Source organism: Rhinatrema bivittatum, chromosome 4 (assembly GCF_901001135.1).
Source record: "Rhinatrema bivittatum chromosome 4, aRhiBiv1.1, whole genome shotgun sequence".
NCBI classification, from domain to species: domain Eukaryota; kingdom Metazoa; phylum Chordata; class Amphibia; order Gymnophiona; family Rhinatrematidae; genus Rhinatrema; species Rhinatrema bivittatum.
In genome coordinates this window covers 477,328,619-477,400,707 of record NC_042618.1, presented here as the reverse complement: position 1 = coordinate 477,400,707, position 72,089 = coordinate 477,328,619, and the positions used below count along the sequence as shown (strand labels likewise).

Sequence of the window (72,089 nt, the reverse complement as noted above, 5' to 3'; positions counted from 1 at the left end):
GCATCAAGAGTTTCAGATTGATTAAAGGTAGTAATAGCCACATCAGCAAGTTACCCCCCTATGCTTGTTTTCCCAGACCATAAAATTCACTGTCCTTGTTAGTTCCTGTCTGATTTTATTATGTTATTTCACCTTTAACATAAAACAAAATATACATTCCGATAGTTATACAGGTAATTAATACCAATAAACATAGGAAAAGGAGAAGATTTATAACATTTAGCAAATAATCTTTATTATGAAACTATGTTACCGGACTTTAATGGCATTTCCTATAGATAGTATTAACATATACAATTACCAAATTTCTATATGTGCCTTTCTGTAAACCATTGATGGTATATAACTTAATGACAGTATAGAAAAGATTTTAAATAAATAAATAAATCTAATTCCACTTTTCATCTTTTCCCCTGCCATTGAAGCAGAGAGCAATGATAGAGTTGCATCAACAGTATGAAGGCTTATTGGTTAAGGGTAGTGACTGCCGCTCCGTGCAGGTCACCCCCATGCACTCTTTTCTTCATTTCCATCCTCCAGCCTTTAGGGATCCAGAGTGCTTATCCCATGCCCATTTGAATTCCTTCACTGTTTTTGTCTTCACCACCTCCTCCGGAAGGGCATCTCAGGCATCCACCACCCTCTCCATGAAGAAATATTTCCTGATGTTGGTTCTGAGTCGTCCTCCCTGGAGTTTCATTTTGTACCCCCTAGTTCTACTGATTTCTTTCAAACGGAGATTTTGTTGATTGCGCATCATTAAAATCTTTCAGGTACCTGAAGGTCTGTATCCTATCTCCCCTGCACCTCCTTCTCCTCCAGGGTGTACATATTCAGGTCCTTCAGCCTCTCCTCATAAGTCATTTGACGGAGACCTCCTACCATTTGTTTTCCTTCTGTCCCTTTTGAGATGCAATCTCCAGAACAGAACGTAGGCCTCACCAAGGACCCGTACAAGGGGATCATCACCTCCTTTTTCTTACTGGTTATTCCTCTCTCTATGCAGCCCAGCATTCTTCTGGCTTTAGCTATCGCCTTCTCACATTGCATTGCTATCTTCAGATCACCAGACACTATCACCCCAAGATCCCACAACAGCCCTTCACCCCCCTTCTCATACCACTCTTTTGGATTGCCGCACCCCAGATGTATGACTCTGCACTTCTTGGCATTGAATCCCAGCTGCCATATCTTCAACTACCATTCAATCTTTTGGGCTTGTGCTTCTGGGGAAGCGTCGATGGAGGTCTCTCATCAACGGCGAGGCCTGAAGCTAGGAAGTTGCTCACAAGAATTCTGTTCTCGTTCACAATTCTTCCAGGATAGGAGGGATTCTATAGGGTTCTAGTATCTCCTGGAGCTCATGAGCCGGAGCCAGGATGCTGGGCTTGATGGACCTTTGCACAGACCAGCATGGCTGGGGCTGGATGACAGCACATAAGAGGGGCTTCTGCTTGGTGGCATTTGCAATCTGGTCAAGAAAACCCGTAGTGTTTAGAGCAGGGGTCCTCAACACAGACTTGGGGACACACCTAGGCAGTCAGGTTTTCAGAATATCCACAATGAATATGCATGAGATTGATTTGCATGTAGATCTGTCTTCTTGAAAACCAGACCGCTAGGTATGTCCTGAGGAATGGGTTGAGAACCAGGATTTACAATTGGATACCTGTTTCTAAATCTGTCGATCTTTACCTTCCTAGTCACTCTCATTTGAACGTGGCATTGCCAGGATATTTTGCTTTCTCTGTTTCTGCTCAGTACACCTGCACTATTGAACCTGCTGTCCTAGTCCTCACTGTCAGGCCGAGACAGCCTGCTCTTGGACACGCGTTTTCCCTTACCCCTTATTCAGTAAGGGGAGGAAAACGCGCGTCCAACCCGCAGCACCTAATAGCGCCCTCAACATGCAAATGCTTGTTGATGGCCCTGTTAGGTATGCGCGCGGGATACAGAAAGTAAAATGTGCAGCCAAGCCGCACATTTTACTTTCAGAAATTAGCGCCTACCCAAAGGTAGGCGCTAATTTCTTCCGGTACCGGGAAAGTGCACAGAAAAGCAGTAAAAACTGCTTTTCTGTGCACCCTCTGACTTAATATCAGGGCGATATTAAGTCGGCGGTCCCGAAGAGTAAAAAGTTAAAAAAAAAATTTTTTTTTTGAATTTGGCCGGCAGCTGTCGGGCCAAAAACCGGACGCTCAATTTTGCCGGCGTCCGGTTTCTGAGTCCGTGGTTGTCAGCGGGCTCGAGAACCAACGCTGGCAAAATTGAGCATTGGCTGTCAAACCTGCTGACAGCCGCCGCTCCTGTCAAAAAGGAGGCGCTAGGGACTCGCTAGTGTCCCTAGCACCTCCTTTTCCCCGTTTTTACCGCCGGGCCTAATTTAAATACCGAATCGCACACACCGGCCACTCTCCCGCTCTTACTGTATTGGCCTGTGTGTATGCAATGGAAATCTTCATTTCAAGGTTGCCAACTTCTGCAGGGCCAGCTCTCAGCTAATCTGTGCCTTCGGCAAAAGCTGAAATTAGGACTCTGTTCCTCTTAATGTCCATCCCCACCCGCACACCTTCCCTTCCCTGCAACCTCACTTTTACCGTCCATCCTCTACGCCTCACTCCTAACATCCCTTTTGCTGAGTAAAATGCTGAAAGCAATTGTTTAAAGACTAATTACTAGGGCTATGGATAAACATGGCTTAATGGGGAAGAGCTGGTGGACTTCTTTGAAGTGTGCGGATAAGGGTGAAGCAGGGTGCGTCGGGGTTTTCAGAAAGCATTTGACAAAGTCCTTCTTGAGAGACTCCCGAGGAAGTTAAAAAGTCAGGGGATCGGCGGTGATGTCCGATGTGGACAGGAAGCAGAAGAGAACTAAAGGCTTGTGGATGATGGGAGCGCAGCAGGACATGAGAGAACTGTGTACGGTTTTTTTTTTTTTTTTTTACTGCTCTATCAGTGACCCAGATCCTCCCCTAACTCTGCACCACACGGGTAGTGGAAATAGGAACAGGTGACGACAGCTGCTGTTTGCTGCTTACTGGACCCTGCATTTTTAGATGGGTCACTTCTAAAAACAAACCTCTCTCTCTCTCTCTCTCTCTTTATCCTGGTGATATTACCATCAATGCCTTTCCTCAACCTCTCCTATTCTTGCCTCTTCAACCTTTTGATTCCAGCAGCAAGATGTGGTCTTACACAGATCACGAGTGCCACTGGCTGTGGCCAGCGGGCTTTTACTGTTACAATATAAAACTTTAGCAATAAAAACCACACAGTGCTGTGCGTTTCTTGACTAAGTGACACACAGTGCACAAAAGCTGACACAGCTCCTGTTACATTACAGTTAATCACCAAGTAATGTGATCACAGCACACAAAGGCTGACAGAGAAAAGTCTGCTGAACTCTACTTTCCCATCACAGACTAAGTCACAATGAAACAGGATCTTACCTACTGTGCTGCAGGGCAGACAGAAACATTGTATCTTATCTGTTTGCAGCATGGTGACAGCAAGAGGCAACAGACTACCTTTTTCCTATGATCTTCTATCTAAATATTCCTGCAAACATGTTCTATATTCTCTCAGTAAGAGAGTTTAAGAATGTCTTGCCTTTCCTCTCTCTCTCTCTGAAACCCATGAGAGAAGTGACTCAAAAAAACCAAGGACGTCACACAGATAGGCTGAATCAAACAGTGCTTCACCTTGCTTGGTTGTCCTTTCTCCACTCCCTCTTGCTCTAAGAAAAAAAGTCTGCATTTTTGATTGCTCCAAGAACTTTCATGTATCAGAAAACAAATATTTCTATTTTATGAGGACCCCCATCATTCATTTTGTTTGAAACTAAAACAGAAAATGGACTCAATCTTTGCATTTTACCCGTTTGTTTCATTTTGCTGCAGTTTTGGTCGCTCATCTAAAAAAAAAAAAAGACAGTGGAACTAGAAAAGATCCAGAAGAAGGTAACAATAAGAACCTAAGATTTGCCATACTGGGTCAGATGAAAGGTCCATCAAGCGAAAGGTCAATAGATTCCATACTGCTTATTCTAGGGATTTCCCTGTCCACCTTAGTTACAGAATCCAGGAATCCCACATGGGGAGCAGTATGGGACTGCAAGGTAGGATTCAGGACAAAGCAAGGGCCGACCTTCTGCCTGGTCAGCCCCCTCCCCTGCAGGTTGAGCCCTTGGGTTGTGGGGGCCAGTAGGTCTCTGCAGTGGAGATACATCATAGTGGTGAGTCTACACAGGAAAGGCATCTACAAGGCAGGCTTGGACGAAAGCAAGCAGGACAAGGCAAGGCTTGGTACTGGACAAGACAAGGCAAGGGCAGGACTCTGATATGGGCAAGACTGGACAGGATTCTGGAACAGACAGGACAAGACTAACAAGGCAGACTAGGGCAGGAGTTAGAGAAGGGAAGCAAGCCCAAAGGTAACAAGGCCTGAGACAGAGGAAGCTCGAAGACATCAAGGCAAGATACAAGGTAGATTAGGCCAGAAGCCCTCAAGGCAGGAAACAGGGCAGAAGTTTATAGGCCACAAGACAAGGCAAGAACAAGACAGAAGGCCCATAGTTCACAAGAAAAGAACGAGTATCAGACCATGGAGCCAAACAAGACACCATGAGAAGACTAGGAGCTTTTGGAAAGATACATTTGCATAGGGCTGGGGTCTGAGTGTGGCAAAGGCAGAGAGGAGGAACTTGACATGGCTAGAGGTGAGACTTACTGAGGGCCTCTGATGGTGGGGAGGCATCGGGAAGGCAGGATAAGGCTGTATTATCAGGCAAAATCCTAACAGTACCCTCTTTTAAGACCCTCTCCTCCTGGGTCCCAATTTTTCTGAGGGTTATGGACAATTAAAAAGGAAAGGCTCGGCTGGAGTGGCAAGGAAAAGCATGGCTAGAAGGCTGGATAGCCAAACTGGCATCAGGAGGGTCATCCTTTCCTGGGCACATGTGACTGGGATATCACCCCCTACTGGGCATACAGGCTGTGAAAGAGCACCCCCTTCTGGGCAGTCAGGATGCAGAACAGCACGAGCACTGCTGACATGGGGGTGGCCAAAAAGCAGAACCATTGGCTCAGAGTGCCAGAGTATAGAGCCACGGAAAACTGGACCACTGGCCCAGGGTTTGTGGCGAGTGGAACCGTTAGCATGGGATTTGTGGAACATAAGACCGCTGGGTCAGGATCCATTGACTGGACCACCGGCATAGGGGGCGTGGAGAATGAAACCACCGCCAGGGTAGACTGGGACGGCTCCTGGAGTGGCACAGCTGGATTGGGGCGAGACGAGGCAGGTTTCCACTGGGACAAGGGCTTGGCTGCAGGCTCATCCTGGACAGGTTCATCTGGAAGAGAATATACTTGTTGGAACTGGCCCATTACACTGAACCGTTCCTCCTGGAGCAGATCATCTGGACTGGAGTCCTCCAGCTGCTGAGATAGAACTATGGCTGCAGGATCAAACTTCTCTTACAGCAGACATTTTAACAGGATTTTCACTTTACTTACTGGCTGACAAGAAGTTCTGAAGACAGAACAACAGGCTGGCATAGACTGTGGAACAGGAAGAGAATTGATCTTTGAGCTGAAGTCTGAAACAGCAGGCAGAAAAGTTTTGCAAGTTTCTTTCTTAGCTGTCAGTGTTAAGATCGTTATCAGGTTGCTGCACCTGTAGGTAGTTTTCTGCGTGCTAGAGGTAGGATTAATTAGCTGTGCTGGCCTCATGGCTTCTATGGATGGGATCAAAACTGGATTAAGCAGAGCTTTCACTTGCTTCAGAGGTTTTATGCTGGAATTGCAAGAAGATTTTACTTTTCCAGGTAGATTTTAATATAACTGTAAATGCTGTGGTGGAATTAACTGTGCAATTTAAATGACCGCGGCCAATAGGAACAGAACCCAAAATTAGTCAGGCACACTAGCTTCTATTGCCTCTGGTTCTTTGTACTTAATTCAACAGAATTTCTGCTTTTTTCAGGTAAGAATTAAGTCCCTGGAACAGGCTATGGCTGCATGATCTGTGCCATTTAAAATTAGCTTGGTAACCAGGAGCAGGAAAACTGGTCAGACAGGCTGCGGTTACCAGTGCCTTAACCCAGCAAGTTAGTGCTTTCAGGGATTCTGTGAATTTCAAAGGTGAGGCGAAGATCAGGGTCCAGTGTTGGTGGCATAGGAATGCCACGCTATGCCCACATGCATGGCAGCTCTTTCACGTCTTAGAACCACACCTCCAGCTTTTAGCATTACAAGCAGGACACTCGAAGGGCTGAAAGATCGCGAAAGCACCATGAACAGACAAGACAAAACATTTCTTTCCAAGGGATCCAGGAGACAGAAATCAGGAACATGACCACACTCATTGGGGCCGATGCAATTAAAGTGTGTTGAGTGCTCGCTTTTCTAACACGCACCCGGGCAGCTCTCCTGGGTGTGCGATGCATGCTCCTAGCACCTTCGTGGCAGCGGGTGCCCAGGAGAGGACGGCTGTCCGCAGGTTAGGAAAGCAGGCGCTCAATTTTACTAGCATCCATTTCCTTAACTTGACCACTGGCACATTTAAAAAAAAAATAATTTTTTTTTTACCATTTGGTTCCTCTGACTTAATATCGCCAACAATATTAAGTCGGAGGCTGTACAGAAGAGCAGTATTTCCGGGCAGGCATTAACTTCTCAGTGTAAAAATGTGCGGGTCTGCTGCATTTTTTTTTTTTTTTGGATGTGGGGGTGAATAACTAATAGCCTCATCAACATGCATTTGCATATGATCAGCGCTATTAGTTTCGCAGCGTGTTGGACGTGTGCTAAACCTCCACCAGTGTGGTAAGCCACAGGGAGGGGCTAAAGTTACAACTCACACTTCAGGGAGCAGGCGGCCTCACTCGCCTTGGTGAGTGTGGGGATTGTTGCACAGCTCAGTGGTGGCAGATGGAAAGGGGCCTGGCTGAGGATGGCAGGGCCTGAGGTGCTTAGGATGCACGTTGAGACTGGTAGTAGTGAGGGGGGAGAGTTGAGTAATCAAGTGAAAGGGAGGGGGAAGGCTAGGTTGGGGTGTAGATGGGAATTTTGGCAAACTGGATGAACCATTTTAGTTTAAAGTTGCCATCATGTACTTCAGCGGTTCCCAACCCTGCCCTGGAGGACTCCCAGCCAGTCGGGTTTTCAGGAGTCTGCAATGGCTATCAGGGCGTTAAATCTGCATGCAATGAGGTAATGTATTCAAATCTCTCAGATGCATATTCATAGGATAAGTTTGGGAACTACTGATTTACTAGGAGCAAATACATTTTAATAGACTTTGTGTACTTCAAATAAGCACAGAACTGGCTTTCAATAATCCTCGAGCACAGCTTGCTCTCTGGCCAACCACCATCAGTGTAGGACTGACAGCGAGAGCTGTAATAGTATTTTAAGTCTGCGCGGCAGCTGTGCAGGCAGGCAGGCCTCATGTGCCCAGCCCGAGTGACCTGTACAAGCCCAGCAGTGCAAGTGGCCTGGGGCTACGTAAAGGGCCACAGTGCCGAGTGTGCAAACTGGACACTGGCAGAGAGGAAAAGGAGGAACAGTCAAACTGCTGAAGGTTGGTGGAAGACCGGCACTTAGTCTGTGTCACAGCACCCACCCCATCTGCAGGTGCTCACAGAGAAAATGCAGAAAGGAAAATTGGTTCTTACCTGCTAATTTTCATTCCTGTAGTACCACAGATCAGTCCAGACAGTGGGTTGAGCCTCCTGGCCAGCAAGTAAACAACTTTAACTATCAAAATGGAACAGGAAAATCAAACATGTATGAAAAATGCTCTTATACAGATTATCTCTCTCTCTATATTTATATCAGAAACTTCCGGTGCCATACAATTCGGATGAACTTCCAGTGCCTTATAGCTCAAATAGGAAGAGTGGACATAGCAAAGCACAAGCAGTCAGGGCAGGAGTCTGGACTGATCTGTGGTACTACAGGAACGAAAATTAGCAGGTAAGAACCAATTATCCTTTCCCTGTACGTACCCGGATCAGCCCAGACTCCGGGGATGTACCCAAGCTTCCCTAAACAGGATGGGACCGAGACAGTCCCACTCAAAGCACCTGCTGTCCAAAGAAGCCAAAAACTGGCACCTGCACATACCTGCGAAGGTTTGTAGGGGTTTCCAAGTAGCTGCTCTGCAGATTTCTTGCGGTGAAACTGACCGACTCTCCGCCCAAGAGGTAGCCTGAGAACGTAAATCGTGAGCTTTTAAGCCCTCTGGAACCGACCGGCCGGCCCTGACAAAGATACGCCGACGCAATCGCCTCTTTTAGCCAGCGAGCGATAGTAGCTTTAGAGGCCTTATTCCCCTTACTTGGCCCACTCCATAAGACAAAGATGATCAGAGACTCGAAAATCATTCGTCACCCACAAATATTGCAGTAGGTCCCTCTTCACATCAAGGCGCCGAAGATCTGCACTAGGCGGGTTCGCAATGTCCTCTGGAGAAAAAGCAGGGAGCTCCACTGTCTGATTTACATGAAAAAAAAAGAGGACACAACTTTAGGCAGGAAGGATGGAACTGTTTTGAGGAAACACCTGAATCAGAAAAGCGAAGGAAAGGCTCCCTACAAGACAAGGCTTGGAGCTCGGAGACTCTCCGGGCTGAGCAAATAGAGACCAGAAAGACAGTCTTAAGGGGCAGATCCTTAAGTGTGGCTCACCGAAGGGGTCGAAGGGCGCCTCGCAAAGGATGCGTAGAACCAAGTTAAGGCTCCATGACAGACAAGTAGCACAGATGGGCAGCTTCAAGTGCTTAGCCCCTCTGAGGAACTGAATGACATCCGGATGGATCGCCAACGTGTAACCATCGACCCGACCGAGGAGGGAACTGAGCGCAGAGACCTGTACCTGCAAGGAATTGAAAGAAACCTTTGGAGAGACCATTCTGCAGGAAAGAGAACCTGGGACACTGGAGCCTTACGTGCTGTAACTCCGGATTCAACGCACAGTCTCAAACACTCTCCATACCCGAATATAAGCCAGAGAGGTAGAAGTCTTACAGGCCCGCAACAGAGTGGAGATAACCTCCTCCTTATAACCTTTCTTCCTTAGACGCCGCAGCTCAAAAGCCAGGCCGCTAGACAAAAGCAATCTGCCTGACTGAAAGATACTGGACCCTGTCAGAGCAGGTTTGGCACCAGATCTGCGAACCACGGCCTTCGAGGCCACTCTGGCGCCACGAGGACGACTGGCCCCCTATGGAGTTCTATTCATCTGAGTACCTTTTCCACCAGGGGCCAAGGTGGAACACGTAAAGGAGGATGTCGTGAGGCTAGGGTAGGGCCAGGGCATCCACCCCTTCCGAGCAGTGCTCCCTTCTGCGGCTGAAGAATCTGGGGGCCTTTACATTGCTCAAAGTAGCCATCAGGTCTAAGTAAGGGAACCCCACTTGTGCACGATCAAATCCATCGCCTCTCCAGACAACTCCCACTCTCCGGGGTCTAGATGCTGGTGACTCAGTAAGTCAGCTTGAGTGTTCTCCTTCCCTGCAGTATTGGAGGTTGCTAGCCGTTCCAGATGGTGCTCTGCCTAGGTTAGCAGCTTGCTGGCTTCCAGGGCCACCGGACGACTCCTGGTGCCCCCTGGTGATTGATGTAAGCTACCATGGTGGAATTGATGGAGAGGACTCACATAGCTCAGCAATGAAGCAAGGGCAGAAAGGTCTTGAGAGCCAGACGGACTACTCGGGTCTCCAGACAATTGATGTGCCACTAAGAGTGGATTGGGGTCCATCGTCCTTGGGTAGACTGATTCTGACACACCGCTCCCCAGCCGGAGAGACTGGCATCCGTTGTCACAACAATCCACTGAGGCGCCTGTAAGGGTATCCCCTTCAACAGGTATGCGAGAGAGAGCCACCACTGCATGCTGTCGATGGTATCTGCGGAAAGTGGTAAGGGTGCCTGAAACTCCTCCGAGACCGGCTTCCAGCGGGACAGCAAAGCTTTCTGCAAAGGACGCATATGCACAAAAGCCCAGGGAACCAAATCTATAGTTGAAGCCATAGAGCCCAGAACCTGGAGATAATCTCAGGCCATGGGGACCATGAGAGATGGATGTTGGACCTGACCCATGAGCTTGGGAGCACGGGCCTCGGGTAACAGAACTTTGCCCGCATGAGTGTCGAAGCGTGCTCCTAAGAATTCAAGGACCCTAGAGGGCTTGAGGGTACTCTTCGATAAATTGACTATGCAACCAAGAGAGGAGAGGACAGACAAGACCCGGTTGACCGCTATACCACACACACAGGTCCTCTGACTTTGCCCGAATGAGCCAGCTATCCAGGTACAGGTGGACTAGGACTCCCTCCCGCCGGAGGAAGGCCGCCACTACCAACATGATCTTGGTAAAAGTGAGTGGTGCGGTGGCAAGACCAAATGGGAGTGCTCAAAACTGAAAATGTCGTCCCTGGATGTTGAACCGAAGAAATCTCTGGTGTTCCTGGCGGATTAGGATGTGAAGGTAGGCCTCAGTCAGGTCGAGAAAGTCAAGGAACTCCCCTGTACAAACCACCGCTATGACCGCCCTCAGGGTCTCCATCCAAAAATGGGGAACCTTGAGGGCCTTGTTAACTCTGAGGTCCAGGATCGGTCAGAAGGAGCCGCCTTTTTTGGGAACCTCGAAGTAGATGGAATACTGGCCAGATCCCTGTTCTTGGAGGGGAACTGGGACTAAGGCACCAAGCGCTTGAAGCCTGTCGAGAGTCTGGCACACTGCTGGGCGCTTCCGAATTCTGCAGGGTTTGATTAAGTAGAGGTCTGGGAGATCCTGAGCAAACTAACGCGTAGCCTCTTTCAATTACTTCAAGGACCTACTGATCTGAAGTCATTTTGGCCCATTCCTTGAGAAACAAGGACAGTTGGCCACCTAAGTCTGGAAGGGAGGAATGGGCCGGCCGCATCTCATTGTGAGAACTTTGCGGCGGTGCCTTGACGGGCACCGTTGCGGAAGGGCCATCTGCCCCGAAAGGAATGAGACCATGCTGGCAACCTAGTGGAGGTGTTCGGCTGAAAGGCTCCACGCGGCTGCTTGTACCTGTACTGCCCCCGGAAACAAGAGCATGACAGAAAAAAGGATCTGGACTGCTTGGGGCGGACCTCCGGTAGCTTATGGACCTTGTTGTCACACAAGGATTTGATAAGCTGGTCCAGGTCCTTGCCAAAAAGCAACTTGCCCTTGAAATCACTGTGAACCTGGAAGATGGCGTAGGCCAGATTGACAAACTAAAGAGTAGCAAATCACCTGGACCGGATGGTATGCATCCTAGAGTACTGAAGGAACTAAAAAATGAAATTTATGATCCATTAGTTAAAATTTGTTACCTATCATTAAAATCATCCATTGTACCTGAAGATTGGAGGGTGGCCAATGTAACCCCAATATTTAAAAAAAAAGGCTCCAGGGATGATCCGGGTAACTATAGACCAGTGAGCCTGACTTCAGTGCCGGGAAAAATAGTGGAAACTATTCTCAAGATCAAAATCGTAGAGCTTATAGAAAGACATGATTTAATGGGACACAGTCAACATGGCTTTACCCAGGGCAAGTCTTGCCTCACAAATCTGCTTCATTTTTTTTTGAAGGTGTTAATAAATATGTGGATAAAGGTGAACCGGTAGATGTAGTGTATTTGGATTTTCAGAAGGCGTTTGACAAAGTCCCTCATGAGAGGCTTCTACGAAAACTAAAAAGTCATGGGATAGGAGGCGATGTCCTTTTGTGGATTACAAACTGGTTAAAAGGCAGGAAACAGAGAGTAGGATTAAATGGGCAATTTTCTCAGTGGAAAAGAGTAAACAGTGGAGTGCCTCAGGGATCTGTACTTGGACAGGTGCTTTTCTATATATATATATAAATGATCTGGAAAGGAATATGACCAGTGAAGTCATCAAATTTGCGGATGATACAAAATTATTCAGAGTAGTTAAATCACAAGCAGATTGTGATACATTACAGGAGGACCTTGCAAGACTGGAAGATTGGGCATCCAAATGGCAGATGAAATTTAATGTGGATAAGTGCAAGGTGTTGCATATAAGGAAAAATAACCCTTGCTGTAGTTACACGATGTTAGGTTCCATGTTAGGAGCTACCACCCAGGATCCGCAGCCATACCAGAGGACAAGATGGCTGCCATTCCCGCAGTTTTTTGCGAGGGAGACTGCTTTGCCATTCGCTTCGCAGCCCGACCTCGGATCATCAATCTCGCCACTGCCACAGAGGGTCCCTCCCTTCCAGGCAGACAGACAGCGCACAGCCCGCGAAGCCGGATCCTCGCAGGCCAAGCAAGCCACTGACCGCGGCATCAGCAGAAGGGGGGAGAGAAACCACGCTGTCTGCCAGAAAATGGAGCCGAATCAGCTGTGCCTGGCTAAAAACGAGTAGCAGAGAGGGGAAACCCTGCTGCTCTCCTTCCCCCTGCGAGTGCGGCTGCAATGAAACGCGCGAGTAGACTGTGATTCCCATGGTCTCTCTATTTTTTTTTAAAGAAATGAGCAGAGGAATGGAAGCCTCTGCAAAACGACCTGAGGCAGGCGCGAAAAGGGGGAGCGACTGGACCACCAGTATCAGCCCTTTCAGCCAGGCAAGTGGTCACCGGGGTCCCAGGCTGAGTACTCAAGGGGAAAATCCCCCCTGGGACCCTGTAAGAGCTGTGAGACAGAGCTGTCTCACATAGACAAGAAGTTTGATTTCTTTCAAATTCTTTTTTACATAGAAATCAATCAATACTTGCTTGATCCTGGAAACAATCAGGAGAAAGGAAGAAATCACCACAATGTGGAAAAAACAGAGAAAGCTAGGGAACGCAGGTTCAGCTGCCTGCCTCTGCTGGGAGACAGAGAAATACTGAAGGGACGCAGGGTGAGCACTGTTCTGATATAGGATACCTCTTCAGTTTCTCTGTCTCCCTCTGCTGGACAGGAGGCTCAAGCCACTGTCTGGACTGATCCGGGTAGGTACAGGGAAGCAGCACTTTCATACTCTTAATTACTGGAATGGCCAAGTTTTCTGATTCCTGCACAGCACTGGCCTCCTCTGCTCCAGAAATAAATGAAATCATTAGAAGACAAAAAGAGTTTTATTTTCCTACCTACTACAAACCAGTAACGTCAAAAAGTTACACAGTGCTAGAAGAGCGGGTGAGACTGAGTAGAACCAGAAACACAGGAGCAGCAGCAGCTCAGGTGTAGGAGTCCTGGGCGGACAGCAAGGTCCATAGGTAGGACATGGGGGGGGGGGGGGGGGGGGGTGTCCTTCTGCAGCCTTCCATGCAAACGGGAAACGTCGCCTGCATCAACTGCAGCAGGGCTGAGCTGTCGGACTGGGGCAGGCTCTCAGCACTGCTGCATGCGTTGTTTGCCCCCGCCTCCTCAGTAACATGCAAGAGAGGAGGATGAGAAGGGGCAGGGGTGATACTTTTCCAAATTAAGGGAAAAGAATGGCTCCCCATCGCCTTTGAGAATAAAGGTTATCGCCAGAAAGGAAGGGACTCGGAAGGTGTAACAAAGTTCCTGTTCTCAGGTCTTGAGAGATGCACGCGGCAGCAGCTTCCCTTCCAGAGGAAGCAGTGGGGTGACCCATGAATGACGGACGCCGACTCCTTCCCCATCTCCTCCCGCTGTAACACGCTGCACCTGCCTGCCAGCAGAGCATTAATACTCCGCACTGAAAGGATACTCCTTGTGGTCTTTACACCTAGAGAGAAAATAAAAATAAAAAGCTAGCGAGTTAGAATTTTCCTAAATTACAGTCACTGTCTGAAGAATGGAGAGTGCAAGAGCTCTTCAGTTCAGTGTCCGGATGCTTTCACCTTCCTCACACATTTAGCACTCTGGGCTTTAAAAGGTCATCATGCACGGTTACCTCTGTGGCAGGAGCTGTAATAACTTATAGAAATGCAAAGAGGTGGCTTAAAACTGTATTTACAATCGACTTATGAACTTGGAAAACTCATGGACCTCGACTGCAAGACTGGGGGTGGAGACCTTGCCTGCTCATCTGCCTTCAGTGGAAATCCAGCACAAACAGCTGGAGAAGGAGCGATAGCCCACAAGTGTTCACATTTCTAGGACTGAGATCTGGACTAGATCCTGACCTATCTGCCAGCACAGCAGACAAAAGCTCAAAGTGCACAACGCGATGCTTCACTGCTGTAGAGCGCACGGCTCACGTTAAGGCAGAAGTTCCCAGCCAGTCAGGGTTTCAGGATATCCACAATGAATGTGCATGCTAAGGAAGCAGAGCATGTAGATTTATCTCATGCACATTCATTGTGGGAAATCCTGAAAACCTGACTGGACAGGGCTGGGAACCTCTGCTTTCAGGGACTGCACTGAAGGCTCCAGGAAATTCTCTCTCACTGTCAAGTCTAGGAAACGAAAACCAAGTGAACCTACATGAGCATTTCACACACTCTCCAGCCCCGGTGAAAGGACATAATCGTAGCCATCTCCTCGTCTGTCAACTCAAAATCAAAAACCTGAACAAAAAAATAAAATAGAATTAGCAGCTTCGATCTGGAGCACCAACAGCAAAACCACAGACAGGCAGAAGCTGGGAGAGAGCCCTCGGGACTGAGCAGATGGGCTCATCCCAGAGACGTCCTGCATGCAGGCAGAGGGAAGCCCCCACCAATACATTCTCTTAATGTTTAAACTGTTTATTAAAAATGAACATACAAAGCAAACACTACACCCGCTACATACAATACAAAATACAGACATTTTCTCCCAACCCCCCCAACACTGAATAAGATCAATAAAAGATACTCCCCCCCCCCCAAATCGCCTTTGCCCTCCCTGGAGCCTTCCACGGGAGCTGCACTGGTCTGAAGGCTGCAGGGCTGCCGAGGCACCTAAGCCTGTTTTACTGTCGCAGGAGCCAGCGGGGATCTCTTACCTTGAAGTTCTCCTCGATGCGTGCTGGAGTGACCGACTTTGGAATCACAACCAAGTTCCTCTGTATGCTAAATCGGATCAGAACCTACATAAAAGATCACCAGAGAAGGCCAAAATTATATTGCAACTCACTTTGCAGCACAAGAGCTAGTAAACAGATTTAGTGGCCGACGCTCGGTCATTTGTTTTTAACCCTATGGTTATCAGGAGACATCAGACCAATCCTAGTTAATTGAATTAGCTTTAAAACTCATCAGCTCCACATCTTTCTGATTTTTATTTTGTTCATGTGGAATCTCTTCTTGAAGTCTCTCGCTCAGTATCTTATAGACCTAATAAAGTCAGCAGCACTCAGACACATCTGTACCAAGAACAGCACAGGAATGAGATGTGGCTCTCATGTGACAAAGGCACTGTGTGCTTCCATGAGAACCTACCTTCTCACAATCTGGCAGAGCAAGTCTTGAAGTGGTGGCCTCCATCCTGGCTGAGAGACCTCAGGTCTGCAACACCACTCTCCTCCCACCACCAGGTGGTGCTGGCAAAATTCATGTGGTGAAATGGGGTTCTTTGTAGAGATGTGAATCGTGTGTCCGATCGTCTTAACGATCAGGTTCGGCTGGAGGGAGAAAAAAAATCTGATCGCTGGAGATGTGACTCTGTATCGGTTCAGATTCACATCGTTAATTTTTTTTTAGTGAGGCCCAACCCTTTAAAATTGACCCCTTACCTTACCCCACCCCCCCGAACCCCCCCAAAACCTTTTACGAGTACCTGGTGGTCCAGTGGGGGCGCGGGGACCGATCTCCCATCTTTAAAGATGGCGCCGGCCAGCCAGTGCTCCTACCATGTGACAGGGGCCGGCCGATGGCACGGATACCCTGTCACATGGTAAGGGCAAAGGGCTATCGGCGCCATCTTTATGATTGGCAGCCGACGGCCCAAGAACGGGAGATCGCTCCCGGGACCACCACTAGAGCACCAGGTAATTTAAAAATGTTTTGGGGGGGGGGGGGGGGAGAAGCTAAAGGGTCATCTTTAAAGGGTTGGGTGGGTTTGGTTTTTTTTTTTAAATCGGGCCTTCAGCGCCATTTTTGAGTGGCAGCCAAAATGGCGCCGATGGCCCGAGAGTGGGAGATCGGTCCCCGCGCCCCCACTGGACCACCAGGTACTCGTAAAAAGTTTTGGGGGGAGTTCGGGGGGGGGGGGGGGGGTGGGGGAAGGTAAGGGATTAGTTTTATAGGGTCGGGGTGGGTTTAGGGGTTGTTTTGGTGTGTCGGTGTTCCCGCCCTCCCCCCAAATAACTCCCGTTAGTGGACACTAACGGGAGTAACAATTTTTCACGATAAATCGTGAAAATTTCTATTGTATCGCGCACTGTACCGATTTTTGACGATTTAAAAAATATCGGACTATTTTTTTAAATCGTCAAAAAACGATTCACATCCCTAGTTCTTTGTGCCTGTTGAGATGTCACGTTTTACACTGAGACTTTTGTTTCCCTATTAAGGCCTCTTTACCCTTACAATTCTTGAACTGAAAGACAGGTGACAGCCTTACTCCTGATGTGCTCTGCAGATTCTGGTGCCTAAAACTGAACAGGTTATCCTGGCCTGGAACCCAAGACGAGGCTTCAAATGCATTACTCCTCCAGTCAACCCAAGGTGATGCAATGCATGCCTTCTGGTCAGGACGTCATCATTGTCGTACAGTACCAGCTGCAGTGAGCCGGCCCAGTAAATCTCAGTCTTGACTGGGAGTGTAGAGGAAACCAATTTGTACCAAGACCCTGTGTCCCAGCTTTACACAGCCATGAGGACAGTATGTCCTGAACCTCCCCAAACACTAAGTACAGTGAAAATTATGTCGTTAGCATTAACTGTACAAACCCTCTATTTAGTTGTTTGCTTGCAAATTACATTTTCTATGTTTACTGTTCTTACTATTTGTTAATAAACTCTATAGTTTGGTAGCTATATCCTGTGAATACAATTCCAGCATTTCTTGAATTTGTTTTGCAGGTGCATTTCTAGGAATTGACACCCTTGCATTGTTTGATGTCTCCATATCCCTAGAAACCACCAGGGGATAGCTTAAGAGAGAAGGGTACTTACCTAAAGACAAGCAGGAACCTAGTGGGAGGGAGAAGAGCTGCCAGCATAGGGACATGTGTAGATACAGGCAGGCTTAGACGGTGCTTGGTAATACACTCCAGTGTCCATAGGGTTAACCCTGACTGGATGTTAGGTGTACAGCTAAGGCATTTCCAGACACCATGTTGAAGACCTAGTACTGAATTGGATGTAGGAACTATTGGCAACACCTAGAAGTATGGAGAAAGTTTCTTACCTGCTAATTTCTTTTCCATTAGTCCTTCTACATCAGTCTAGCCTTGACAAGTGGGTTATTTCCCCTACCAGCAGATAACACTATTTTCCTGTTTGGCATCACAGCCACTGCTTAGGAGGTGATGCTAACAGCAGGAAATCTAATATCCTTCTGACAAAGCTTTGGGTCAGACCCCTAGGTGGGCGGGGTGACCTTACTGCTGCTCCCAAAGGCCCTCTCCCCCTTTTCCCACCATGACAGAGATCGAGGCAGGCCTCCCTGGCCTAGCTCCTCTCCTGGGACAGCCCCGATGCCACTGCACTTCAAGAGAGACCCCATAAGGGGCCAGCTCCCTGGTGCACCTCCTGCTAGTGGGCCTGACACCAAAAGGGCATGTCCCTTTCTGTGCAAATTCGAAGCACCGAAGTTCTTCACTCCCAGTTGACCCTGGCTTCAAACTGAGTAATATTTCTAACCAACTTTCTAGCTCCCTGCCCCACCCTCAATGACCACCTGTTATCGCTCCATATATAGAAGTCTGTCACGGCTAGCTACCCTAGAGACAGAGGGAAACCAGTGCCGTGATAACCAACTACTAGAGAACCCTTCTCCCAACGTTCAACACTCTCTCTCAAAGAAAGAGGCCCCCTTCTCCCTGTTATTAGTCCAACACCCATCCCTATAATGTGCCTGCACTGGGCCCATGTCCCATTACAGACTATATACAATAAGATTTCTCCTCATTCCACCACATGGCATCACCTCAGACACCTCCTCCACCATGAGAAACCTACCCATACTACTCAAAATTACCTTAAACCACTACAACTGGGTCTCCTTAAAACCAAGTCAGCAAACAATAAATCCCACCTTGTCATTGACCTTATTGAAGAATTCAACCTCTACATCCTCTGCCTCAGAGACATGAATAGGTGAAGGCAATACAGTGAGCTACAATCGCTGATTTTCAACAGCCTTGATTACTGCAACTCGCTCCTGATCGGCCTTCCTAAATCTACTCTAAAACCACTGCAACTGCTACAAAACGCCGCAGCCAGAATCCTAACTGGCAAGAAGAAATCAGAACACATCACCCCTGTTTTGAGAAGTCTTCACTGGCTCCCAATCGAGCAGAGAATCGAATTCAAAACCCTAACAATAGTGCACAATGCCATATACAAAGCAGACAACATCACACTCAACAACATGATCCAACACAAACACAAACCTCAACGAAACACCAGAACTGCCTGCAAACTACTCCTAGACATACCCTCACTTCCCATGGCGAAGCTTACTATCACTAGAAACATAGCCTTCTCCATAGCAGGACCAAACTTATGAAACTCCTTACCACAATACCTAAGCTCAATGAATGACAGCAAATCCTTCAAAAAAAGAACTGAAAACATGGATATTCAGCCAAACGTTCAGAGATGGCGTGGGCTCAACGACTTACCTCTACCATCAACAATATCCATGTCGGCTGCACACCCTATATTTACCAATGGCCCTCAGTCCCCCCCTGCACCTCTCCGTTCCACCACTCTCTACCTCCTGCTCTCCCTTATAACTTGCACCTCTAATGATCTGTTCTCCCCCACTCCTTCTCTTTCCCCTCCAGTCATATCTCACTGTTTTTTAGTTTGTGTTTAGAAATTTTTTATTAGTATTAGGCTGCTTATAAATTATAGTTGACCAATATGCGTCTCTCGTTCAATTGATCAATATATGTTCTACTCCGTTCCATTGTCAGTTCGATGTAACAATTTGTTCTACTGTGAACCAGGGGTGAAGGCTAATTGCTAAACCTCGGTATATAAAAGTTCTGAAATAAATAAATAAATATAGACCAAAGAAAAAATGGACCATATGAGACTTCAATAGTGTCAAAATCGCCACCAAAGAATATCCTCTCTTGCAGAGTCTTTTCTGCTCAAGAGCGAGGCCGTAACACAGAATGGAGCTGGATTGCTCATGACCACAGGCCCCTGAGCCAGAAGACTCCATGCCTTTGGGAGGCAAAAAGGTTGGTCCACTTACAACCGAATGAGGTTGTGAGTGGACCAACCATCCACCAGCGTAACAAGTCTTGCACCAGTTGACTCAGCGAAAGCCGATCTCCATAATTCTAGGACTCCAGAGACCATCTCAACAGAAGTGATGCGTGCCCAAGGGACTAACTCTAGGGTTGCAGCCATCAATTCAAGCACCTGCAAGTAGTCCCATGCCATGAGAACCGGCATCTCCAGGAAAAACTTTGGACTTGGAGCATCTTGCAAACCCGTTCATCCATAAGAAACGCTTGTTCCACCTGAGTATCGAACCATGTCCCCAAGTATTCCAGGAATTGCATGGACTGAAGAGTACTTTTGGCAAAATCGATCGCCCAACTTAAGCTTTCTAAAAACTGCACCACTTGGAGACATGTGTACTGCCTCCTCCTGAGATGGAGCCTGGATTAACAAATCGTCAAGTTATGGGTGCATTGTAATTCCTCTCTCATGCCGCAAAGCCATCGCAACCACAATCATTATCTGGGAATGGTGCCGAATGATTGGAGAAGAGCGGTGACTGTCCCTCTCCACAAGAGTGGTAGCAGAGAGGAAGCTGGAACCAGTGGTGAGAAAATTAAGTGAGACTGAGACTCTGCTAAATGAAAGCATAGTGAATTATCTACATTCAGGAGGATTGCTAGACCCAAGGCAGCATGGTTTCACTAGGAGAAGGTCTTGTCAGACAAATCAGATTTATTTTTTTTGATTGGGTGACAAAGAATTGGATCAAGAACGCTCAATGTGATCTACTTGGATTTCAGTAGAGCTTTTGATAAGGTCCTGCATAGGCTTGTGAATAAAATGAGCTTGGGAGTGAGCGCAAAGGTGGTGGCATGGATTACAATCTGGCTGATGGATAGAGACAGTGTGTAATGGTAAATGGAACCTACTCTGAAGAGAGAATGGTGTTAAGCAGAGTGCCATAAGGATCGGTGTTGTGACCTGTTCTGTTCATATCATTGTAAGCGACATTGTGGAAGGGCTAGAAGGTAAAATGTTTGTCTATTTGCAGAGGATACGAAGAACTGCAACAGAGTGGACACACTGCAAGGAGTAGAGAGAATGATTCATGATTTAAGGAAGCTTGAACAGTGGTTGAAGATATGGCAGTTTGGATTCAATGCCAAGAAGTGCAGAGTCATGCATCTGGGGTGTGGTAATCCCTGTCTCTGGGGTGTGGTAATCCCTGTCTCGACCACCCCTACCCCTCCCTCCACAAGTTTGCTAGTTATTTGCTCTGTTTCTGAGCGCATGTTAGACACTGTTCCTTGTAAAGGCTTTGCCTATATATCCATTGTTGTAAGTTATCTGTAAACCGGCACGATGTGCAAACGGTTGCCGGTATATAAAATTAAATAAATAAATAAATAAATGTACACAAAGCAAGAGGGACCTTGGGGTGATAAGTGTCTAGCAATCTGAAGATGGCCAAGCAATGTGACAAGGTGATAGCTAAAGCCAGAAGAATGCTGGGCTGCATAGAGAAAGGAATAACCAGTAAGAAAAAGGAGGGGATAATCCCCTTGTACAGGTCCTTGGTGAGGCCTCACCTGGAGCACTGGTTCAGTTCTGGAGACCGTATCTCACAAGGGATAGAGACAGGATGGAGGCGGTCCAGAGAAGGGCACCCAAAATAGTTTGGGGGTTTCCATCAAACGAGTTATAAGGAGAGGCTGAAAGACCTAAATATGTATACCCTGGTGGAGAGGAGGTGCAGGGGGGATATGATACAGACCTTCAGATACCTGAAAGCTTTAAATGATGTACAACAAACAAACCTTCTCCATTGGAAAGAAAATAGTTGAACTTCAATGAAACTCCAAACCAACATCAAGAAATATTTCTTCAAGGAAAGGGTGGTGGTTGCCTGGAATGCCCTTCCAGAGGAAGTGGTGAAGACAAAAACAGTGAAAGATTTCAAAGGGGCATGGGATAAACACTGTGGATCCCTAAAGGATCGAGGATGGAAATAAAGAAAAAAAAAGAGTGCATGGGGGTAACTTGCTGATGCAGCGGTTACTAACCTTAACCAATAAGCTTGATACTTTTGATGCAACTTCAACATTAAGAGGCAATAGGGAGTTGGACCCAAACAGCATTCAACAAGGACCCTGACTTCGATGGTCTGGGAAACATAAGTATAAGGGTAGCCTGCATGGTGCGGCAGATACTACCAAAAGCTTGCTGGGCAGACTGGATGGACCATTTTGTCTTTTTATGTTTCCTGGTGAACACATATGGTGCGGTCGCTAGGCCAAAAGGTAATGCTCGGAACTGAAAATGACCTTGGAGTTGTAGTCAATAGCGAATTATCCCTGAAACCTCACATCAAATCTATCATCAGATCCTCTTTTGCTAAGATAATAATATTATTGTGTGCATGGGTTCAGATACCTTACGTTTGCCAATCTTGTATAATTTTCTCAGTGGAAAAAGGGTAAACCGTGGAGTGCCTCAGGAATCTGTACTTGGACCGGTGCTTTTCAATATATTTATAAATGATCTGGAAAGGAATACGACGAGTGAGGTTATCAAATTTGCAGATGGCACAAAATTATTCAGAGTAGTTAAATCACAAGTGGACTGTGATACATTACAGGAGGACCTTGCAAGACTGGAAGATTGGGCATCCAAATGGCAATGAAATTTAATGTGGACAAGTGCAAGGTGATGCACATAGGGAAAAATAACCCTTGCTGTAGTTACACGATGTTGGGTTCCATATTAGGAGCTACCACCCAGGAAAGAGATCTAGGCGTCATAGTGGATAACACATTGAAATCATCCGCTCAGTGTGCTGCAGCAGTCAAAAAAGCAAACAGAATTTTAGCAATTATTAGAAAGGGAATGGTTAATATAACGGAAAATGTCATAATGCCTCTGTATCGCTCCATGGTGAGACTGCACCTTGAATATTGTGTACAATTCTGGTCGCCGCATCTCAAAAAAGATATAGTTGCGATGGTGAAGGTACAGAGATGGGTGACCAAAATGATAAAGGGGATGGAACAGCTCCCCTATGAGGAAAGACTGAAGAGGGTAGGGCTGTTCAGCTTGGAGAAGAGACGGCTGAGGGGGGATATGATAGAGGTCTTTAAGATCATGAGAGGTCTTGAACAAGTAGATGTGACTCAGTTATTTACACTTTCGAATAATAGAAGGACTAGGGGGCATTCCATGAAGTTAGCATGGGGCACATTTAAGACTCATCTGAGAAAATTATTTCACTCAACGCACAATTAAATTCTGGAATTTGTTGCCAGAGGATGTGGTTAGTGCAGTTAGTGTAGCTGGGTTCAAAAAAGGATTGGATAAGTTCTTGGAGGAGAAGTCCATTAATGGCTATTAATCAATTTTACTTAGGGAATAGCCACTGCTATTAGCAATGGTAACATGGAATAGACTTAGTTTTTGGGTACTTGCCAGGTTCTTATGGCCTGGATTGGCCACTGTTGGAAACAGGATGCTGGGCTTGATGGACCCTTGGTCTGACCCAGTATGGCAATTTCTTATGTCAGAGGTTCCTGTGTACTTCTTTGCAACCCTCTGATCAGCTTATAAAATCTGACCAAGCATTCATCTACCCTCCCCCCATTTCCTGTCTGTCATATTCCTTTATAAATATTCAGAGAGGGTAATTATAGGTAAAAAGTGGTTATATTTTCTTCTAGCAACAATAAAATAATTACAATAGAGCACAACATAAAATACAAATGGTAATAAAGAGCTTATTGAATAGAGAGCTAAGCTGAACTATGTACAAATTACTGCCCTGAGAAAATCAGCTCTAGGGGGCGATCACTGCAGGCAGGATCTCTAGGGAAAATGGAGTTAAGTGCCCGGGAGCAAGGATGGAGGAAGCACCTGAGCACTGTTTCCAACCTCGTACAGGCTGGGCGTGCCCTCCTGGTCTCTGCATCCTGTCCTCCTCGCATTACAATTCCTTCCTGCCACGTCCCTGCTCTTCCCCTCTTATTGGTTGTGACATGCAGTGACACGTCTCCTTTCCCGGTCTGGCACTGGCCCTCTCCAGCCCCTCTGGTACAATCACAGTTCACATGACCAGAGAGGTATGTAAACACCTTTTTACTCTCCTGCCCTTCTGGTTTACAGCATTAGAATATATATATATTATTTTCAAAGCCTTACACAATGCCTGCATTGCATAGTAGCCATTCCCCGCCATGTAGTCCTGGGGGGATTCTGAGCAGAAAAGGCAGAGGAGACCCCAGCGTGCCACAAATGGAGTGCGTGCCATTTGGGGCAAAGATCAAGGCCCCGGGGAGGGGGCGAGAGAGCCAAACTCAACCAGGCACCCCCCCTCAGAGATTGGATTGCTCACACTTCTAGCCATAGCCGGTGGCCTGACCTGAGAGCCACTGACTACCTGCTGCACCACGCCAGTCCTACCCTCTGCTGGATTCTTGCGGCTGGCACCACCTGCTGGTACCAGTTGTCAGGGCTGGACTGGTGTAGCAGGATGAGATGGAGATGGACATTACAAGGGACTGTCCCTGCTTCTGCCCTTAAGGTGCGCACGTTTATGTTCTGAACCTATGAAGGCCACGTGCTGTTATGTTAGCTAAGAAAAAAAAAAAAATCTTGGGCCGATTCCAGGAGTGGATTTAATAATTCGAGCCAAGAACGCGACCCTCCCCTGGTCTTGCTCCTCCTTCCTGGCACTGAGAAGGCTCCATTCAGGGAATCCTCAGGCTGCAAATCTCTTCCAGCCATGCCTTGCTGCCAAGCATTTCAACCCACAGCAGCCTCAGGACAACTGTTACTGCCCGGCTTCCTGTGCCAGTGATGACGTCGGTGCCCTGCAGCAGGGAACCGGATGCGTTTCATAGGTTTTCACACAGACGTGTACCTGAGCTGCTGTTTTCTTGTGCTTCGATGCAATCGCCTGGATTTTAGGATCATCTAGAAGAGACGGGTCCTCAGGTTTAGCCCTAAAAAACAGATAATTCGTTACAGGTTGTCTGCCGAGACAATAGGGGATTTCTCTAATAAATACAGGGAAAAAAAAACTGCTCAGTACATTGGTCCCCTCAGCAAGCTGCATTTAGAAAATATCAAGAAATAAACCTATGAAAGTTTGTGCAAAACACAGTATCCCACTATACAAAAACAAGTCAGGTCTGGTCTGCATGTAGCCTGGGGAAGGTGAGCGGCAGGGTGTGGCACAGCGCCAGCACAGCAGGCAGCACCAGGCCTCCCGCCAGTGCACCAGGATGTCAGAGGTAGCAGCAAGATGGACAACATTTCACCATCTCAACCCACCCTTTTGGCTGGCCTTTTCAGCTGGTAACTCGTAAAACAAAGCTTTAATTAATTATAATGACCTGCCTTCTGCTCACGCTGCCCCCAAATTACAGTAAAATGTTCAAGAGTTCTGCAGGGTAGATCGAGCTGCCACAGCCTCAAATTTCAGAGGGGCCAACGTAATAAAGGTGTGCTAGGCTGAGCACGCATGTTCACTCTTTGTGCAAATAGTTACATTCACATTTTAATGAGGAATTTGAGCAAGCAAAAGTAAACACGAGTAAAATGCATGCATAATTTAGTGCACCCCCATGCAAATTCCATGTTAATAAAGGCATTAATTAGGGGCGTGCATTAATAAGCCTTCAGAACTTTAAACACTGGATTGACTCCCGAGTCAGATGCTCGCACTTCTGGGGCTAGTGTTAATCTATGGCCCGGACCTGGTGTTCCTGGACTCTCATCTGCCAGGTTCTAGGTTGGGGGACAAGATAACTGCTCCTGGGGCAACAGTGCTCCGGGATGATCCTCTCCATCCTCACCCCTGTAAATAAAACGTCCCTGGACTGATGGACAAACAGGACCTTTACTAAAGAAACGAAACCCCGCAATCCTCCTAAGCAAAGGGCAGAACGATCACAGGCAAACTCCACCTCTGATCCAGCTAAGAGTTAGTAAGGAATTCTCATCACAACTGCGATAGGAACTTACACCGGGTAAGAAGATAAAGATCACCTGCGTTTCATTTCCTGCTCACCAGAGGCTTGACCTCTGACAATGGCTCAGCTTCAAACACCAGTTCTACTGAGCAGAACATGCACAAGGCTGCAACCAATCTCTCGCGCTCTGGGTCACAGGCGAAGCTCAGCAGTCATCAGTCTCATGAGTTCCACCTGTCGCATGCATCAGTCTCTGCAAGACCAGCAAGCTTGGTGATCACTGCTTGTAATGCGTCCACATAACCGAGCCTTAAAATGATGCTTAACCCTGCCAATGTGCCCCAGGAAGACATTCAGGCTTCAAACATCTTATGTCCCTCCATGCACCCCGGCGAGGAGGAACTACCCCTGCTTTGCACCCAAGTATTCTCACCAGGGCCTGTCGGGGGAGCCCAGAGGGCTGTACGCAGTCACCGAGATCCCTTGGGATTGGCAGTAGCTGATTAGCTTCTCCTGGGTGAGGTACGGGTGGCTCTCAATCTAGAAACAAGAATCTGAAGATTACAGTCAGTCAAACAGAAGCTTCCACTCTTCCAGCCCAGCAGGAATCGGCAGGCTCGTTTCTCAGTTCTGTGCCTCCGCACTGCTCTTCTCCTGTATCCATTTAATTCCTGCTCTAATATTTCTCTTAGTGCATGCATGATTTGGACACATGGTTACAAGATACAAAAAGTGGCTGAGCCTGAGGCTTGTGAGCGGCAGTGCTAAATATACACACACACACATATATATATATATATATAGTACAAATCTATGTAATGTGAGAATGCATCTTACAGTCACTCGCCTCATGCTTGGATCAGAAAGCGCTCTGTGCATTTTCATTGCCAACTGGCAGCTGCTTTAGGAAATGTAAATATCAAAGGGGAAACGAGTTTGTAAAGGGATGCAATGGTCCAGGAAACAGCTAGAAGAGAGAAGCTCACACGGCCAAGATGGTTACTAGACTGACAGCGCTAGGAGAGTCCAAAAGCCTAAACAGCATCAGCCAAGCTTTGAAGTTTTATACAGAGAGAGGAGGATGAGAATGGCAGAATCTGTGGCAATGTCTGATTTTTTACCTCAGTCTGCAAGTCAAACTCTCAGCTCCTAAGTCAATTCACAATCTCATAAACCTCTTTACCTATTGATATTTAATATTTCCTTAGGAAAAGCTTCAAGAGTTTGTGGTCAAAATGCCCAGCCCTTTCTGACCCAAGCATAAGGAGAAATTATTTCTTACCTGATAAATTTCCTATGAGTCCAGTCAGACCAGTCCAGACCACTGGGTTGTGTACTCCAACCAGTAAATGGAGACAGATGAGCCGGCTCGTTGATGTCACCCTTATATGCATCCGTGCTGACCTCCGCCTGCCAGTATTACCTGTAACAAGGTAACTGTGGATAACAAATCCATTTCTTACACTAAAAGGTGGACTTTTTCTTTTTAAATAGGGCTTCCAAGAGCTCCAAAGAGAAATGGAAGGAAAAGAAAGCAATGAACTGAGGCATCATAAACATACCTGAACGTACAAACTGCATAGAATGAGAGCCTTGCTCTGTAATATAAGAACCAGACATCTGGCAGCATAGCAAGGATTCTGGACTGGTCTGACTGGGCTCAAGGTGAGCAGTCTGAGCAAAATCTCCCTAATAGGTTAAAACTGCAGATCTTCCAAAAAGGATAAAACTAAAGTCCAGGCAGGAACCAAAAGGTCTCCATGAAGGCCTAATATGCATTACTCATTTTAGGAACAGCAACACATCAGGATGAAAAGATAAGGGCTTGCCCAGGATGCCTCCTCTGAACATGCGATAGCAGCTACTTGCACCTTCAAAGAATTAAGTGCCAAACCCTTAAGGAGAGTCCTTCCTGCAAGAATATCAGAACCACCACTGCTCAAACATCCTTCAGAGAGGTAGAAATCTTTCTGGCCTTCAGAAACATATTCAGTACCTCCTGAGAATTAATCTCTCAACTAAAGACGAGCCCTCATGAGCCAAGCCATCAGAAAACAGACCCGGATCCTCACGAATGATAGAACCCAAGACAGCTGGTCCTCTTGTTGAAGAGGATGCAATGGCTTGCGATGCAACCACCTTCCCAGATCCCACTCTGGAGCCACCAGGATTGCCAGCCCCAAGATGCCCTGAAGTTTTCTGAGTTGCTCTCCCTATTGAGGGCCATGGAGGAAATGCATAGAGAACCAACTCAGAAGGCCAACTCTGAACCAGAGTGCCTAGCACAGAAGATAGAGATTCCTCTTCTACTGTAAGACTGAATCAACCTTCACATTCCCGAAGGTGATCAAGTAGTTCATCAGTGGGACCCCTCACCTGGACACTATGAGGTTAGGGACAATGACCACTCCTCTGGGTCCACTGCATGCCAACCGAGACAGTATGCTTGAACATTGTCCACTCCTACTATGAAAGGCCAATAGCAAGCTCAGGGGCTCTTCCACCCAGCTGAGCAGCATTTCTACTTAAGAACATAAAAGAGGAGCCATCTGATTCCAGTATCCTGTCTGACCGTGGCCAGAGCAGAGGTCACAAATACCCAGCAGATCCGCAATAGTTGATCTTTTTCTTGCATCTCACTCCCAGTGATAAGTACCATCTTTCCCCATGTGTGCCTGGTTATGGAGTTTTCCTTCAGGATCTTGTCCAATCCACTGTGTTAGTTACCTTGACCAAGTCCCCAGCAACAGATTCCATAGCTTGCTTGTGTGCAGAGTGGGGAACACACAATATACATTTCCTATGATTTGTTTTAAATCTGCAGGTTGCTTCTTTCATGGAGTGTCCCCAAGTCCTAATGTTATGTGAAAGGGTAAATAACCATTCCCACCCCACTCATGATTTCATAAAATCTCAATCATCTCCCCTCTCAGTTGTCTCTTCTCCAAGCTAAAGAGTCCTAATCTGTTCAGCCTCTCTCCATAAGGAGTTTTTCCACCCCCTTTATTGTTTGTCATCCTTCTCTGTACCTTTTCCATGTCCGCTATGTCTTTCTTGAGATGGGGCGACCAGAACTGCAGACACTATTTGAGGTGCATCTCCTCAAAGGCATGAGGATGTTCTCAGTTCTGTTCTCTCTCCCTTTCCAAACGGCTCCTAACGTTCTATTTGCCTTCTGACTGCTGCCACACAGGGGAGAAGATTTCAAGGTGAGGTCCTTTTCTTGGGTGGCGACTGTAGACATGGGACCCAGCATTGTGTACTTTTAGCTGGGTTTATTTTCCCCTGCATGCATTACTTTGCACTTGTCGACATAAAACTGCATCTGCCATTTAAAAGCTCATTCTCCTAGGCTTACAAGGTCCTTCTGGAGTTCTACACTATTACTACCATTTTAATGGCTCAAAAACATTTTACCTCAACTGCATATTTGGGTCACCTCATTTGTCATTCCTTTCTCCAGATCATTTATGAATAAATAGCACAGGTTCCAGTGCAAACCCCTGGGTCACTCCGCTAACAACTCTTCTCCATTTGGAAAGCTGATAATTTAGTTCTACCCTATGTTTCCTGTCTTATCTAGTTACAGATCCAAATAAGGAAGGCGCCAGCCTCCAATAAGGAAGGCGCCAGCCTCCAATAAGGAAGGCGCCAGCCTCCAATAAGGAAGGCGCCAGCCTCCAATAAGGAAGGCGCCAGCCTCCAATAAGGAAGGCGCCAGCCTCCAATAAGGAAGGCGCCAGCCTCCAATAAGGAAGGCGCCAGCCTCCAATAAGGAAGGCGCCAGCCTCCAATAAGGAAGGCGCCAGCCTCCAATAAGGAAGGCGCCAGCCTCCAATAAGGAAGGCGCCAGCCTCCAATAAGGAAGGCGCCAGCCTCCAATAAGGAAGGCGCCTGCCTCCAATAAGGAAGGCGCCTGCCTCCAATAAGGAAGGCGCCTGCCTCCAATAAGGAAGGCGCCTGCCTCCAATAAGGAAGGCGCCTGCCTCCAATAAGGAAGGCGCCTGCCTCCAATAAGGAAGGCGCCTGCCTCCAATAAGGAAGGCGCCTGCCTCCAATAAGGAAGGCGCCTGCCTCCAATAAGGAAGGCGCCTGCCTCCAATAAGGAAGGCGCCTGCCTCCAATAAGGAAGGCACCTGCCTCCAATAAGGAAGGCACCTGCCTCCAATAAGGAAGGAACCTGCCTCCAATAAGGAAGGAACCTGCCTCCAATAAGGAAGGAACCTGCCTCCAATTTCCTGAGGACTCTTCTTAAGGGACTTTGTCAAATGCCTTCTGAAAATCCAAATACACTATCAACCAGCTCACCTTTAGTGCATGTTTATTTTCACCTGCCAAAAAATCTAGAAGATTGCAAAAGCAAGACTTCATTTTGCAAAAACCATGTTGGTTCTCCCCAATTAAATCACCTCTATTTATGTGGTTAGTAATTTTGTTTTAAGAATAGTTTCAATCATTTTGCCAAACACCAAAGTCAGGCTCAGCGGTCTATAGTTTCCTGGATCACCCTGGAACCCTTTTTAAAAATTGGTATCATATTGGCTACCCTCCTTCTGGTAGTGTGGCTGTTTTAATTGATAGGCTGTAAGTCACCAGAAACGTTTTTTCAGTTCCATCAGAACTCTGGAGTGAATACCATCCAGTCCTGGTAATTTGTTATTCTTTAGTCTGTGAATCTGAGTTATTACATCCTCCAGTTTCACTGAATGACTTGATAGATTTACTAAGTCATCACCATCAAAAAATGTTTGCGTGGGTAAGACCTCCAACATCCTCCTCAAAGGCACAGCATCATTTTTCTGCTATTTTCTTGTTCTCCCCGACTACCCCTTTTACCCACCTTAGTCATCTAGCGGCCCAACTGACTCCCTCACAAGCTTTTTACTTTGAACATACTTTAAAAATAAATAAAACAAGCCTTTTCAACTTTTTACCTCTATGGTAAGCTTCTTTTCAAATTCTCTTAGCCTGCTTTAAGGAAAATTGGGTCTTACCTGCTAATTTTCATTCCTGTAATACCACAGATCAGTCCAGAATAGTGGGTTATGCACTCCCACCAGCAGATGGAAGCAGAGAACAAAACTTTGAGGCACTGCTATATACCAAGTGTGCCACCTGCAGCTCCTCAGTATTGATTAATACCCAAGCTAAGATACAATAGAAAAACTTTTAAACTGAAGAATATGTCTGATTAAGATAACCAAGAATACCCAGACTCCTCTGCTGTACTGGCCTGTCAGAGGTGAATGAACTTTGAGAGACTTTCTGACTATCACAGATTCAACGGATGCAGAAGATTTTGGGAAACTGGTAAATCCTGCAAAGCTTATAATTACAGGCCAGGAAGGCAACAATGACTTGCAGAGAATCTCTGAGACAGATTTGCTGGCAACAAAAGGAGAGAGGCCTATTTTAATGGCCACATTTACTTCACAATGCAGGGATACTTGTTCTGCAGGAAAACCAGGATGCAAGCGTTTATCTTGCAGATGCAACAGAAACCAATGTGAAAAGGAGATCTTGTGAGGTGACAGTTTTGAATGAATCCTGGTGCCAAGCTCTATTCAAGACCCAGACTGTGAGTTGTTTACAATAAACAAAGAAGAACAACAGAAGACAAGAAGAGAATACTTGCATCAAAGCCAGCATGATACAGGAACTTGTTTACAGTGGGAGGAGAAACAGGGTTAGAAGAATTCTTAGTTGAGGGAGGTCCTCACAAGCATTTCCTATACAGGATAGATTGCCATGACAACAGTATGTGTTTGTGGGCAGTTACACTTTTCTGGAAGCTTCGAGAATGTTGTATTTTAATTATATAAGTCAGAGCATGGCAGAGATTCACTGAGATGCTAGTTGGTATAGATAGAGGGCATATTGCATCTCCCAGAACACTTGTCTTTGCCTCATTTTTAAAAAAAGCCAAAATAAACTAAATTTTAAAACCTCTTGCTGAATTGCAGTGTTCTTGTGCCCTAAGCTATGAGTCCCAAAATTAGACATTTTGGCACCCCAGATGGGACTTTAATAGCTGTTGTTATTATAATTATTAATTATTAATAAGCTGTAGTGTTATGGTTGGTGGACAACCTCTCACTAGGTTCTTGAAGGGTAAAATTTGGCTTGCCGTTCAAAGATTGAGTTACCCAGGTAGACTGGAGGTTATCCCGGAGAATTATGAGTTCAGAGCAGATGTGGAATGAAGTTGGATCCATTTTGTGAGTATGTAACAAGAAAAAAAAAAAAAAAAAAATCTGTAAGTAGCAATGTTTTTATTTTATTTGTTGTACAGTGTATATAGCTTGTGTGTTATATCAGGTTTAGAATACTTTTTGCACAATGTTCTTTAATATATGTTAGGGAGACAGGACATGAGTTGATGATTTGATTAAAATCTAACTTAAGTTCTGGTATTTTCAGATTGAACAGTTGAACAAACAGAGGGGTAGCCAGCACTAGTCAGTCTGGGGTCTTTTGTTCTTAGACCGCATGGCTTGCGCTCAAGCAGTTTCACTTTCACTTTCACTTTACATCTGGGGAGCGGCTGAGTAGAGCAGTTGTAAGTGTGTAGATTCAGAAGGAGAAAGAGGGAATAAGATACAATTGGTAAGTTGAAAGTTTTATAATTAGTATGATAAGGTGTTTTTCGTTAGTGGATTTTTACCAAAGTTTAGTTGTTAAACAAAAACAAATGCGGTGCTTTTAAAACTAGAAACTGCATGGCTGGATATTATAGTTTACAGCTGTCTGTGATCAGAGGTACATAAATGCCTCCAGTTTATTTTAGTCTATGAGATTTATTGTTATCAGTTCATATTTAAGTTTGCTTTGGAGTTAATGCGTGATTGCTGTTAGGGTATCATTAACTAGAGAAATGAAGTTTTTCAGTTTTTTGGTGTTTTGCTTCTCCCCCCTCCCCCTCAAGGTACAGGGCTGACTGATGTAGCCATGGCTGGCCACAAGGACTCTTATGTTCACTGTAAACGTAGAAAAAGAATAACCAGCTCAGTAAGCTTTTTAGTTTTTGGTTTTATTTCCTACCATTAATGCAGAGATGCTCATATTTGCATCTAAGTTTTTAGAATTGTGTGATTACCGAGAGTTTATTGTGCATTGTGTTTCATTTCATTTGGTAGGAACGAAAGCATGAACTTGTGTTTATTTAAAGCCATTCATACTTAGATTTGATTTATCATTGGAGAGGGATGTATGGTTTTTTCTTTGGTCAGGGGTATAGGCAGAGAGATAGAAAGGAAAACAATTTATGGATATACTACAAGAGAGGAACTTTATTTTAATGAAATGATCTGTTTGAGTGTTTTATCACTTAACAAACCTATTCATTGAGTGTAATAGTTGTTTGGCGGGAGAGGAGGTGAACCCCCCTTTAGGAATGTGTTTGAGAAGAAAGAAAAAAAAAAAAAAAACCACCTGGGAGTGAGTCACTTTTAAAATGGATTTTACAGTTCTGCTGAGAGGTTTGAGGTTTAAGTATGTTATAGGACAAAGTGCAAAGGTGATAGAAGAGGGACTAATGAATTGATCTGTTTAATGTGAACACAGAAATTTGTGTTGAAAGTATGGGGAAAGTGAATATTAGGGATGAGAGATGAAGTAATGTTAAAGAGGGAAGAGATTTAGGAATATGCAGAAGGCTGTGTACTGAGCAATATAGATTGTTTTGGGTAAAAGTAGAAAGTCAGTTGCATTTAATTGTGTGACGATAGGATTTATTTTAATTTAAACACAGGTCAGAAATAAACGGACGGCATGCAGCAGTAAGGATGATCAATATTTCTCAGTTTTGATTATACCTCAGTAGCTGCTACCTTTTAGAAGAAAGGAAATGAATTAGGTGGTTTATTTTGATGGGAGTTCAGGTATTACATGTTTGTATTGTGGACTGGTTAGATGATATGTAAAGGAGTAAGATTGTGAGACGGTGAACAGCAGAGAAATAAGCAGCAATGTCTATTATCTATTTATGTGCCAGTAAAAAAAACTTTTGGTTAATGCATATTAGTCTGTGCCATCCTTTTATTTTGCAGACTTCCAGACTCCTAGCTGATATGTCTGTGCTTTTGGAAATGATTCGTATTTCTATTTAGGGTATTTGCAGGATTTGGTAGTAAGAACTTTGTGGAACATATGCATATTGGATGGAAATAGAATGACTTCTAATTAAGTGCAAAGTTGTTTGTTTTAAGTTTTTCTTTTAGAAGGCGAGTTAGGAGTTTACAAGCGTAGGAAAACAAAAAGAGATTTTAGATTTGTAAAAGGAAGTAGCTCTTATCACAGGGGACAGCGCCTCCTAGGGGTGGACCATCAGAGAAAGGAAAGTAGCTGTATGACTGCTTTTTGCTGAATTAAGGTATAACAGTAGTTTGACTTTTAAAGAACATGTAATGTCATTTTTAACTTTCATTTTAATCATTATATTAACTGTTATATATTAGATTTCTTTCCAGGGTACCAAAGCACAAAGCGCATCTGTCTCTATGCTATGGGAGATGAAGATCAGTTTTTTCCAGTTTGATTCCTTTTCAATTTTTGAGTAGATCTATTTTAATTTTCATCCTGAGTTTTTGTTTTCTTTTGTGGATCGATCCAATTCTTTATATTTTTAAAATACGTTTTTCTTTTTTGAGCTCAAAAGTTTGTCATGTTGTTTGTTCCATGTTACATGTGTACAAGGAGGAATGAATGAATGCATGTATTATGTGGTCAGTGCTGTGACATATATGTTTTAATGTACAGTTTGAGTATTTATGTTTGTGGTCTGGACCATTGCATGTTGTTTTGAAATAATGTGGGGATTATTTGGCAACTTAAATATAGGGAGTACGTGACATAAAAGTATTTTCTTACTACTTAATCGGATTTGTTGCACTTTTATTCAGGTTTGACTTCATACACATGCATCCAATCTAAGGAGCTAAGAGATTCTGCCTTGACATCATCACTGAATCCTACTAAAAGAACTATATACGCCCTGAATGCAGAAATTATGGTCACAGACTTTCTTACATATTATATGGACTGCAAGGCTTACAATTTATACCTGATATTTGCTTTTTTCTATGTTTTGTGGGAATGACTTTATGCAGAATTTAGGTTTTTTCATTCTCTGTCAGCACTTAGGTGTTCAAGTTAATAATATTATTTGAAGTGATGCTGGTTTTAGTAGTTTGTATGTTCCAAGTTAAGTAGTATTTTCCAGTCTTAGACTTTATAATACTTATATGCTGACTCAGTTAAATGCATATGTACTAGGTTTTTCTATCTTTATCTATGGAAGCTGCTTTGATCACAGAGAGGGTGATGTGTTTCATTGTGATTCAAATAGGATAATTCAGGGTTCAAGAGGGAGATCTCTTTATATTTCTCTTTCACACCAGCCTAAGTTATAAGCTATTTCTATTCTTTTGTTTTGCAGTTTGCACTTAGGATAATCACTTTGCTGATCTTTAATATTTCAATATTCTAATGTCTTTGCTGAACCCTTCTTTGAATATCTTTTCTTATGACACTATTTACTAGATTTTACCTAATGACTGTTTCACTCTCTTTCACAAAGATTTCTTTCTCCTTAAAACAAATACATACCTTACACATGAGGAGCTCTGCTATAGGGATCTGCAACATTCTATTACTATATTTTTTGGGTTTATTAATTGCTCATTGTTCTTTTCTTCTTATCTTGGTCCTTTCACTATAAACTCTATCTGTGACTTATAAGCTAGTGGGTTTCTATTTAGGATTCCAAAGGGGAAGATATAATTTTCCTTATTTCTGTCTTTTATTTATATGACATTCCTTCTTTTCCTGTGTAAAATCTTACACTAATGGTTTATCAATTCTGTAAAGTAGTTCACATAATATGTTAAAGACTTTCTCACAGAGTTAGCTTTCATCTATTGTTATGATTATCCCCAATATATTTAGACTTACTATCATTTGAGAAGGGTATTAGCCCCATTTCCCCTAGAAGTATCTGAAGACGAAGCAGTATTACTAGCCATCATTTACCTTAATAATTAATACTTGCCCTACACAGATGTATTATTTCTTGGACATATGACTGCCATAAGTGAATTAGGACTGTCCATACAGTGAGTGCTTTCACTGCTACAGGTTGTTGTCCTAATACTGGATAGCACTATAAATACCCTACAGAATTAGTATGATGTTTCAGACTTTTGCTATGCCTTTGCCTATTATGCATATGCTTTTGTATTTGATCTTCCATCACTATAGCATATGACTAGAATATGTCTTATGCTTTGCAACACTTTTACATCATGTATGCACAACACAGTATGAGTTTTTCTATAGATTCTTGGTTTTCTTCTATGTTATTGGTTTCTTTACTTTTCTGGTAAGGTGCATTGATTATATCCCTGTTTGCCATTTTAATGAATATTATCCTGGGTAGTTGTTCACCACAACAGTATTCATTGAAAAGATTTGCCCCGTATACCTAGTATTATATGAGAAACACAGTACTTTCATACTAGTCTGTGTACTTATCTTTACATGTTATACCACTATTATGTACTTACTTGATTCTGAAAGTTAACATATGTGATCATGTTATTATGAAGTAGGTCCTTTTTATAATGCAGGTATCTGTATAGCTCCATTATAGAGCTAATAGTTACTTAGTGAAAATTAGTTTTGATGTTATTTTTTGATTAACTAGTGAATGCTTGTGGGAGCATCCTTCATATTAATTGGGAATCTAGAGGGACATACACCTATACACTACACCTGATAAATACCAAGGTTAGGGGTTAGGACACATTTTAAGTTCCTCTGTCATGGCTTAGCATCGCAGACTGATTGATGTGACACCTATCCATTAAAGGTGTCCCATAGAGGGAAATGAAGAATATGTCTGATTAAGATAACCAAGAATACCCAGACTCCTCTGCTGTACTGGCCTGTCAGAGGTGAATGAACTTTGAGAGACTTTCTGACTATCACAGATTCAACGGATGCAGAAGATTTTGGGAAACTGGTAAATCCTGCAAAGCTTATAATTACAGGCCAGGAAGGCAACAATGACTTGCAGAGAATCTCTGAGACAGATTTGCTGGCAACAAAAGGAGAGAGGCCTATTTTAATGGCCACATTTACTTCACAATGCAGGGATACTTGTTCTGCAGGAAAACCAGGATGCAAGCGTTTATCTTGCAGATGCAACAGAAACCAATGTGAAAAGGAGATCTTGTGAGGTGACAGTTTTGAATGAATCCTGGTGCCAAGCTCTATTCAAGACCCAGACTGTGAGTTGTTTACAATAAACAAAGAAGAACAACAGAAGACAAGAAGAGAATACTTGCATCAAAGCCAGCATGATACAGGAACTTGTTTACAGTGGGAGGAGAAACAGGGTTAGAAGAATTCTTAGTTGAGGGAGGTCCTCACAAGCATTTCCTATACAGGATAGATTGCCATGACAACAGTATGTGTTTGTGGGCAGTTACACTTTTCTGGAAGCTTCGAGAATGTTGTATTTTAATTATATAAGTCAGAGCATGGCAGAGATTCACTGAGATGCTAGTTGGTATAGATAGAGGGCATATTGCATCTCCCAGAACACTTGTCTTTGCCTCATTTTTAAAAAAAGCCAAAATAAACTAAATTTTAAAACCTCTTGCTGAATTGCAGTGTTCTTGTGCCCTAAGCTATGAGTCCCAAAATTAGACAAAACCCAATAAGGGCGAACAAGAAAAAACCTCAAGGGTTGGATTCTCCTGAACCTGGATAACCCAGTTCCGGACCTTAGCTCACAACACTCAAAATGAAAAGAGAATTTCCCTTATAGACTTCTTAAATACAGCGGTTAACTACCAGTCTTTCGGCAGTTTTACCAGGGCAGGCCTCTGGACTAATCTGTGGTATTACAGGAACGAAAATTAGCAGGTAAGACCCAATTTTCCTTTCCTGGACATACCCAGATCAGTCTAGACCAGTGGGATGTACCAAAGCCACACTACAGCGGACGGGAACCCAAAAAATCCACTCAGAACACTTTCCCCAAAAACCATGTCATCCAGTGCCCGTATATCCAAACGGTAATGTCTTGTAAAGGTAAGTATAGAGGACCAGACTGCAGCCCTATATATTTCTTCAGGAGATGCCAACTGTCACTCTGCCCAGGAAGCCTCCTGCACTCTCATAGAATGTGCTTTCAAACCAGCTGGAATGGACCAACCCTTGCCAACGTAGGTCAAAAAATGGTCTCCTTCAACCAGCGAGCCAAGGTAGAATTGGACGCCTTCTTTCTTCAGTCCCCCAAACAATACGAAAAGGTGGTCCGATTTCTGAAAGGAGTTAGTGACTTCCAAATAACGGAGCAAGACCCAGTGAACATCCAACAGGTGAAGGTCTCTACCAGACAGACAAAAACTCGAGACCAATCCGGAAAACTGGGCAACTCCACAGATTGATTCACATGGAAGGCAGATACCACTTTGGGCAAAAAGGAAGGCACCGTACGCAAAGACACCTTATCAGAAATGCATAGGAAAGGATCTCGACAGGAAAGAGCCTGTAGTTCTGAAATCTGTCTAACAGAGCAAATGGCCACTAGGAAAAGTGTCTTCAAAATAAGGACTTTTAGGGAGGCCCATCCCAACAGTTCAAAGGGCGGAGCACCAAGCGCCTACAAAACAAGGTTAAGAGTCCAGTCTTAACTTACGAACTGGAGGGCGAAGGTGCTTTACCCCTTTCAGGAAGCGGATAACATCTGGATGGCTGGCCAGGGGCTTGCCGCATACCTGGCCCCTGAGACACCCTAGGGCCGAAACCTGAACCCAGACGGAATTATATGCCAAGCCTTTCGACAAGCCCTGCTGCAGAAAGGCCAAAATGTGAGGAATGGTCACTGAAAGCAGTACTATGCCTTGCTGATCACATCAGGCCTCAAAACACTTACCATCGAAGTCAAAGGGCGTCTAGCCTGGAGGGTGGTGGAAATCATCGGTTCCAAATAACCCTTCATGAGTAACTGCTGCCTTTCAAAAGCCAAGCTATGAGAGAGAAGTGATCTTCCCGATCCGAAAAAATGGGTCCTTGATGTAATGGGTCCTTGATGTAAGAGACCCGGAAGATGGGCCAGACGTAATGGACCATTGGTTGCTATAACTGAATGAGATCTGCAAACCAGGGATGCTGTGGCCACTCCGGAGCCACCAGAACCACTGAACCTGGGTGTTCCTCTATGCGCCAAAGAACCCGACCGATGAGGGGCCAAGGGGGAAAGGCATACTGGAGAATCCCAGTCGGCCACTTGCACACTAAACATAGAAATGACGGCAGAAAAATACCAATCGGCCCATCCAGTCTGCCCAGCAAGCCCCCACTCTTATTTTCCCATACTTATCTGTTTCACCAACCATCAAGTTCAGGGCCCTTGTTGGTAATTGTTTAATTCAAATTTCCTGCCATCCCCTGCCATTGATGCAGAGAGTAATGTTGGAGTTGCATTAAAGGTGTGCATAAGGCTTAATAGTTAAAGGTAGAAACTGCCGCAAGCAGCAAGTTACCCCGATGCTCGCTTACCCAGACTGCACAGATCAATGCCTTCTTGGATGTTGTCTGAATGCAAATCCTCTTCTCCACATTCCCCCTGCAGTTGAAGTAGAGAGCAAGGCTGTATATGTAGTCAAAGTGATGTTTCAAGCTTAATTGGTTTAGGATAGTAACTGCCATAATAAGCAAGCTACCCCCATTTTTGTTTTCCCAGACTGTGAAGTTCAGTCCTTGTTGGATGTTGTCTGAATGCAAATCCTCTTTTCCACACTTCCCCTTGTCATTGAAGCAGAGAGCAACGTTGGAGTTGCATTAACTGTGCGAAGGCTTATTGAGTAAGAGTAGTAATCACCAGGTAGTAGCCTCCATTCCAGCAAGCCATCCCCATGGCTTTTCTCTTCATTCTCATCCTCTAGCCTTTATGGATCCAGTGTTTATGCCCCTTCAAAACCCTTCACAGTTTTAGTTTTCATCACTTCCTAAAATGTAGCAGGTGAAGCACTTGCTGCTGTAATTTGCACATCCTGTCCGTTGTGAGCAACACCTTGCCCATCTGAGTGTCAAAATGATCTCCCAGATACTCCAGGGACTGCGATGGGGTCCGACGACTTTTCACTCCATTGATCACCCAGCCTAGTGACTGGAGGAATTGAGTCACCCGATGGACTGTACACAAGCAGTCCTCCTCGACTCACGAGTGAACACACACCCCCTCCTTCTGGAGGGCAGTCACCATGACCACCATTAACTTCATAAAAGGTGCGAGGAGCCATAGCCAAGTCAAAGGGAAGAGCCCGGAATCGGAAATGTTGACCCAGAGTCTTGAAACACAAGAACTTCTGATTTTTATTTATTTATTTAATTTTATATACCGACAGCCGTTTGCACATCGTGCCGGTTTACAGATAACTTACAAACCAAAAAATATATAGGCAAAGCCTTTACAAGGAACAGTGTGTAACAAACAATAGTAACAGAGTAAATAACTTGATAACTAAGGGAGGGAGGGGTGGGGGTGATTGCGACAAAGGAGGGGGTAGGGGGGGGTGAGAACAGATACATGAGGAAAAAATATGTACAGGGAATCAATGGGGAAATGATATGTACATAGGCTATATACAAAATTTGTCTAAGCGCATGGCCAACAGTGAAAGAAGTGAGAAGATGTGTGCGGTTCTGCTAGGTGGCAATTTATTATGTGCAGGAGGTTAAGTGTGGGGTTTGTAGTTCCTTCGAGAGGGTGGGTGGGGGTCCTGTAGTGGGGGTGTTGATATGAGAGGGAGGTTGGGTTTGAGTGCTAGTAGGTGATGATGATGATTGGGGGTAGGCTTGGAGGAAGAGCCAGGTTTTGAGTTTCTTTTTGAAGGTGGGTGTGGAGGTTTCGGTGCGTAGGTCAGGAGGCATGGAGTTCCACAGGGATGGGCCTGCGAGGGAAAGGGCCCTATTGGTGGTGGAGATGAGTCTTGTGGATTTTATGGAGGGGGGAATAAGGGTTCCACGAAGAGAGGAGCGGGTGGGTCTTGTGGAGATACGAGGTAGAAAAGGTGGGTTTAGCCAGTTGTAATGTTTGTTAATAATACTTTTGTGGATGAGGGTAAGGGTCTTGTATATAATTCGTGAGTGGATGGGAAGCCAATGGAGATTAATGAGGGTGGGAGTAATGTGATCAATGTGATCAATCCGGATCAATGTGATCAATCCGGATCAATGTGATCAATCCGGATTGGAATGTGGAGGTAGGCCTCTGAGATCCAAGAAGGCGATGAATTCTCCTTTGCGGACGGCCGCAATGACTGTTCTTAAGAATCTCCATCCAAAAATAAGAAACCCTCAAGCTCAAGTTCACCTGTTGTAGGTCCAGGATGGGACAGAAGGTACCCTCTTTCTTTGGGACCACAAAGTAAATTGAGTACCGGCCTCTTCCCTGCTTGTCCAATGGGACTGGGACAATCGCCTCCAGACCTAGCGACCTTTGCAGGGTGTCCTCCACCGCAGCCCAATTCCAGGAAGGTGTCCTTGAGAAGGCGAGAAAATTCTAAGGCGTAGCCGTCCCTTATCACCTCCAGAACCCACTGATTGGAGGTGATTTTGGCCCACTCCTCGTAAAAATGGGACATCCTGCCCCCAACTGCTACACACGAGGAGTGGGTGGCCTGATCTCATTGGGGAAGAAAAGAGCGCAGCGCCAGGCTTATCGCCCTGGTTTCCAGGCGATTGATATTCCACTGAGATTGAGCCAAGGACCACTGGCCTTGCACTGACCTGCCCAGGCAAACCGCTCCCCATCCGGAGAGACTGGCATCCGTAGTGACCACCGTCCAGTCGGGCACGAGCAGAGACACTCCACATGTTAAGTGGTCCACTTCCAGCCACCACTGCAGACTGACTCTCGCTGAGGCCGTGAGTGGCAGTGGTAGATGGAACTCCTCCGACACTAGCTTCCAACAGGAAAGTAATGCTGTTTGCAACGGACGCAGATGGGCAAAAGCCCCAGGGCCACCAAAGCCAGCGTTGAGGCCATAGAGCCCAAAACAGTCAGATAATCGCAAACCAGTGGGAGCCGAAGTGACAACAATCGGCGCACTTGACTCTGCAGCTTGCAAACCCGCTCCCTGGAAAGAAACACCTTGCCCTGCTTGGTGTCGAACCAGGCGCCCAGGTACTCCAAAGACTGGGTGGGGACCAGATGACTTGTTGAGATTGACCACCCAGCCCAGGAAGCGCAACAGATGGAGGACCCTGTCTATCGTTTGCCGACATCGACTCTCGGACTTGGCCCGAATCAGCCAATCGTCTAAGTAGGGGTGCACCAGAAACCCCTCCCGGAGTTGAGCCGCCATCACTACCATTACCTTCGTGAATATGCGGGGAGCCGTGGCGAGACCGAAGGGAAGGGCCCTGAATTGGTAGTGCCTGCCCAGAATGCAAAACCTGAGGAACCGTTGATAAAACGGTTGAATGCCGATATGGAGGTACGCTTCCGTGAGGTCCAGGGACGCTAGGAACTCGCCCGGACGGACCGAGGCTATTACGGACCGAATCGTCTCTATTTTGAAATGGGGAATGTGAAGACATCTGTTTACCCCTTTTAGGTCCAAGATTGGCCGTGCTGTGCCGTCCTTCTTTGGTACGATGAAATAAATGGAGTAACGGCCCTTGCCTCGTTGGCCGGGAGGTACGGGAAGTATTGCCCCCAAGCATTCCAGGCGCCGCAGATTACCCTCCACGGCTTCGCACTTCCGTGGACACTTGCAGGGGGACACCAGGAACTTGTCTGTGGGCGTTCTTGCAAAATCTAACGCGTAGCCTCCTCTTATGCTGAGGACCCACTGGTCCGATGTTATTTTGGCCCATTCCTCGTAAAACAATTCCAGCCGAGCTCCTACGTTTGGGACGAGCGACTGGAGCTGCTGCGAGGTATGGACCGGCCGCCTTTCATTGGGATGGCTTGGACCCCGAACCCCCCCCTTGCCTACCGAACCGTTTCCCCTGAAAGGACTGCAACCAGGAAGAGGACCGAGAGGAACCCGCACGGTAGGAAGGACCAGAGGACCGCTGGGGCCGAGATTTCCTGTTCCCCCGGAACCTAGACTTACTAGAAAAAGAAGAACGAGTCCGAAACCTATCTTCAGGTAGCTTAAAAGCCCCATTTTCCCCGAGGGACAACATCAGATCATCCAACTCCTTGCCGAACAACAACTTGGTGCTGTCCTCAGTCCTGAGGGCCTGAGCTCCTGCGGGGGTGAGTGAACCGGGCTCCACGGTTGTCACCCCCAACGCTGCTACTGGAATAGCCGGGTCCTCGACCCTAGCAGCGGCCTCAACCGGGGGGGGGGGGGGGTGGTCCCCTCAGAACCTTCCGACCCCCCTGGGAGGCAGGGACAGCTGGAGGATCTCCGGCTGCTGTTCTCCAAACAGCCAAATCTAACTTCCTTTTTTTTTTTTTTTTTTTTTAAACTTACAAGAAAAACCAAAGAAAACCTAAGCCTAACTACCAGGCCTAGCCAGAGGCTGTGACTGCACCTGCACCATCTGCTGGAGACAGAGTAAGACTGAGGGGCTGTGTGAGGCTCGTGGCTATATGTAGCCAAGACAGACAGATTTTGCTCTGTCTCCATCTACTGGTGTGGAGTCACAACCCAGGTGTCCTGGACTGATCCTGGTACGTACAGGGAACTCATGTTCTGGCTGTATACCCTGTGTACACTCAGTTCTTTCCTGATAAGACGGTTCTTTGCACCCACCCCCAAGTTTCTTGCCAAGGTGGTCTCATTTTCACATGCACCAGTCAATTACACTTCCCACCTTCCTTCCATCTCCACGTGCAGATACGGAAGCCTGCTGGCCTTGCACACTTTGGACTGTGTACGCACCATACCCTCGTCCCTCCCTCCCACCCCCTTATGCTCTTGAACCTCTACCTCTATCAGCAAGTTTATTTGTAATATGCCATGCAAACTTTCCGAGTTAATGCCCCTGTGCAATCATCAACTTATTATCAAGTTATATCTGCAATGTTCCTATCTGACTTGGTTGATCCCCTCCCTTCCAGTTTATTGCACCCTGTTCAATGTACTACTGTTTCAAGTTCCATGTAAACCGAAGTGATGTTCACACGAATACCGGTCCATAACAGCTTTTAAATAAATACCCAAGCCACTTGTCAATATTCTCAACTCTTTGTGGCTTAATGATGCTAACAGAGTTGGTTCTCAGTGCTAAACCACATCATTGCTTGCTGGCTCACTTCCTGAATCTGTTTGTTCCTCTTCCCATGCCGCCTGTTCTCCTCGCCGAGACACGGCACATGAAATCCGTGCTTGGGCTACTCCTGCTGCCTTCCTTGACATCTGTAAGGCTGCTGCGTGGTCCTCTGTCCACACTTTTACCCACCAGCACTGCGCCCTTGATAGCGATTCTACCTCTGATGTCCTGCAGACTCTGTCCTGTCGTCTGCCCCTCTCTCTCACCCGCAGTCTTCCTGCTTTAACGGAGCGGCTGCTTCATTCTCCCTTCAGCTAGGAGTCCCATTAGTGTGACTGCTGTCCCGCTCGTCCACGGAAAAAGCAAACACACCTGTAACAGGTGTTTTCCGTGGACAAGTGGGACAATCTGTTACATGTTCCTGCCACCCTCCTTCTAGTTAAGCTGTTATGGACTGTTCTTGTTGTTGCTCTCAAGCTATTCAAGTGACGGAGGGAAAGAGTGAGGCTCACGCAACGGCTCTTCACGCCAACCCTAATGCACATGTGCAGAAAATCCTGAAAAGATTCAGCTACAGATCAGGCCCGACTCAACAGCATCAGAGGACGTATCTCATTAGTACGATCCGATTGTCCCACTGTCCATGGAAAACACCTGTTACAGGTGAGCAACTTCACTATAACTGGCAAGCTATGGTCAGCACGGACATACAGCAGGCGTGTCCCACTGTCCATGGGAAAACACCTGTTACAGGTGAGCAGCTTCACTATAACTGGCAAGCTATGGTCAGCACGGACATACAGCAGGCGTGTCCCACTGTCCATGGGAAAACACCTGTTACAGGTGAGCAGCTTCACTATAACTGGCAAGCTATGGTCAGCACGGACATACAGCAGGCGTGACCCACTGTCCATGGGAAAACACCTGTTACAGGTGAGCAGCTTCACTTATAACTGGCAAGCTATGGTCAGCACGGACATACAGCAGGCGTGACCCACTGTCCATGGGAAAACACCTGTTACAGGTGAGCAACTTCACTATAACTGGCAAGCTATGGTCAGCACGGACATACAGAAGGCGTGGCACCAGCAACTCTTTTCTGTCTCCATCTAGACTGGTCTGACTGGATGAAGAGGAAAGTGATAGAGATAAAAACAACAACAAAAAAAAGATATACATACATACATATATACACACACACACACACATATACACACTTCTTTCAGAGTATATATGTTTAAATCTTTTTAAAGGAATTTTTTTGGTCCATCCAATGATTCCAGCTACCAGGACTGATGCTGTATGTCTTCCAAGCCAAATAACTATCTCAGGACTGAAAACTTGAGGAAGATGCATCTCCTGTTTTAATGTAAACCGGTATGATTTGTATATTATACAAGAATGTCGGTATATCAAAATTAAAAATAAATAAATAAGATGACACTACCTTGTCTAAACTCACTTTACACATTTTTTTTTTGTATTTAGGATAACAATTTTGAATGCATAAGAAATGCATGAAGTCTTGATGATCAGCGCTATGGCTCCCAAGTTTCAAGCTTGTGCTAATTCAACCCCAGGGCTGGATTTAAAATTCTGTGCTCATAGGTGAGCGACCTCTGGTTAGGAGGATGTTCCTCTGAAATCAGCCGGGGGTTGTCCCCCAGTTTTTGGGCATCTTCTGAATCTGGCACTGTAGGAACCCGCCTGGGGCCTAAAATCTGGCCCTGTTCAATGCCTTCGCATGTGCCTTTGAAATCAGGAAGAGACATCTTTCATTAAGGCTACAATCCAATCTTAGAAACCTCCTCCATTAATACAGAGAAGCCTGACATTTCAGAGAAAAAATAAAATCTTCTCTCTTCTATACCACTTTCCTGAGCAACAGCCCACATGAAGCAGTGAACATGGCAGACAAAATGAAGCAAAACTTAACTACATCAATGCATCAAAAATAGACAAAAGTACAGACAGTGAAAAAAAAAAAAAAAGCGTCCAGCACAAAAGATGGCCACACCATCATCATCCATGCCCGATGCGTCCACCTCTTCCCCTACCTGACCAAAAAGCTTCAGAAACACGTTGCACCTAGAAGTCTGCAAGCCTCCCACAGCTTTTACCTGGTTGTTTGCCGGTTTGTACTTCAGCTGTGGGATGTTCAGGATCCTCTCAATCTGGCTGCGGTTGAAGTTGGATATTCCAATTGCTTTCACCAAGCCAGCGTCCACCAGCTCTTCCATGGCCTAAGAGGCAAACAAAGCAGCAGCACTGACTGGTCTTAGATTTCCAGGACAGGTTGGGCTTTCTCCGTTACTGAGGGACCTCTTAAGTGCCACAGCACTACATCCAGGTCTTCTGCATCTCACTACCAGGCAAACCACAAAACCTTCCGCCATATCTGCCCCTTACCTGCCAGGTGTCTTCAAGCTTTGCGGCACTCGGACGTATATGTCCTTGGTCATCCACCGGGAATAAATTCTCTCCAGCCTACAAAGCAAAGAAGATGCACAAACTGCCAGTGACCTCGCTGGAGACAGACCTCCATCCCCAGGCAGCCATTGCCAAAACCAGACACAGCAGAAGTGCGGCATGCAGACAAGACAGGTCATTCCTCGTCCACCCCAACAGCCCACCCTGTTAATATGCAATCCCAAATCTAAATGTGCTTGAACATCACTTTCTACTATAAGAATGTATTCTGCCTTTTTCCTTGTTTTTTTTTTTTAAATAGAGTTGGTTAAGTAAATACTTTTAAAAGCCCTTTTGTTAACTTTGTTGGCTGGCTCTTCTGCCACCGAGGGCAGCATATTGAGGAAACCTTTGCTTGGTGTTTTTGATTGAATACTAATTACACCCTCCCATCTCTGTTCCTGCAGCAATCAGAACAGCCCAGCACGTGCCAGCAGCAGACACAGGCAGCAGAGCTTGCAGACACAGCCTAGGAGGTGCTCTCTGGCTGATGCTCCCAGCAGCTGGAACTGAAGGGCTGTGCACTGGCCCAGGAGCAGCCTGGGGACTGCACTGATAAGAGAAGCCCTGGGTCTGGGACAGCTCTAAAACTGGAAGTAAACAGAGGCTAAGACAAGTTAAATGGGATGAGGGAGGGGCAAGGACAATCTTCAAACATAAATACAATTCAGTTTATCTGCAGCAACGAAGGCTCCTCCTAGGGTCTCTGGTGGCAGTTTATCCTTCCCTGGAAACCCTAGAAAAACAAAAGTGTGTCTACCCATGTAATGTCTCACAATCACAAAGGTACAAACTTCCCCCCTAATCCTGAGCCACTCTCCCCTCTTCCACTGGCGCCCTCTCCACTCCACCCCACCTCTGTCCCGGTGATGTTTATTAATCTCTTCGAGTGGTAGATTCCCTTCCTCAGCTGGAGAAAATGAACATCCGCACAGTCGCTCACAGTACCTGAAATCCGAGAGGCCAGTGAATGAGATAAAGGTCCAGATAGTCCAGTTTCAGAGCATCGAGGGTCTTCTGGCATCCAACCTTCACCAGTGACTTTTCTGTGAAATGTAGACACAGCTGGAAGGGAAAAAGGATATTAACAGTCAGAAAGCCACACAAACTCTCTTATCCACCTACTCCCAGTGTGAAGAGGGCCTCCTGGTCCATACCTTACTGACTATGAAGAGGTCCTCTCGTTTCACCACCCCTTCTTGATCTTCGCATGGATTCATGCCCCCAACTTCTTTCTCGTTCTCATACACGTAGGCACAATCGATATGACGGTTATCCCACATCAATGGCCACCTTTACAGCAATCAGTCACTTTGCCTGGAGAAGACTGAATTAAGACAACAGAGAAAAGGTGAACCGAATGAGCATCAACTGACTGCAGCTGAAGATGCTCTTCCCCATTCCGGTCAGGTCTGTTTCACCGTCAGCTGACCTCACTGCATCTCTCAAGTACCACTTCTGCCCCAGCCTCCTGTGTCAGTACAACATTCATACAAATTCTTCTTTCAGAGGAGCAGGAGTTGTGCCCTCTTTCAGCTCACGCTGCTCCTGAGGACTTGAGGTATCCCAAAGGGAGAGTCCAGGATGCGCTACTGATCTGTACTACTTGCCACCCACAACGCAGGCAACGCCTGCTCAAGGCCTGGCGCCCATCCTAAGTCCATACAACAGGGTATACACAGCTTTGCGGGTTGCCACGGCTTGCAGTGCAGAGCTAAAGGTGCCTCTGAATCAAATGTCCTGAAAACCCCTATAGCCAGGCCCTAATCCCACTGGGAACACAGTCCAACATGTCTAGGACTGAGGACCCAGGGGCACTGAGCCCGTCACCTCTAGGACTGGGGTCAAAGACAGTGCAAGCCCGAAGACCACGTCATCCTCAGAGGAAGACACGGAGACGAGGATGAAAGGCAATGTCAGAAGCTCTGCACTGCTTGCCGCCCGACTGCCTTCGCCCCTTCTCCTCTTAAGATCTTTTAATGAGGCTCCAACGATTCTTATGTCAAAGGTGGCAAAAGTCTCAAGAACCTTGTAGCTGGGTGATTTTTGATACTCGTAGTATGAAACTCTCCCCCCACCTCCACAAAAACCCTTCTGCCGTCTGCCACCGTGGCTTTTCCAAAGTTTTAAATGCTAACATTTTATGAATTTTGACCTGCCCGGTATTTATTTATTTTTTTTAATTTTATTTTTATCCATTTCATCTACATTTAAGTAATCATTCTTACTTCCAGAAAGAACAGAGATACGCGTGATATGTATCTTAACAATAGAAAGAAAAAGGCAGTATCAAAAAGCAACACAAAGATTTTACATTACGTTTTCTTGTAGTAAATATGTTCCATGTTCCCCCACAGTAAAAGGTAATACAGAACAAGAGGGGGAAAACAAAGAAATTCAATGGGAGTTACAAAGAACAATTAGTATAAGAAACAAGCTGCGTATCCCAAACCTTAACTCACTAAGTACTTTCAGGGACTAGATTCTAACTAAGGGTGGGGTGGTAGTTACATTCCTAGCATTTATGAAGGATTTTAATTGCTCTGAATGAAAACAAAATGAATGATTCATCCTGCGATCTGACCACACATTTACATGGATATCTCAATAGGAAAGTATAGCCTAGAGATATTACTTGTGGCTTTAGCATTAGGCAATTCACGACGTCTCTCCTGGTGTAACAAGAGTAAAGTCAGGATAAATCCTGACTTGCCGAGAGAAGGAAACTAGCCGAGGTATTTTAAAAAATATCTCGGCATTATTAGGCTCAATGAGCCTCATTGAAAAAAAGTTACCAGCAGGGTTCCCTCGTTCGTAAACTTCTTCTGCTGAGCTTTCTAAAAAAAAAATTGCGTTAAATTTTCTAAAGCCCCTGACTGAAATTTGATTATTCCTTGAATTTATTAATAAGGTAAAAAAATTCAACCTGTTTACTACAGGAATTTTTTGTTCTTCAAACTTTAGAATTTCTAACATATACTTTTTCAAAGTTGTAAGGAGGTCCTGTCCTAAAACCTTAGGAAAAGTTTAACATTCGTAAGTTTAATCTTATTATAAATTTTCTAGTTGTTCTGTCCTCCTATTCATATAATTGAAATCCTTTATAAGTTGTATTGCACAGTCAGAGTTTTTAGCCATTGAAGATTCCACTTTTCCAATTTGTTCTTTCAATTCAATAGGTTGTTTCTCCACTTTTTCCTCCAGCGTTTCGACTTTTTTCGTCAAAGGCTTCAATTCTGCCCCTTGTTCCTTGTGGCATTGGCCTAAACCGACCATTAAATCCCATAACGCTCCAAGCGTTACCACCTCAGGCCTAGATGGAATATGGAGAGACTCACCCATGTCTTCTGCATGGGCTAAGTCTTTTCCCTCCGCTGCTGTCCCAGACATTCTCACGGCTCCCATCCAGCTGCCCGGATTCACCGTTCGGCGTCGAGGACAGGAAACACGCCCCTGCTCCGGCGCCATTCAGATCCTCCGGGCGCCGCGACACTCCGCTTGAACCAGGCAAATAATCTTCTCTCTGGCCCCCACCATCCGGAGTCGCACGACCGACGTCATCTTTCGGCGCCCCGGGCGAGGGAGAGGAGCCAGACAATCCCGGGGCCTGAGGAGGTTGAAGGTACGGAGGGCTTAAGGTCACCTCCCCTGGTGATTCCCTCGCGGTTAATCACAGCAGGGAATTAACCCTTCTTTTCTAGATTCGGAGTAGACCGGTAAGCCGTTATCAGTCTCTGGGTTGAGGGCATAGCGGCTTTGGAAGGGTATAAGCGCACTTTACCCTTTTTTTTGGCAGGCATCTTACAGGAAATTTTCCGAGGAGAGAGAGAGAGAGGAGAGAGAGAGGAGAGGAGAGAGAGAAGAGAGAGAGAGAGAGGAAGAGAGAGAGAGAGAGAGAAGGAGAGAGGAGAGAGAGAGGATAGAAGAGAGGAGAGGAGAGAGAGAGAGAGAGAGAGAGAGTTCCTCCGATCTATCTTACGCTGCCGCCATCTTGTCCCCCTCAGCAACTGGCCTGGTATTTATAACCGTAGTTAACTGAGGTTTCCACATGTGCAGCTTTCCCGTTTTATTCAGAATCCCTGAATAAGGGATAGAACTTGGATGGTTGTACTGGTAAGTGATGGTCCAGGATTTTGAAGCGTAGGAAGCACTGATGATCTTGATGGATCGGAATGTGTAGGAAGGCTTCCGACAGATCCAGGGATGTGAGAAACTCTCCCGGTTCTATCGCCCTTATTAGGCAGCGTGGGGTTTCCATGCGGAAGCAGGGAATCCGCAGGTGACGGTTGGCAGACTTTAGGTCCAGGATGGGCCTGAAATTACCTTCTTTCTTGGGGACGATAAAATAATTGGAATAATGTCCAGTATTTATTTGCTGTGGAGGTACTGGGGTTATGGCCTCTAGGGCCAGTAATCTGTTCAGTGTAGCCTCCACTGCCACCCTCTTGTAGGGGTCATGGCAGGGGGATTCCACAAACTTGTCCGGAGGGGTTCGGAGGAAATCCAGGTAATACCCCTCTCGAATGATAGTTAGAATCCACTTGTCCGAAGTTCTCTCGACCCATCTCTGGTAGAATAGGGCAAGTCTGCCCCCTATGGCTTCTTCCTTTGGATGGGTCGGCTGGGGCCTGGACCCGAGCTGGTTCCCCTTTTGTTGTTTCTGTTCCGAAAGGACTGGTTCCTCCCTGTGGGACGAGGCGCTTGATAAGTGTTTCTGTATGGATTGAAGCACTGTGATCTTCTGCCCCTGGAGGATCGGGGGAAGGGTCGCTGGGTTCTCTTATTCCTGTCCTCCGGTAGCCGCGGCAGTGGGGGCTCGCCCCATTTGTTGGCCAGTTTCTCTAGTTCGCTGCCGAACAGGAGGGATCCCTTGAAGGGCATCCTTGTGAGACGCATTTTGGAAGATGCGTCGGCTGACCAACTTCGGAGCCAGAGTTACCTCCTGGCTGCCACGGCTGATGACACTCCTCTAGCTGCGGTGCGCACCAGGTCGGAAGCAGCATCCGCGAGGAATGATACTGCTGGCTCCATGGCTTCCCCAGGGGTGTTGCTCCTGGTCTGTGACAGGCAGGCACGTGTCACCACGGTGCAGCAGGCTGCTATTTGTAGGGACATTGCGGCAACGTCAAAGGACCGTTTAAGGATGGATTCCAGATGTCTGTCTTGAGCATCCTTGAGTGCTGCGCCTCCCTCCACTGGGATAGTAGTGCGCTTCAAGACCGTGCAGACCATGGCATCCACTTTTCGGCATGACAGAAGGTCTTTGGCTGCCAGGTCCAGAGGATACATGGCTGCCATAGCCCATCCCCCTTTGAATGAAGACTCTGGAGCACTCCATTCCAGGTCAATTAGCTGCTGGATGGCTTGTAACAGAGGGAAATGGTGGGAGGTCTGGTGGAGTCCCTCAAGCAGGGAATTTGTCTTGGGCTCCCCCGAGGCACTTGTGCCCGGGATAGCAAGCTCCTTCAGGCTGCGGGTGACCAGGTCTGGGAGCTCGTCCTTGGTGAAGAATCGTCTCATGGTCCGGTGAGGCTCTGTCCTGGGGGGGGAGTTCCCCCTCCTCCAGGGGCTCTGATTCCTCCTCCGAGATGTCCGTGTCCCCCCGTATGTGGGACTTCCGGGTGGTGGATTCACTTCCCTGAGCCTAGAGGGGCCCGGAGCGTAGAGGTCCTCTGGTGAAGGTTGTGGCCATGATGTCGGAGGCTCCGTCTGCATGTGAACGAAGGTGTGCAGGCCTTTGAAAAATTCCACCCAGGAGATAGACGCTGGGTCCAAGCTAGGGGGCGCTGTGTCCCTGGGGGGGCCCCTTTTGAGGGGGGGGGTGTCCCGCTGTGAATTGCTAGGTCCGGAGTACTTAATGAGGAGCTATCACTCAGGCCCAGATGGGACTGGCCCTGGGCTTGATCCCCCCAGGGCCTCCTCGCACTGGATACACAGGGCGTCGGCCTCTTCGTGCTGTGCTGGGCAGAGGCTCTGAACCTTGATTTCCTTTTACGGCGGTGCCATGGATATAGGCGCGTAGAATCTATTATGCGCTCCGGTGTGTCGAATATATGCGCGTGGATAGATGTGCGCCTGGGATGTGCGTGCTGGTGTGCGCACAAGTCGCAGTTATGCGCCCGGCCCAGTAAACGTGAGGTGTGCGCGTAACCTGTGCGTACGGGACTCGAGCCTGTAAGTTGTGCGCACAAGGAATGTTGTGCACGGATCGAGACGGCGGCGAACAGGCCAAAATGGCGACAGCGACCACATGGGCAATATGGTGACCACCTCGGAGGGTCTCTACGTGGGAGGACCCTTGGATCTAACCGGGGTCTAGCCCTGCTAGGGCCGATCAACCCAGTGGCACTAGTCCCGGCCAGCGACCTGTGCGACTCTTCGAGCTTCGGAGACCGGAGACTTTAAACAAGATTTCTACCTCCAACCCAGACAACCACCCTCCACAAACACACCACAGTTATCATCTCACCCTCACTCAAGTAAGAGATCTGGGAGTAATCCTTGACAACCGCCTTAACTTAAAGACCATGATCAATACGACTACCAAAGATTGCTTCCACAGGCTACAGGTGTTGAAAAGACTCAAACCCCTCCTTTATTTACACGACTTTAGGACTGTTCTCCAATCCTTAATATTTGCAAAAATAGATTACTGCAGTGCTCTTCTCACTGGCCTTCCCAACTCATCCATCAAACCACTTCAAATGATTCAAAATGCTGCGGCCAGAATTTTAACCAACACCAACCGAAGAGAACATATTACTCCCACTCTCCGAAACCTACACTGGTTACCAATCTACCACAGAATCTTTCACAAATCTCTCACCCTGATACATAAGTCCATCCATAACTATTTTCATCTTGACCTTGAATTCCCTCTCAAACTCCATACTTCCATCAGACCAATTAGAGAAATCCATAAAGGAACGCTACAATCCCCTCCAACCAAAGCTATTCGCCTCGTCTCGACTAGGGTCCGAGCTTTTTCTTTTGCAGGTCCAAACATCTGGAATAGCCTCCCCGCAGACCTCAGGCTAGAACCATGCCTACTAACATTCAAAAAAAAAACTTAAGACTTGGCTGTTCCAACAAGCCTTCTCGGATCCTTCAGACTCACAATAGACAAACAACCTATTCACGAGCTACGGAACCATGCTACTATTTTGTTGCCTATTATTATGATTATCCTAACTCCTCAGATAATATTGTTTCCTGTTTAATCTGAATCCATTACAACTTTTGTGTTTAAGTTATTGCCCTTCTTGGGCCTTCTATTCTTCTTACTTCTAAGCTGTAAAGCCTCCAAGTTTATAGTCCTTGTTTAATGTAACTTACTGCTCTCTTCTGATTATTTTGTACTGTTCCATTTCTGTTACAAGTTTTCTCTATCCCCGTTCGATGTAAACCGATCTGATATGGTATTTAACCATGAAGTTCGGTATAGAAAAATGCTAAATAAATAAATAAAATACCTTACCTTGTCTTCGGCTCTTCCCGGTTTCGTTCCGGGAGGTCTCCGGCTGCGGGGGGAAAGAGGGCAAATACCTTCACCGCCATGCCCGGGGTTGCATCCGCTGCCTCTCAGCCGCGCCCGAGAATCGGGGGCTAGGTCCTCGCCGCGATTCGGCCGCCGGACCGAGGCTTACCTTCGAGGGACCACGGAAATCACCTCGGGAATTCTCAACTGGGGGAGGGACCCGAGCGTATCACCGCAGGAGAGCGGGGCTTGCTGATGAGGTAAGTTTTCTTCTTATTTTGGATTTTTCTCCGTTAAATTTTGCTCTAACGCTGTGAGAGTGTGCAGAGTCCCTAACTGCTATGGAGATGGAAAATACTGAAGAGCTGCACTTCCTGCAGGGATATATGCACTAGGAGCTGACGTCAGATTGAAATCTGATCCGTCTCCAACTGCTATCAGGAGTACACTATACCCACTGGCCTGAGTCCGTCTGCTACACGCTAGGGAAACTGGATTTAAAAAAAGTTTGGATAAGTTCCTACAGGAAAAATCTATAAGCTATTACGGTAATTAATAAGCAATAGTCATTTGAGATTTATTTAATGTTTGGGTACTTGCCAGGTATTTATGACTTGGATTGGCCTCTGTTGGTAACAGGATGCTGGGCTTGATGGACCCTTGTCTGACCCAGTATGGCAGCTTATGTTCTTATGTTATGTAAGGCTGAGCCAAGCCCAGGATCAGTGCGCTGCTGAACTACAGGCAGCACCAACCTGGGCTGCCCCACAGCTTTCCTGCCTGTGGAAGAGCCGAGCTTCCCAAAGAAACCCCGAGTCTCATCACACACAGGACAAAGGAGCCACGCACTGACCTCATGGCAGCCTCAGGACCCGTCCCCACTGCAGCTGCAGCTTGACCCCAATGACAGGCTGAAGTCACTTAGTGCCGCCTGGCCACGGGACACGGCTCGCCCGACTGGCTGAAGGCTGCACTATCCCATGCCACCCTGATGCCCTCACGCTGCACAGCATCAGCAAATTCCCTTCTGCTTTCATGTTTTAAAATCTTTACCAACGCTGACAAGGAACAGGTAAGAAGGAGGTGGTGATGGATGGGGAGAAGCTAAGAGACGCTCACCCCAGGGGACCCTTTCTTCCGACGCTGCATTTCAACCGGCCCCAGTCAGAAATGGGGAGCCACCTACCAGGGCCTGCACAGGGACGCTAGGACCAGAGGCTGCTCCAGCAGAGAGAAGAATCACAAAAGGACCATTAACCTGGGAGCAGAAGGACCTGCTCTAGCAGCAGAATCAATCCCAAGAGCAGACAAACTGAACCCAGAGCCCGGACCCCACTGCCCCGGCCCAGCACGGAGCACCGTCAGCTGCAGAGGGAATATACTGGCCAGGGCCCGTGCTGCAGTGACCCATATCTTACTCTAGAATAAGAAACCTGATTACTGCAGAAACACTACTGCCCCTTTGGAAACCCCTTGTCCTGTTTATCAGCTCCCACCAAAGCAAATTCAAGATGACATGACCTATCCATAACAACTGCACTACTATGATTCAGGATTATAAACCCTCCCTAGGAGGTAGATACAGTTTTTTGTGCCCATTTACAGTGGATAATGTTAGAATCAGTGTGGAACCCAAGGCCAGTCATGTCCAACCCATCATTAAAGCTAAAAGTCATAGCCCTAAGAGAAAGATAAATGAGCAGGCAGTCTCGCTGAGGGTCAGGGACCACTGCCATGATGTATGCCCACCACCATCCTGTCAGCTCTGCTCCAATAACAAGTCCCCAAGCTCAGGGACAAGGGATCAAACCAGGGCACAGAGGCTTTCATCCACAGGAAAGCTGTCTGCATGACGTTTCTCCACTTGGATACTTGCGCAGCTCACACTGACCGATCCCATCCAACAGCAGTCACAAATGTATTTCTCCCATGAATAGTCTAGTCCAGGGGGAATTCCCCCCCTCCCCCGCCCGCCCAGAATTGCCAAATTCTGTGCAGAAAATAGCAGAGACCCCAGCATGTTGTGACGAAGATGAAGGTCCCGGTGAGAGAGCATGGGTGTGAGAGAGTGGAGGTGATGTGGGGGAAGGTGAGAGAGCATGGGAGGTAAGAAGGGGGGGGGGGGGGGATGCCTTGATTGTGGGTTTCAGAGAGAGGGAGCCTATATGAGGAGATTGTGAAGGAATTGTGTTTGAGTGAGACAGAGCCTGTGTGAAGGGGGTGTGTGAGAGACATAGGGAGCCCGTGTGAGGGTGAATGAGAAAGAGAAAGGGAGCTTGTGTGGGTGTTTATGCAAGAGAGAGGGCCCTGTATGAGGGGATGTGTGTGTGTGTGTGAGAGAGTGAGGGAGCCTGTATGTCTACTAGAGAGAGGGAGCATGTGTGAGGGGCAGTACTGAGAACGGGGTCAAACTCTGGGGCTGGTGATAGAGTGGAAGGGGTTGAGCCAAGAGGTGGAGGGGATACTGGCAGGTGGAGGAGTTGGGGCCTGAGAGGGTAAAGTGTCCAGGGGAGTAGGGAGAGCAAGTGGAAGGGACACTCCTACAGTGAATTTCTAGGGAAATTCTGCATCTTTAAGGAACAACTTTTTTCTGTATTAATTTAAAATATAATTACTTAAAGACTGTCATATAAATTGTGTTATTCTGATCAATATAAAGTTTGCAGAATTTTAAGTTTCTGTGCGCAGAATTCTCCCAGGAGTACTATTGAAAGAAAAGAAAACTGTATGGAAACCTAAAATGAGAAACCAACTGGAGCCACAATGCTCGCTCTTGCTTGCTGTTCACAATCAGTCCGAATGGAGTTTGGTGATGATGTCACTGGAAGCCTCAAAGTCCTGATAGAATCCTTCAACCCCAAAATCATTTCCAGGAGGAATGCGTGCCAACTTAGCACACCCAGGGACAAACTTTATTGCAGTCCAAAGAAAGAGAAACCACAGAGCCGGTACCTCTGATAGTGCATACAACCCAGAAAAATCCTAAGATCCACCACGACAGGGGATGAGTCCCTGTAAAAGATTCCCTTCTCCACCAGTACCAGGGTTTCGGGACCGGAACCAACAATTAGGGAAACGCGTGCTTCCAACAGAAGAGAACGGCAGAGATGTCCCCAGTGCGCCAGGCTGCAAACTTTGCACGCGCACATGTGGCAGGACCACGCAGGGAAGACCTGCAGCAGAAGGGACCTCCACTCGCGCTCTCCCTCTTATGGACTGCACATCAATCAATGTGAAGACTACTCTAGGGGGCAATCAGTCTTCTGCAGCAAGAACCTAGGGATCAAGGCCAATTAACGCCCAAGAGACTTTCTGAAAGGACTCTTAAGGTCCTGAATTTCTCAGCGCATACGGATTCTGCTCTCCCGGGAACGCCTCGCAGGATTCACTTCTGTTTTCTGGCAAACCTCGTCTTTTGCTTAGTCTTAAGGATGGGCGCGTCGGCTCCCTAAGTGCACGAAGTCAGTCCGGCCCCCCGAGTTTTATTTAACCTTTCCCTGCATGCCACGTGGACTCTCTCAGGCTGCAATAAATACTACAGGAAGCGCGTGCAAGCCATGGGCAGCAGAACTTCCGCCCCCTGCCAACCTCCAGCGCGGGCACTCCCGGAAAGGAGAGTCCCGTCCCTCGCCCCCCACGGATTCCCCAGCACTGTACCTTTCAGGTACCCAGGCGAGGCTGGGCATGAGGCGCCGGTAGAGCCGAATGGAAGTCGCCATCGCTGCTGTTACCGCTACTGCGAGTCAGAGCCACGCAACGGGAAAGGCGCGGGACCACTGAGGCTAGACCCCGCCCACTCCCGGGGACATTCCATCTCAGTGCCCCGCCCTCCCTGCTCCCATTGGCTGACAGCCGATAACAGGCAGGCTCCAATGGCGTGTTGGTGACACGCGCCGACGGGAGGGGCGGTTCCTGAATGCAGGCTTAGAGGCGAGAATTTAGCGCGCTGCTAAATTAGGCGGTGCGAGGGGAGTGCTAGCCCTGCGGCGGCCAATAGTTCAGAAATAGCTTCTGTTAGGAGGAAGACACTCTCACTTCACTTTCCCAAGACCGAAAGGGGAAGGCGAATGCAAACAATCCGGCTGGTCGGAAGGCAATATGCACAGCCAGTGCTTGCTCCTGGCAAAAAAAAGCGTCGTGCAGTGTAATCCAGCTGCACCCTGTGCACAGAGCTGGCTGCAAAGTGCTTCAGAAGATGCCACTTGCACAACGAGGTTACTAAGACCGTCTTAGCAAGTATTGCCCAGCAAGGGCAAGCTGGTTCACCCGAGAAAAAATCATTTTCTTTTTGTGCTCCTATGCTTATGATCCACTGGGAAACACATGGGGGAGAGGGCAAATTATTTGATGGTTAGGAAAAAATTGAGAGTTGGGCTATTTTGCCATTTTTTTCTAGTTTCTTGTTTTAGTGGTTTAGATGTGTGATTAGCAATATGTGTTGTAACAGGAGACACTTTTTTTCTTTTATATATTATGTTTTTAGATTATTTAGCCAAATGTAAATCAAGATCTATTAGAACAGGGATTGTAGAATGCCAGAAACTGGTCTGATTTTCATGCACTATCTCCATGGTATGCAAATATATCTCACAGATTCATGGGGGGGGGGGGGGTTCCTGTAAACCAGAACGGCTGAAGTACTCTTAAGATTGGAGTTGCCAACCCCTGTATTAGATTCTGTATTATAGGGCACATCTTCAAGTGCTGGAACTAGCCCTGGTTTTCAGGATATGCACAATGAAAATGCATAAAATATTTGCATGCACTGCAAATTGCTGATAGATATTTATTGTAGATATCCTAAAAACCAGATCAGTTTCTGGCTCTCGAGAACTGGAGTTGCCTATTCCGTTATAAGGGATCTTAGTATTTACTTTTATTGTGATTTATAATGTATTGTTATTTTTATAATGTATTTTCTTGTGGTTTGCATTTATTTAGCATTACTTATATATTTCCTAAGTATTGAACTAGGTGGTTTACAATTCAAACATGCATAAAATATATATTTAGAATACAATTAAAACAAAAAATGAAATTTAATAAAATAAAAACATAAAATTAAGGTAATAAAATCCTAAATAAATAAAAATGACACCTTCAAAAAGAGGTTTAAAACATGATTGTGTCGTACTATAACTACAAATGCAAAGGATTAGCTCTTTAAAAGTTTGCTTAAATAGCAGGTCTGTAGCTCTTTCTTGAACAATTTTCTTCCCTCAAACATAGCATCGCAACAGTGCTTTCATTTAGCTCAATAGACTAAATGTCCAACCCAGTAATTGCATATTCATTCATGTTCATTCTCCAGTTTTTTTCTGTCCTTTATTTCCTGGCTACTCTAGCCTCCAAGTTCCTTCCCCCTGTTATTTGTATCTGCGCTTCGGCCTTCTTGTTATATGGTTTTTTGTTAAGTTAACCCCCAAGTTTGATGTAAACTGGCCTGATATGAAGCTTGTCATAGAAAAATGTTAAATAAATAAATAAAAAAAATAAATAGGAGGTTTAATGTGTCAAGCATAGAATTCCAGGAGATGGGTCCAGCCAGGGAGATAGCTCTGTCCCTTACATCAACTGGGTGAGCTTGTTGAATTGTAGGAATGCGCAAGTCATTTATTTACTGAACGTAGATTACATTGAATATGTTCGTGTAATCTATTTATTTATTTATTTTATATACCGACATTCAATCGAGATATCACATCGGTTTACAGGTAACTGGGCGGATAGGGCGAGTTCTGCCCTATTTTACATTATAACATGATAACAAGATAACAAATATAACATGATAACAATTATAACAGGAATATATGGAAAAAAAATAATATTATGGCATATAACATATGTACATTATGTCTTGATGATAAAATAGTTTAGGTATCAGGGTTGAGTGGAGGAAGAAAAGGGAGGGTGGGCAGGGGGAGGGAGGATAGGAAGGAGGGAGGTAAGAGGAGGGAGGAGAGATGCATTCGGGCAGGTTAAGTGTCAGATGGGAAAGCTTTTAAGAACAGCCATGTTTTGAGATGTGTTTTTTAAAGACTTGTGATGAGGGTTCATTTCTGAGATGGGGGGGAGGGAGTTCCATAGGGTCGCTATTGTTATGGCTCGTTTGCGGGTTGTGTTGAGGTGTGCAGTTTTGAGATAGTGCTGAACCAGGAGGAATCATTGTTGGAGATAATGTTATGAATTATGTTAAGGCGCTAATATTGTGTTCTTCCTTGCCTCAACAAAACTCAATTTTTGAAGCTTTCGAATCCTCATCTTCTCTGGAGATAGAAAATATTCTCAAAAAACTGAAACCTGCGTCACATCCGTCGGACCCTATACCGCTTAACCTTCTCATCAACATCCCAAATACCATTTCAAAGCCAATCACAGACATCATAAATTGCTCTTTAGCTCAAGGTCTAGTGCCAGACCAGCTAAAGCTTGCTATACTAAAACCCCTATTAAAAAAAAACAAATTTGTCTCCAGCAGACCCAACCAATTTCCGCCCGATAGTCAACTTGCCTCTGATTGCTAAAATTATGGAAAAAATAGTCAACAAGCTACTCGCCGAATACCTGGATGAACATAACATACTCTCCCCTTCTCAGTAATAAGAAACCCGTTTTTCTGTTATTTATTTATTTATTTATTTTTAACTTTTATATACTGATGTTCCCGTATAGTATACATATCGCACCGGTTTACAAAGAACTTAACTGTCGCCGAGGGCGGATACAATGAACATGTGAACACGTGGTACAGGAAAAACTGAGAGAGCAATGAACATGAGGTGCAGTGAACAATGAACATGAGAAACAGTAAACATGAGCAAACATTTTTACTGCTTACGTTTTCACGTCTACACTTACAACAATGCTTGGTTATTTGCAGATCATACAATAGACTACCTTATGTTGCAATGCACTCGTTTCCCAAGATAGCTTGTATTCTCATAGTTCCTTTGTGTGTACAATTATTTTATTGTTTATTACTTATACTTCTCAATAGTATTCAAAAAATGTTTATATATATATATGTGTGTGTGTGTGTGTGTATATGTTTAAGTTAATATGATTTTATTTCATGTATTTATGTCAGTCATTTTTATGTATTTATTCATGTTAATTTATTTGTTGTCTATTTTAAAATATTATAGCCCCTGAGGCAGCTCATTCAAATGAGTGAAACTCGGCCTGAGTTGGGCTGTTTCACCAGTTATTAATAAACACATCCCTATTTCATCTGATCTGTGCTTCCTGGTTGCTACTCTGCGATTTTGGATCGGCTTCCGTTTTGTTTCCTGGGACCATCCCCCATCTTGACCTAGCCCTGAACTAGCTAAGTGGGGAGTCTGGCCAAAAGGAGCTCCCAACATCTCTTACCTCTGCCATGCGAGACTCACCAGCTGTGAATCTGTCCGGGATCTGTTGCTTTCTCTGAAGGAAGGTTCAATGCCTCCTCCTCTGGACATTGTTACCTGCGGGCAAGGTCATCATGGCCTCCTCTGAGGGATGTTGTACACAATGCGGAAGGACTTGAGTCATGAAGCCATGGAAATAGCCTGTGGAGGGAGACTAGAGCTGGAAAAAAAGACCGTTTAAGTGTAGATTCAGTCTTTCTATCGTGGGGGTCCCTGATCATTTTGCTTTCCTCCACTGATTGTGGTCTAGAAAGATGAAGACAGCTGCCTCTCCTTGGTTATCTAATACCCTACCCTTCTCTCAACGGGAAAGGGAATATAGATTCCTCGTAGTCTTTGTCACCTTAAGGCTGGAATCAGGCGCTGCACACCGTGGCGATCCCAGCTCCAGTTATTAGATGTAGTGGAAAACACTCAATGAGAGAGGCCTACGGGCCCCCAGGAATGTAAAATCCCCGTACAGATTGTCTCTCATTCTCCTAGAGCTGAAGGAGGTCACGTCCCGGAATTAAGGGTCATCGGCTCCAATCTCCTGAACAGCCTCCCCGCTGAGGCATTGTCCCCAATTCTGAGGAGTACAGCTGTCTCGTCCTGCCACTTCCCTAGGACTGTCCCAGCCAGAGGAGCGTTATAGCAGGGCCAACTTGATGTTGTTCCCTCTGGGACCATGAATAATGGCTGGGAAATGCTGAAGGAATAGTTCATGGGTGTTGCCCAAGCAGAGCCAGCCTGGGTTTTTTTGTTTTTGTTTGTTCTTTGCTAACAGGCTGCAGTTATCTTCCATACCTTAAGTCTAATTTGGTCTCAAACGGAAGCCTCGTTTGTGTAGAGGGGAAGAGAGCGGATTCTGCAGGCTCTTTGTTCCCTTGATCGCTTCCCGAGCAGAGAGGAATGCTTAATGTGCATGGAGGTCACCTGATGTAATAATAACGCCACAGACCCTGAGGGTAAATCCGTAGCCTCTATTCAACTGTCAGAGAAAAGAAAGAGGGAAGGAGCCTGGCATGCTCGACGCATTTATATAATTAACTTTTCTTTATTTTTCTTGGCTCAAAGCAGCAGTAAAATGGCTGCCAATCCTGCCAAAAGGGGTGCGATTAGGCCCTGATCCATGCCTTCCACCATAGGTACCAGGGCTCGACCTGGGGAACACACCTAGTTTTCCAGCCTGCCCCAGCCTGCAGCCTCCCGCCTGCTCACACGCTGCCGTCTCTTACCTCTCTTTCTTTATTCCCTGTGGAGAAAGTGGGAGGGATGGGGACGGGAGGGGAGGGTGATCACCTCCAACCCCCCCGAGTCCAAATCTGGCACAGCACCATAGGAGAGTGGGAGGCAGTCTGGGGAAGAGGCTGTACTGTGAAACCTTTTTCTTTATAGGCTCCTGCTACACCAGGGAAATCAGCCTGAAGAGAGTTGCCCTAGGAGCCTTTCTGCCAGAGCCACCACGGGGAACAAAGCCACTGGGGACCCCTCTGTGCTTGACCCTTCGGGGTGGGAAGGTAAAAATAAGTCGCACGGGACTGTCACCCAGAATGGCCTACAATCCACCGGAAGCCTTCCTGGGAGCAGCCTACGTCTAGCTGAAGCACCAGCCCACAATCCACCGGAAGCCTTCCTGGGAGCAGCCTACGTCTAGCTGAAGCACCAGCCCACAATCCACCGGAAGCCTTCCTGGGAGCAGCCTACGTCTAGCTGAAGCACCAGCCCACAATCCACCGGAAGCCTTCCTGGGAGCAGCCTACGTCTAGCTGAAGCACCAGCCCACAATCCACCGGAAGCCTTCCTGGGAGCAGCCTACGTCTAGCTGAAGCACCAGCCCACAATCCACCGGAAGCCTTCCTGGGAGCAGCCTACGTCTAGCTGAAGCACCAGCCCACATGTCTGCTGGAGAGACAAAAACACTGAAGAGCTGAAGGCAGCACCCGGTCTTAATAAAGGGAGTATGCTTTTTTTTTTTTCTTTGTCTCCATCTGCTGGCAGGAGGACTGAGCTGACACCTTTATATTTGGTTGACTTTTATTTCTGTTTATTCAAGGGGACTAACATGGCAACCAGATGACTTTATCCCAATACTGCAGGAAGTTGAGCTAATGAGAGTAGAGCAGTGCCACATGGCTCCTGCAGGTGCCTTTGGTTTAAATTCAATTTTGCCAATTTGGGGAGGGTTGGAGGGGAAGGAGGATTTTCAGGAGGATGGACTTGCAATGATTTAAACATATTTGGGGGGAATCAAGCAGGGGGATGGGCTGGCTAGGGCCGACTTTTGTTGCACGGGAGTGGGGGTTCAGGATTGTGCTGTTTTTTTATTTTTTTTTAATACAGGTTGGCACTTAACTGTCAATATTCTTTTGAGTGCGGCTGCTTAAGGTTACAGCTGTCCAGGAACACAAACCCAAATAACTCTGAAACCTAATAGGGATATCGAATTTTGTTTCAATTTGTTTGTTCATTTCAGGGGAGTTTTTGGTTTGTTATTTCTGTTTTTCGGTTCATTTCAAGTTTATGTAGGTTTGATTTATTTTCCTAAACAAAACCAACCCTTTCCCGCAAAAGAAACAAAGCCAAAATTGAAACAGGCCTCCTTGAGGCCCTCTCCCCACGCACCCAGGTGCTGGTCTCAGGGCTGCCAATGCCACTTTTAAAAGAACAGGATCAAGGAGGGAGCAAGTGGGCATCGCTCCAGCCCCTCCCGGTTGGAGGGACCTGGGGAGGCCTTGGCTGGCCTCGGCTCAGCCCAGCCATGTAGGCCTAGACCCCACAGTTTTCTTGGGTGGGAGGGAGGTTGGAAGACCCTGGTTGTCAGCAGCAAGGGCTGGGGGAGGTCCCCCCCCCCACATCATGTGACTGTACAGGAGAAGTAAACAGATGTGGGAGGGAGTTCTCATTCCGCACCGTGTTTTGGGAAATTGCATGGTGTTTTTCAAAACACATTTTCAGATGTGCAGACAAGAAGGGTATAACTAAGAAAGGCAGAGGGCCAGACAGAGAGAATCCCAAACTTTCAGCCGCCTTCCTAATAATTGTAAGAAAAAGTATTTGTACTATATTAGTGCAACTGTTGTCTTTGCCATATCTGGTTATCAGCTTTCTAGAGCGTAACTTAGCATTAGTAATAAAACACTGCCTATCCTGGCACCTGCAGTTGTGTCTGAATGTGGTGTGAACGGTTTTGTGTAGCAGATTGTGTCGGTAAGGGAGCCGGGCAGGATACTGGTCCTTGGGTGTGGGGAAGTGAATCTCGCCAGGGGAGCTGCCTGGGGGACACTGGCCTTCTGTCTTAGCACACTCACAGAGTGAACCTGTTACAGAAGGCCATTTGTTTTAAAACGAACCAAAATTACCCACACACTTTTGTTTTTCATGCAAGGCCATTTTCGGTTCATTCCTTTTGGAACAAACTGAAAATGGTCTTTTCAGTTCAAATACGCCATTCATTTAAAATGAATGCACAGCTTTTAATACCTACCCGGCCCTATTCAGGCATAATTGGTTAGGTTTCAAAGTTATCCAAATAGTTTTATCTGGATTCATTTCTTTACATTCATTTATATTCTGCTGAATCAGCAGCACGCCTGGATAATTTTATTCAAGGATATTCAGTGGAGGGGGTGTTAATCCTGCTGAACATCCCTGATAACGTACCTGGATAAGTTATCCATTGTATGGTTTATCTATTTATTTTTTGCAAATTGACCTGGTTATAATTTCATGCAAGGACTTATTTTGCAGCTCTGAGAGAGAGCTTTTTCTGCCTGGCTATTTTTGGTTCGTAGGTTGTTTGGAATTTGAATCAGAACGCCTGATCTATTTAGCTGTATAGGTTCCTAGTGTAATGACCAGGCCGCCCCGAGACCCTGGGTTCTATCCCGCCCCTGCTCAGCCGGGTTGTCCACCTTGCAGTTACACACAGACACAAAGAAAAGCCTCAGCCATGGCTGGGATGCAAATTGGCCACAGACGTTTACTAGATGACCCTAATAGGGGAATCTAAACTTGGCACCGAGTCCTATTGCTATCTGCAGGGGTGGTGTTGATGACTCTGCCCCCCCTACTGCCCTAGCCAAATCTAAAGGGGGTCACTCTCCCGGCGAGCCCCCCTATCCAGCAGCTGATCACCACTGTCGGAGGGACCCTGTTGAGCCACCAAGCAGCAGGCCCTGCCGGGGCCCCTTGCAGATGTGCCAGGCTGTTGAAAATCGTCAAGGCCCACTCCCCGTGCTCGACATGAGTCCTCGACAGCCAATCGCCAAGAGGCGGCCCCTGGGCCCCTCTAATCTTTATCGGCGCCTCCCTGCCTTATAAGCAGCATTCATCTCGTTACATTAATCTTCCAGGATTCGGTCGCCACTGCCATCGGGATCCCGCCATGTACGGGCCGTGAATAAACCCTCTGCCCCACAGGATGGGTTGTCCCCCCCCCCCCCCCATACAAAATGGCTACGGCCCCAGTATTATGCCTGTGAAAACCCTCTGCAAGGCTTGCAGAAACAGATGTGTCCTATGTCAGATAAATGCACGTCATCCAGAGCTTACAGTTCTGCATAGTGCGCATCTACCCACACGTGCCTCAGGTGATGACTGCCATGGCGCTGCAGTGCCTTAGCTATCTGCCTGTTGAATTTGGCACGATATCTCTCCCACCATCCCCCGCCGGGGTATGATTTCTGACCAGCATATTCTGGAAAATGGCCGTGCTGCGATGATGCAGCTCAAGACATCCCTAATCGTGTTCAGCAGTGAGAGGCCAGCACTGCTCCCCAGGTCGTGGCCGCTGAGCTGTATGATGAGAAGGTCCAGTGGTGTGCAGCGAGTTCTCTCTGACTGCAGCATGGACCAGAGCTGGTGCTAACGCATGCCCCTATGGCCCAGCCATTTGATAGTCCAGCCTTGTCCGGTCATCTGAGGTCGAGGCTGAATTTCCCTCTCGCAGCCCTTCTACACGCGTGGTCGATGATTGAACGGCCCCGCAATCCACGCAGAACGACGACGGGCAGCAGCTGCAAGTGTTGTGATCTGGAGATTGGACCCCTGTTCCGAAGTAGAGTCAGCACTGCCGTGAAGGGAGTAAACCCTTCTCGGTCTCTACTGTCGGAGGGCAAGGCCGGTTGGAGAGGTGGAGCTGAAGACTTCACCCTGGAAGCTGGCGACCCCCCCAGGAGGAGCCCGTAGGGGCACGGCCGCTGGGACTTAGGAAACTCCCTGAAGAATGAAGATGGTCTGGATGCAGGCGCCTCCTGCAGGTCGTAAGAGGTCGGGGAGTAGGTTTGGAGAATGGTCAAAGTCCAATCCAAGGGTCGAAGTCCGGAGAGAGGTCGAGAGCCAATCCAGGAGCAGATGGGAGAATGGTCCGAAGCCAATCCAGGAACAAGAGGGAGAAGGGTCCAGAGCCAGTCCACGTCGAAGCCAGAGAAGTCACCAACACCAGTCCAAAGGTCAGGAGCCAAAGAATCAATCCAACGGGGAGAAGAGCAGAAGCGGGACGAGAAGCGGATCCAGAACACCAAACAGGAAACCAGGAACTGAGCCTCAATACCAAGGCAAGGTCTGAGAGGCAGACCTTGCCTTAAATACCTGAAAAAGGAGGAAGCAGCCTCAGAAGGGAGCCACGACATTTCCTGTCGTGGCCCCTTTAAATCTATTCTTCAGCCCCGCGCGCAGCCCTAAGCAGCCAGGAAGGAGGAGGAGTCATCTCAGCCCCGCTGGGCTCCACGGCTGGACCGGGCAGCGGCCGAGGCCGTGAGAAGAACATCTGAGGGAGCTCCCTGCACCAGCAGGGCCCTCCGGGTTCCCCCGACATTGCGGGTGAGTTGCCGGTCCCGGCTGCGGTCCGCCGTGGCCGGCGGCCATGACGGTCGGCCCCGGTTGCGGTTTGCCGCGGCCATAACAGCAAGTGAAATGAAACTTAGGTCTTGAGGTGTACCCGGGCCGCCGCAAGCGGAGGGGAGCCATCATCATGCCTGATGTACGACACAAATTCCCTGGACCTCCATCAGCCCATCTGCTGTGTGGCCACCTGCAGCAGGCCGGCGGTCACTGCTAGATGAGGCTCCGATGCGGAATGAGCGAGTGCCGAAACATTCGCGCTGGAGGCCGGCTTTTTGCAGCGCTTTCTTGAAGACTGCGGAAAACTGGTACCTGCTTAGAGGGGATTTGTCCTGCTGCAGTAAGAATAGGCCCTTCACTCTTAGGCGCAAAGCCAAGTATGATGTCACGGCTGTCAGAGTGCCGCCAGACCGATGACTTGACCGCGCGCTCCTTGGTCATTCTTTGCCTCAATGTCAAGCGCAGCGTGACTTTCAAGATGCTGACATCCTCCTGCAGCAGGCCACGTATCTGAGATGCTTTCTGTGATGGCACAGTGAATTTGCTAATGTGCATGGCGCCGAAGAATGCAAGCACAACCTGAAAAGAGTGTAGTCTCAAACTCATCCGATGCTACTGAGGGCATGATGCTCCACAGTGACATCAGCAGGTCATGGGTTAACGGCCTCCATGTGTCGTGTCGAGGTATGGACTCTCTTGCCCAGCCCAGCATCACTCTCTTTTTTACTGCAAAGTATTGCTCTGCTCGTCCCGTTTCCAGCTTCACGAAAAATGCCCAGGCGGCCAGGTGCGAGGGAACCATGTTCCTGGATATTGCTTGCTGCTTGGAATGCACGATATAGCTAATCAGTGGGAGCACTGAGAGGAGAGGATCACCTTGCTGGTGGCTGAAAGGAATCAGTAAGTCTTTGCTTCGGACATTGTCTTTTTTAAAAGTATTGGGGCAAAGTTAACTATTTGGGAATATTATTTAGTGTGTTTGTGTGTTTGTGCCTTTAATAGTCAGAAAGGCAGTGAATAAACAAGTTAGACTGTATTTTTAAATAGTCAGTCAATAAGGTAGCTAGTAAGCAGTAGGTAGTGTGTTTATTTTTAAAAGTCTGCAGAACTGAGTGTTCTGCAGACTTTTAAAGAACTGAGTGTTTGTATTGAAAAAAAACCCCCACAAAAAAACCCAAAACAAACCCAAAAAGTAGCCAGAAGCTAGAAATAAGCTAGGAGCAGTGTATACCTAAGTAAAAAAGTTGAATAGTTCAGCTCAGTTACTCACCTTGGAAAGGTGTTGAGGTAGTGTGATTGGGTTTGAATAGGGACCAACATTTGTTAATCAAGAGAGCAGTGAGTCACTCTGGCTGACTAACTGAAGTTAGACTGTTTGGATTTCCCAACCCTCCCACCCCTTAATTTATAGGCAGGTGCCACTTTCACAAAAAAAACCCCCCAAAACATCAACAAAAACTTTATTGAGAATTCGATCAGACCCTTGTAGGCCACTACCAGACACATAGTGAATTCACTAATACATTTAAAGGACATTAGACACATTCCTACTCCCATAGCAACCTAAAACTTAACTAGGAACTGAACAAAATTGAGATGAAGGCAGCAGCCCACAGCAAGAGGGGGGCTTCCTAGTCTTTTGCATTGAGTGTCACATGTATGATTTTTTACCCACCGGTGAGAAGTTGTACATGTGCATGCGATGCAAAGAGCTCCTGGCTCTCAGAGAACGAGTCCGATCTCTGGAGGCTAGAGTGGCAGACCTGGAGGAGCTGAGGCAGACAGAGAGGTATATAGATGAGACCTTCAGGGACATAGTAGTCAAGTCCCAACTTCAGACTGGCAGCCCTGGTGCTGCCTTGGAGGAAGAAGGTCTCATGATGGGAGAGCACCAACCAGGTGTAGCAGGAAAGGATCCTGTAGCAAGGACCTGCTCTCCAGGTGATGCATTGTCCTTTCACACTGAGGATATCTCCCCAAGGCCTACTGCCCAGGAGGGAAGGGTTAGGTCGGCCGTCATAGTTGGTGATTCGATTATTAGGAATGTAGATAGCTGGGTGGCGGGTGGGCGTGAGGATCACCTGGTAACATGCCTACCTGGTGCGAAGGTGGCGGACTTCACACATCACCTAGATAGGATTTTAGACAGTGCTGGGGAGGAGCCGGCTGTCGTGGTGCATGTGGGCACCAACGACATAGGAAAATGTGGGAGAGAGGTTCTGGAAGCCAAATTTAGGCTCTTAGGTAGAAAGCTTAAATCCAGAACCTCCAGGGTGGCATTCTCTGAAATGCTCCCTGTTCCACGCGCAGGACACCAGAGGCAGGCAGAGCTCCGGAGTCTCAATGCGTGGATGAGACGATGGTGCAAGGAAGAGGGATTCAGTTTTGTAAGGAACTGGGGAACCTTTTGGGGAAGGGGAAGTCTCTTCCGAAGGGATGGGCTCCACCTTAACCAGGGTGGAACCAGACTGCTGGCGCTAACCTTTAAAAAGGAGATTTATTTATTTATTTTATTTAAAAACTTTTCTATACCGTCGCTAAGTTATATACCATCGCAATGGTTTACAAATAGGCACATAGACTAAGGTAAGTAAATGTAGGATATCTTACATTCTAACAGGTGCCAATAAAGTTCGGTTACAATTTCATAAATAAAATCATTATTTGAGTAATGTTGGTCAAGTCCAGGTATATATATACAAGCTGTTAAGCCCGTTAAAACGGGCTACATCCCTCTGTCTCTCACCTCCCCCTCATTCTCTCTCCCCTACCTCCCTCATTCTCTCTCCCCTACCTCCCTCCCACCCACTCACCCACTCCTCCCCAGCCTCCCTCTCCTCTCACTCAGTCCCTCCCTCCCACTCAGTCTCACTCACTCCCTCCCCCTCTCTCCCTCTCACTCACACTCAGTCCCACTCACTCTCCCTCAGTCCCACTCCCTCCCTCCCTCTCCCTCAGTCCCACTCACTCCCCCTCAGTCCCACTCCCTCCCTCCCTCTCCCTCAGTCCCGCTCACTCCCCCTCACTCAGTCCCTCCCCCTCACTCAATCCCTCCCTCTCACTCAGTCACTCCCTCCCACTCTCTCTCTTCGTCCCTCCCACTTAGTCCGTCCCTCCCTCCCTCCCTCTCTCTCTCTCCTCCCTCCCTCGCTACTGGCCGCTGCCGCTACCGCCGCCGCCCGCCACCGCTGCCCGCTACCGCCGCCACTGCCGCCCGCTACCGCCGCCGCTGCCCGCCCCCGCTGCCGCTACCGCCGCCGCCCGCTACCGCTACCGCCACCGCCCACCACCGCTGCCGCTACCGCCGCCGCTGCCGCCCGCTACCGCTGCCCGCTGCCGCTGCTACCACCGCTGCCGCCATGTTTTTTGGTTTTTTTTGACGCTGCCTAAGACTGACGTGCTCGCCCGCACATGCGCAGTAGAGCTGCTCTCTACTGCGCATTTGTGGGCACGTCGGTCAAGCTTCATTTATCTAGTTAGATAGAGAGAGAGCAGGTATATATATATATATATATATATATATAAAGAGAGCAGCTTTTAAACTAGAACAAAGGGGAAAGCCGACAGTCGCTCAGCAGCACATGGTTCGGAGAGAGGTATCTTCAAAGGATACTAATGCATTAGAATTAGGGCATCCCAACAGTGAGGTTCCAATAATTAGAAAAATAGTCCAAGTGCCTGTAACTAAAAACTCACCTGAGCTAAAAAATTCTAACTTATCCCTATCAATTAAAAAGCAGAATGAAAATACAAACAAAAAACAAACTTTGAAATGTTTGTATGCTAATGCCAGAAGTCTAAGAAGTAAGATGGGAGAATTAGAATGTATATTTATTTATTTATTTAACTCTTTTCTATATCGACTTTCATGGTCATAACCATATCAGATCGGTTTACACAGAACAAGGGGGTATAACTTTAACAAATCATTTAACATCACGGAGCAAAGTTACAATCAACAGGGTGGAATAACTTGGAGGCTAGGATAGCAGTGAATGATGACAAAGACTTAATTGGCATCTCAGAGACATGGTGGAAGGAGGATAACCAATGGGACAGTGCTATACCGGGGTACAAATTATATCGCAATGACAGAGAGGAGCACTCGGGAGGAGGTGTGGCGCTTTATGTCCGGGATGGCATAGAGTCCAACAGGATAAACATCCTGCATGAGACTAAATACAAAATTGAATCTTTATGGGTAGAAATCCCTTGTGTGTCGGGGAAGACTATAGTGATAGGGGTATACTACCATCCACCTGGTCAAGATGGTGAGACGGACAGTGAAATGCTAAGAGAAATTAGGGAAGCTAACCAAATTGGTAGTGCAGTAATAATGGGAGACTTCAATAACCCCAATATTGACTGGGTAAATGTATCATCGGGACACGCTAGAGAGATAACGTTTCCTGGATGGAATAAATGATAGCTTTATGGAGCAATTGGTTCAGGAACCGACAAGAGAGGGAGCAATTTTAGATCTAATTCTCAGTGGAGCACAGGACTTGGTGAGAGGTAATGGTGGTGGGGCCGCTTGGCAATAGGGATCATAATATGATCAAATTTGATTTAATGACTGGAAGAGGAACAGTGTGCAAATCCAAGGCTCTCGTGCTAAACTTTCAAAAGGGAAACTTTGATAAAATGAGAAAAATTGTTAGAAAATAACTGAAAGGAGCAGCTACAAAAGTAAAAAATGTCCAAGAGGCGTGGTCATCGTTAAAAAATACCATTCTAGAAGCACAATCCAGATGTATTCCACACATTAAGAAAGGTGGAAAGAAGGCAAAACGATTACCGGCATGATTAAAAGGGGAGTTGAAAGAAGCTATTTTAGCCAAAAGATCTTCATTCAAAAATTGGAAGAAGGAACCAACAGAAGAAAATAGGATAAAGCATAAACATTGGCAAGTTAAATGTAAGACATTGATAAGACAGGCTAAGAGAGAATTTGAAAAGAAGTTGGCTGTAGAGGCAAAAACTCACAGTAAAAACATTTTTAAATATATCCGAAGCAGAAAGCCTGTGAGGGAGTCAGTTGGACTGTTAGATGATCGAGGGGTTAAAGGGGCACTTAGAGAAGATAAGGCCATTGCGGAAAGATTAAATGATTTCTTTGCTTCGGTGTTTACTGAAGAGGATGTTGGGGAGGTACCCATAATGGAGAAGGTTTTCTTGGGTAATGATTCAGATGGACTGAATCAAATCACGGTGAACCTAGAAGATGTGGTAGGCCTGATTGACAAAATGAAGAGTAGTAAATCACCTGGACGGGATAGTATACACCCCAGAGTTCTGAAGGAACTAAAAAATGAAATTTCAGACCTATTAGTAAAAATTTGTAACCTATCATTAAAATCATCCATTGTACCTGAAGACTGGAGGGTGGTTAATGTAACCCCAATATTTAAAAAGGGCTCCAGGGGCGATC

At 46.6% G+C, this 72,089-nt stretch overlaps 1 protein-coding gene across 1 annotated transcript; it reads right to left on the bottom strand.

Moving 5' to 3' along the window:
- Positions 1 to 13,090: 13,090 nt before the first annotated feature.
- On the bottom strand, positions 13,091 to 47,026 carry LOC115089451 (aldo-keto reductase family 1 member B1-like; the record flags this gene model as incomplete). Its single annotated transcript, XM_029597541.1, has 8 exons — positions 13,091 to 13,726; positions 14,428 to 14,510; positions 14,930 to 15,013; positions 24,184 to 24,265; positions 25,671 to 25,777; positions 45,601 to 45,723; positions 45,890 to 45,967; positions 46,898 to 47,026. Coding segments are annotated over 8 exons (729 nt in total), but the record flags the coding sequence as incomplete, so codon positions are not given.
- Between the last annotated feature and the right edge of the window lie 25,063 nt (positions 47,027 to 72,089).